General features: G+C 41.1%; 1 protein-coding gene across 1 annotated transcript; it reads right to left on the reverse strand.

Annotated features, from left to right (window-relative positions):
- Window positions 1-15,622: 15,622 nt before the first annotated feature.
- On the reverse strand, window positions 15,623-53,855 carry LOC308264017 (protogenin-like; the record flags this gene model as incomplete). Its single annotated transcript, XM_080697170.1, is given in 16 exon segments — window positions 15,623-15,913; window positions 15,915-16,021; window positions 16,024-16,455; window positions 16,458-16,560; window positions 16,562-16,797; window positions 16,800-16,920; window positions 16,922-18,380; window positions 18,382-18,764; window positions 18,768-19,099; window positions 25,862-25,929; window positions 28,726-28,796; window positions 33,833-33,942; window positions 35,992-35,999; window positions 41,192-41,394; window positions 45,690-45,871; window positions 53,840-53,855. Coding segments are annotated over 16 exon segments (4,122 nt in total).
- Between the last annotated feature and the right edge of the window lie 18,234 nt (window positions 53,856-72,089).

Genomic DNA, 72,089 nt, shown 5'->3' on the forward strand with positions numbered 1-72,089 from the left:
GTGGTAGAGGCACACATGCACACATCACTCATTTAGCCCTTCCCCAATTCCCACCCCATCCCCTCCCCCCTCCCTCCTTCTCATGTTTGGCTTAGTGATTGACTCTGATATGTTTGCAAATGTACATCAAGTACATTGGGGAATTTCCCTCTTAGATTAGGATGCCCAGAAAAAGAACTTCTAAAGCTAACAGATAAATCCCACCAAATAGGACCATAAGAATATACATTTTTATTAAGTCTTCTCTCTCTCTCTCTCTCTCTCCTCCTCCTCCTCCTCCTCCTCCTCCTCCTCCTCCTCCTCCTCTTCCTCCTCTTCCTCCTCCTCCTCCTCCTCCTCCTCCTCCTTTCCACCCTCTTTCCCTCCCTCCCCACTTTTGGTATTGGGGTTTGAATTCAGAGGCATTCTATCTTGGAGTTACACTCTAATCCCTTTTTATTTTTATTTTTTTAATTTTTGAAACAGGGCTCCCCTCCATTGCTGACGGTGGCCTCAAACCTGTGATCCTCCTATCTCAACCTCCCAAGTACTGGAATTATGAGCATGCAGCACCGCACTAGGCTTATTAAACTCATTCCTAAGGAGACAGGTTTTGTTCCTACTCTCCTTGTATTTTCATACTCTTCTTTCATATTTTCTTAGAAGATATTTTTCCTATGATAACCAATCTTTTAGAGTTTATTTCTTTTCTGGTGCCCATTGTTGCAAGAGAGTTATCAACAAGGTAATAATAACCCAAGAAACCACCCCTCAAAGGCCCAGGTGTAGGTCCTGACCCTCATCCACTCCCTGTGACCTGCCGTCCTTACCACTGGACTCTCTTTTCTCACGCAGCGCAGGTAGCCGCCCTCTGAACGTCATCTTCCACTTCTTCTTGCTTTCTTCTGTATATTTATTTTACCTACTTGTAGTAGCAAAGACTGTGTGTGTGTGTGTGTGTGTGTGTGTGTGTGTGTGTGTGTTCAGAAACAAACACTTGCTTAATTTAAGAACATTCCCATCTTAGGTTTTACTTTTTTCTTTGTTTCCTCCCACCTCTAACAGTGACATCTTTAAGTAATCACTGGCCCTCCGATTTTCCTCACTGGGGACTTACTGACAGACTTGGTCTTCTCAGCCTTCAAAATCCAGAACCCTAGCAGGGCATGGTGGTGCAAGATTGTAATCCCAGCATTCGGGAGGCGGGACCAAAGGATTGCAGTTCTTTGACAGCCTCAGCTACTTAGTAAGGCTCTCTGCAACTTAGTGAGACCCTGTTTCAAAATAAATAATAAAAAAATAGGCCAAGGGGTGTAATTCAGAGGTTGAATGCCCCTGGGTTCCATCCCCAGACCTGAAAAAAAAAATCCAGAACCTTCACCTATTGCCTTAATTCAATTGATGCTATATTTAGAGGTATCTAATCTCCTCCGGCTCTAATCACTTGGACACTTGGACGTTGTTCTTTGAATTTGCAATTTTTAAAAGTCACTGAACATTTACTATGTAGAAATCAAGGTTTGACTGGGCAGTGATAACTAGTAGAGATAATATTTGAATTGGAAGAGGAACTTCATGAGAAAAGCCACTGCTCCAGTAAGATGACAAGAATCTGGACTTTGACATCAATGGGAATTAGATTTTTATCTTGTCTACGCTACTGCTATGAAAGCCATGTCTGTTACTCTTATCTGAATTTAATTATAGCTAAACTGTTGGTTTCTATAGGCCATAAAATAATAATAGCTAATATTCACTGAGTATTTACTTATGTTCCGAGATTGGTGCTAAGTATTGAACATCTGTTCCCCACATCCAACCTCCACAGCAACAGGAGGGACAATCTCTTCAAATGGGATTTTTCCAGTAATTACCAATTACTAGAATGATTTAATATATACTAAGAATTTTGAAAATTAAAACACTTACCTATATGACACTATGAAAATTTTAATGGTTAAAAATGCAATTGCATGATAATGTAGGTTTATCACCAGTTTTTGCAGGCCTTGACCTAGTTTTTTTTAAAAAAAAGTCCCTCTAAAAGTCAGACCTTCCTTACCCTGGCTGTCAGCTAAGCACTTGTGTACTCGTGTGCTCCATCAAGAACTGGAAATCGGCATTCTCCTAGGTGTCCAGGCCAGAAGCGTGAGGAACAAACTAACTAGCCCCTTCCCCCAGGCCAGCTCACCAGGTCCTGAGAGTCCACCTTGCTGGTACTGATTGCACCTCTTTCCTCTAGACTCCTCTAGACTTTCCTTTTCCAGGCTTCTGCTGTGGCTGAGGCCTCATCATCTTTTATCTGGAACTCCTCCAGTAAGGGTCTCCGAGGCGGTCTTCCTGCCTCGGTTCCAACTTGTCCAGTGCATCAGTTCCTCTGGAGTTGCACAGAGGTAGTCTTCTTTCTTGCTTTTCTTTGTCTTTCTTTTTTGGGTGCTGTGGATTGAACCCAAGGGCATTCTACCTCTGAGCTATGCCCCATTTTTAAAAAAAATTTTTTTTTAAATAGTCTTGCTAAGTTTCTGAGGCTGGTCTTGAATCTATGATCCTCCTGTCTCAGCCTCCCAAGTACTAGAATTATAGGCCATGTGCCCCCACATCGGGCACAATTCTGAGCCAGGTGTAGTAGACCGGGCTTGTAATTCTAGTACCTGGGAGGCTGAGGCGGGAGGATCATAGGTTCACAGCCAGCCTCAGCAACTGAGTGAGGTCCCTGCAACTTACTGAGAGCCTGTTTCAAAAATAAATAAATAAATAAATAAATAAATAAATAAATAAATAAATAAAGGACTGGGGGTATAGCTTAGAGGTAGAAATCTCCTGGGTTCAATTCCCAATACCACCAAAAATAGTAACTGCAGTTTGAACATGTTGCTGTCTTGCTGAATGTCTTTTATGACTTTACAGTTTCCTTGATAAAAGTCCATCTCTGGTTTAACATTTGGGGCTTTTTTGACCTTGCCCTTATCTGAACGTAGAATCTTATCCCCACTATACTTTTATACACACCCTTACTCCAACCATGCTGAAAATCTTAATACTCCATACATCTTGTACAATTAACTACCTCCAAGATGTTCAAATATGTTTACTCTGGCCAGGTGTGGTGACCCACGCCTGTAATCCCAGTACTTGGGAGGCTGAGATAGGAGGATCACAGGTTCAAGGCCACCACTGGCAACTTAGCAACACTCTCAGTAACTAGCAAAAAATTTTAAAAAATCAAAAAAGAGCTAGGGGTTTTAGCTAAAAGGTAGAATGCCCCTAGTTCAAGTTCTAGTACCAAACAAATGAAAAAAAAAAAAAATCCAAACAGAAACCATGTTCTCTGAAATTCCCAAGTGCCCTTCCAGTCCTGTCTCTCCCACACTGCTGAGGACGGTCCTCAGAGGAGCCCCTTTAACTGCTTGGCTAACTCAGCTGCCCGGCCTCACCGCCCCTGACTCGCCGCCCAGGCCTGTCATCAGGTGACTACCCGGCCACAGAAAGCTTGGAGATAGCAGCTCTTGTCTCTGTCTCTCTGTCTGTATCTATCTCTCTCTCTCTCTCTCTCTCTCTCTCTCTCTCTCTCTCTCTCTGTCCTAAAGATTGAACTCAGGAGCATTGTAGCTCTGAGCTACACCCCCAGCCCTGTGTTATTTTATTTTGATACATGGTCTCACTAAATTGCTGAGGCTGGCTGTGACCCTGGGATCCTCCTGTCTCAGCCTCCCAAGTACTGGGTTCGCAGGTATGCACCACAACCCCTGCCTGTTCTTTCTTACTGTTGCAGACTAACACTGAAACAGTGAACAGCATACCCTCCCTATCAATAGTTCTTCTAGTAGAAAAGAATCAACTGTTTAATCTTTTGATTACATTAAACAAGTAAGAGCTTAAGTGGAACAGAAAGGCCTGGAAGCAGGCACTGCCTGCCAAGTCCCAGTTGCTGGCAGACACAACTAATGGACTCCAGCATTCTTCCCTGAGGTCCCAGAACTCTTCTCCCATCCCTCCACCAGACAGCCATTACTGATCAATCAGCATTTCCCATTTCTGGTCTAGATTAACAGACGTGACATGGCCAAATACAACTCTTGTAGAGGAAGCAGCGTAACAGTGGGTACACTAGGCTTGGAGAGTAGCAGGGGCCCCTACACCATCTGTTAACAGACTCCCTCCCTGCTTCTTCTGGGAAATCTTCTCCTCCTTCCAAAGGCACAGCTTGAAATGGCACCGCCATGATTTCACAGCCAAGCAGTGACCCCCCCAGACCAAAGCTGACAGAATTATAGTTTTTCTGCTATCGTAAAGCTCAACAGTAAGCCGATCACATGCTTGTAATCCTAGTACTTGGGAGGCTGAGACAGGAGGATCACAGGTTAGAGGCCACCCTTAGCAATTTAGTGAGACCCTCAGCAACTTAGCAAGACCCAGTTTCAAAATAAAAACTAAAAGGATTCAAGTTGGCGCTGAAAATTGCAAACAAAGAATTCTAATTCCCAACTCTGACATCTTAGATGTCAAGACCCATCAGGACTTAGCTAAGAATCTGTGGCGTTAGCTGTCCTGAAAAACACTCTAAATAGTGGCAAACAACATAATCTACCCTTTGTCCTCATAAGCCAATAAAACGATGACTGACATGATGATATTTTTATATCAGAGTATTAAAAAACTCTCTTATCTCTTCAGGGAAGCACTAGAGACAAGTAGGAAGGTCTCTCACCTGCAGTCACTTCCCGTCCACGTCAAGTTACACTAGCTCAGCCCCTCAGTCCAGAGCTGCCTGTGATTTTACAGCAAGCTCTAGCAAGGCTTCAATGCATACAACTTTGAGAACATTAATTTCAAATATATAACATTATATATTTGAAATATATATTTGTTAGGGCCAGGCATGGTGGTGCACACTTGTAATCCCAGCACTTGGGAGGCGGAGACAGGAGGATCACACAGGTTCGAAGCCAGCCTCAGCTACTTAGTGAGGCTCTCAGCAACTTAGTGAGACCCTGTTTCCAAATAAAGAATAAAATAGGTCTGGGAGTGTAGCCCGAAGATAGAAAGCCCCTGGGTTCCACCCCCAGTACAACAAAAAGAAAAAGAAAAAAGAAAAAGAAAAAGAAAACCATGGTTGAGACCATTGTAAGGACTTACTAACCACCTATACAATTTTACAAGTTGCCTCTTTACGCCTTTTGCTTGCTTTCTACTGAAACATCCATGTTTTTCTTATTAAAGTATCCTAAAGATAATAATTTATCTGGGTGTGACATTACGTGCTTGTAAACCCAGTGACTTGAAGCTGAATTAGGAAGGTCAAGTTCAAGGTCAACTCAGCAACTTAATGAGACTCTGTCTCAAAATAAAAATTAAGAAGCGCTGGGGAAATAGTTACCCCTGTTTATCCCAGAATGAATGAATATATATATATATATATATATATATATATATATATATATATGTGTGTGTGTGTGTGTGTGTGTGTGTGTGTGTGTGTGTGTGTGGTACTGGGGGTGGAACCCAGGGGCTTTTCTACCTCCAGGTTATATCCCAGACCTATTTCTCCCCTATCATATAACTGTGATCCTCTTGTCTCAGCCTTCCAAGTGCTGCGATTACAGGCATGTGTCACTGTGCTTGACTTGACAACTTTCTTTTTTAAAAATATCCTTTTATTGGTGCATTATAGTTTCACATCATAATGTAATATGATATCATGTTGATAGTGACGTACATGCACACAGCGCTTGGTGCCCCCCTTTCCCTCTCCCTTTCTTCTCCATTCAGGGTACTAAGATTGGCATTGATATTTCTCACTAAGTTGCTGAGAGCCTCACTAAGTAGCTGAGGCTGGCTTCGAACCTGTTCGCTCCTCCTGTCTCAGCCTCCCAAGCGCTGGCATTACAAGCGTGCGCCACCACGCCGGGCTCAACCATGGTTTTCACCAAAGAGATGCAAACTAAAAAAAAACGATAGATCATTTCCTCCTGTCATATCACCAAAGACTTGAAAGCAAAGTAACTTTTAATATTATCAAGGACATTTGGGATCGAGAATACAAAATTTCTGAAGGCAATCTTGAATTTTGTAGCAACATTTTATTGTGGATTCTCTTCTGCCTAGCAATCCCACTGTGAACAACTTACCCCCAGAAAAATGAGAAAATAAGTGAGCAAAGGTGTCTGTAAAGGGTCTGAGTGCAGTATTCATCACAGCAGTATTTAGCATATACAAGAGTAGGAGCAACATAAGTTATGGGTGTCACTGAGGTATGGGTGAAACATAAATTTAACCAAAGCAAATATGACCAATGGAACATTACACAATTTATTTTTTAAAAAACTGGTTGATACATGCCCAGAACAGTGGCAACACTAGAACCATGCCCGGTGCGGAGTATTTGATCAACAAATATTTAAGTGAATGAGTCACTTTTTAAAAAGATGCCAGATATAGGAAATTAAGATATCAGAATGCAATTCTATTTCTATTTTATTTTATTTGCGGGTCTGGAGATGAAACCCAGGGGCATTCAACCTCTGAGCTACACCCCCTGCCCTATTTTTTATTCTTTATTTTGAAACAGGGTCTCACTGAGTTGCAGAGGGCCTCACTAAGTAGCTGAGGCTGTCAGTGAACCACGATTCTCCAGTCTCAGCCTCCTGAATGCTGGGATTACAAGCGTGCGCCACCACGCCCAACCATCATGCTTTATTTTTAAAAAAGAGCCAGGCGTGGTGGCGCACACTTATAATCCCTGTGCTTGGGAGGCAGAGACAGGAGGATCGCTCAGGTTCAAAGCCAGCCACGCTGGCTTAAGAGACCCTGTTTCCAAATAAAATATAAAATAGGTCTGGGAGTGTACCCAGGAGGTAGAAGGGTTCCATCCTCAGTACCACCAAAAAAAAGTAAAAAATAAAGCATGATGTCAATATCATGCACAAACATGCTTAGGAGGACATTCATAAAGTTTGAAACTGGTTATATGTAGAGATTTCAATGGTAGAAACTTGCTTTCTATATAATATATTTCTGTACCTTTGGTTTGCCTTTTTTTTTTTACAGTGTCTATTGCTCTTATTTTATTTTTATTTATTTATTTTTTGTGGTACTGGGGATGGAACCCAGGGGCATTCTAACCCTGGCCCTATTTTTTATCCTTTACTTTGAATCAGGGTCTCACTGAGTTGCAAAGGGCCTCACTGAGAAGCAAGGCTGGCTGAGAACCACAATCTTCCTGTCTCAGCTTCCCAAGTGCTGGGATTACAAGCATGCGCCACCATGCCTGGCTATTACTCTTATTTTTAAGTTTATTAGATGTACAATTAATATATGAATACAGTATCACATATATACTTATATATCTGGGCAAATATATATATTTATACTCATTTATATTTGAGTACTGGAGCTTGAACCCAGGGGTGTTCTACCACTGAGTTATACTCCCTGCCTTCCCCACTCTTTTTTTGGTACCTTGGATTGAACCCAGGGGCGTTCTACCTCCGAGCTATAACCCCAGCTCTTTTTTTTTTTTTTTAACTAAGGGAAAAACTTTTATTTAAACTGTGCAATCAAATCAGTATTTAGACAGCAGTTTCATAAACATTTTGGCATTTAAACTTTTACTCATTTTTGGCATGACCTGTAGGGTAGAATATAAACTACCTTAATAAGGGAGGGAAAAATACTAAGAAATGTTTACTACAATGCCAGAAAAAGAAAACAAACCTACATTATTAAACAAAATATGTTTTAAGAAGATATTTTAAAAGTACATTCAAAATCAAGGCAGAGATTCACTTTCTTCTTGCAATAGACTTGAGAGCTGATCCCCTGAGTCAAGTATAAAATTAATACAGTTCAGCTCCATGTCTACAGCAAGTCTGCAAACGCTGCCCTCAGAGAAAATAGTGTATGGAGTGGTGGGACCCAGAGCACCCACAACAGACAATAACTTAACTGGCTCCCACACTTAGCAAATTCACATCTTAGAAGAAAACAGGAAGAAAAAAAAAAAACACCCTACACAGACAGAAAATTCTAACAACAGCAACAGACACATTCTCTTAACACAGGCCCTCTACTTGCACGGAGAGGAGAAGGCAACGTGTGTGTGCTCTCAGGCAGCGTCATCCCCTACAGCAGGCTCCAGTCGCCTGCCATCGTAATCATTTTCACTTGAAAGCAAAATAGATCTCCAGAATGTGACAAAGGGAAGCAGTATCACTTAAGGTACAATTTGTTAATAATTTTGTTTTTAAAAGCTTCATAGAAAAATAAATTTTGTAACATATGTTTTAGAATTAAAAGCTTATCAGACTGTTACCTATCTACCATGAATTACTTACAAGATATGTTTGCGTATATCTTGTAAGTAATGTGTAAATTAATCGTTTACGTATTACTTATAAGATATGTACACATTAGTGTAACTGATTAGCTCATATTAGTGTATCTGTAAAGCTTTTCAGAATCTCATAGATTATACAGAGTGACATTGGACTACGTCAGAAAAGCTGGGGAAAATTGTTCCTTCCTCTAAAAGAGATGACAATCACGTAATTTTTCCAATGGGACCTTAAACTTAGAATTAAATAAACCAGAATTAGGTACCAGAATTAGGTAGCCTTGTGTGTTGCCCTATATAAAATCCATTAATTCTAAATAGTTTTCAAAAATCCCCAAATGCTCCATCATCATGAAAAACTAGAACTGTGAGAAAAAGAATCCTAAACTAGTACTTTTCTCCTAACTTTTAAAAAACACAGACATTAAAATTGAGCCGGACTTGGTAGCGCATGCCTGTAATCCCTGCGCTTGGGAGGTGAGACAGGAGGATCGCACAGGTTCGAAGCCAGCCTCAGCTACTGAGTGAGGCTCTCAGCAACTTAGTGAGACCCTGTTTCCAAATAAAATAAAAAATAGGTCTGGAAGTATAGGAGTATAGCCTGGAGGTAGAGGGCCCCTGGGTTCCACCCCCAGTACCACCAAAAAGAAAAAAAAAGAATGCATGCATGCATGCTTGTAATCCCAGCATTTGGGAGGCTGAGATCCAAGGATCACAGTTCAAGGACAGCCTCAGCTACTTAGTGAGGCCCTTTGCAACTCAGTGAGCTGGGGTGGAGCTTGTAGGTAGAATGTCCCTGGGTTCCATCCCCAGTACCGCCCCCCCCCAAAAAAAAGTCTAAACTGGGATACAGTGATTTCAAAATTAGTATTCTAAAAAGTATGGTCAGTTTCCCTGTCTCCTATTATGGTTTTACCCACGTTCCAGATGAAGGTTATTAAATCGTAGGCTATTTCTCTTATTAGTCACTTTCTTCTAGTGATTTTTTTTTTGTACATGTACGAGAGAAGCCAGAGCCTAGCCTTGCATCTGTCCTATTATACCACTCTCCCTCAGTCCTGCTCTCCTAAGGTAGTGTAAATGATTACCTCATATTCATATAAAAGGGATGACTGAATCTAGCAAGGAAATATTGTTACACACCTGACTTTTTTCAGTTAATACATTTCTATTTGAAAATGGGGACTACAGAAATTTTCAAAAGATAAAATTCAAATCTAGTTTTGCTTTTTTGGGGGGGTAGTGGGGAATAGAATCTGGGGGCATTTTACCTCTGAGCTACACCCCAGACCTCTTTTAGTAGTTTCTTATGAAACAGGGCCGGCTGGGCATGGCGGCTTACCCTTGTGATCCCACTACTGAGACCAGAGGATCGCAGGTTAGAGGCCAGCCTCCGCAACTCAGTGAGACCCTGTTTCAAATTAAGCAATAAAATAGGGCTGGGGTGTAGCTTGGAGGTTGAATGTCCTGGGCTCAAGCCCCACCGACCCGAGAGCTCTACAGAACAGATTTGTATGGTTTAAAGTCACTCGCAATAATATGGTAGAGGAGTAACAGGGAATTAATACAGTACCTGTGTGGTAGAATGAATGACTGTCATCTTCAGCACCTTCCAAAGGCTTAAAAAGGGAATCTGAGAAGCTTAAAGCCTGTAAACACACACGTTGTGTTAGCCTGTGGTGTCATGTTCGGAGCACGGCATTTACGGCGATGTTCTCCAGAACCTGCCCCTCTGTGTTTAGAAACGTTATTTGACTCTTACACCCAAGCATATTATCAGAAACCTAGATGGCGAATTTCAGGAACAAAGGCTGCAAAATGTATGCTCGGCCTTACAGAGATCATGACTTGCTATACTTGGAATTTTTTTTTTTTTACATTCATTATTCAGAACATATATTTAATGGAATATAGATGACATGTAAGCGAGTCACCTGGCCACTGCTAAAGTGGGACCGTGTGTGGATTGATTACATTAAGACAATGACACTTTCGTTTCGTTTTTTGTGACATGCTCTGAACTGTTTTCCAAGGCGTCTTCACGGGGACTTGGAGGACGACCCGGATTGTCAGCTTTGAGCAGGTTCCTGGCAGAGGTCTGGAGCAGAGTGAAGACAAGCTTTGCAAGTCACTGCACGGCCCTCCCGTCTGACTGCTGCAAGGGCGAATACAAGCCCAGCAGCTCCCCAAGGATCTAGTTTCCTTGGCAGGGCAAAGCTCATCTTTCAAAGCTGCTTGAGGATACATCTAGGTCTTGGTTTTCTTTGCCCACGGCTCCACTGGTTTGCAAAACCAGGCTCCTTTAATTCAATGAAAACATTCCAATCTCGTAACCAAGTCTCAGTACAACCACTTTTAACAAAGCACACCTAGCAAGGTGCAGCCTCTCGAGCAGCAGCGTGGTTCGTCTGCCCATGACCTCCTCAGGGATGAGAATATCCTCATCGCCAGGGGCTTCCTCCGGCCAGCCAGGGAGCCGGGGCTGGCCTACGCCAGGGCTGTTCGGGGCTGACCATGATGCTCTGCAACAGAAAGCCGGCTGACGTTCTGTCGACATCTCCCAGCCAAAGTGCTTGGGAAACATCACGCCACTTGGCAAAGGCGTCCTGTGGCTGAATCGGCGGGTTTCATGCGAAGTCCCTGAGTATGCTGCCTGTACAGATGGGTCCTGGAGACACTTCATCAACACCAAAACGCCCAACAGCAGCGTACGTACAGCTAGACCTGCCTCTATGCAGAGGTAACCTTAAATATCTTTGGTTCTTACTTTTTAATTTGCTGATATAAAGTACTTGAATAAAAACACTGATAAATACCAAAATAAACGTATTGCTTTTGATTATGTAAACTTAGTCTTTTGATATCTTTTGCCACTAAAGCTAAATTCTCTATCCACCTCTAAATAAATGTATTTCAATTCTGCTCATCTTTACTTATAGGCTAAGCTAAATATTTTAATGGTCTTTGGTATGAAAATACTGATGAGCAGGTTCTTGTAATATTTGGCATAAAAATCACATGCATGTATCAATACAGACAGCAAATAAATCTTTGGAAAGAAAATAGTTACCATTTGCTGCCAAGACATCCTGCTGCCTCGGCATCTATGTGTTGAGAACCCCACTCCACATAGTTATTCGGCAAAAAAGCCCTGAGAAGGAGGTGTTGTCTCTGGCTAAAGTACCCCCCACTTTTAGATACCCTTCACTATTATTCCTTTTAACTTTCTACACGAATTGCTCCAGTGATGTGAAATTAGAAATATAAAAAGAAACTGAGTCCGTGGAAATAAACTCTCTAATAATTTGTCTAAACGTCCTTGGCTCTGCTCAACAATAATGAGAAACTGGCCAGAATTCAGGTACTGTGATAAGCACCCCAGCTGCAGCAATCACAAATGGCCTCTGACCTTCATCACTATCTATCACTCCGGCAAAAGTAGCTCAGTTCAAAATAATTATTCACCCTTGAAATCCTGCCTAGAGACAGAGAGAAACCTTGTGTGTAACCTTAAAGAAACAACTTAGCTACCCAAATACAATAGACCCAAAGAAAAAGACTGTTAACTTTTACCTCAGTGTGAGCATTCCAGGAGATAGAAAAACTGGCCGAATAATTAGAAATAAATATTACAAAATAAAGGACAGACATTTTAAATATATATGTATGAAGGAAAAGAAATACTGTAAGAGTAAGAAAAGCATTTTTGCATGAAGAAGAGCTTATCATAAGAAAGTCCCAACTGGGAAAGAAAGGAATTAGAAAGTTAAAAGCAGGCTGCAGAGAGTTTGTGACAGGGAAGTGGATTCTTTTAATAGGCTTGTTGTTTAAAGAAGAGTACTCAGCAGTTAAGAAAATACATCTAACAATTAAAACTAAGAACCTTGTGGTATTGTTTGTGGTATTTTGTCTGCCAAACTGTGTTGTGAGTATGCTTAAGCTTTCAGACTTAGAAGATAAGGTACCAACACCTGAAGAAACTCCATCATATCCACCTGAATCACCACATCTCCCCACACTTGCTATATGAACTGAGCCCAAAAGATGGAAAGTTCCAGGAAAAGTTCCCGAGAAGCTCCCAAGCCTTGACTATCCTGGGAGGCTGCCACCTGGAGCTGCTTATCTGCAAGACCTTGGAGAGAAACAGAATTCTTCAAAGGCCAACAGCCAGCTAAAAGACACCCGCCCCCCTTTCTCTTAACTTTACTGGTGAAGTGTATAAATTTCTTGGGGTTTTCATAATAAAGTGTCATTGGCTCAAGAAGCCTTTGTCCACCTCAGGTTCTTTTCCAAAGCGTTGTAACTAAAAACTTAAGAAATTCATAGAGGGAAAAGAACCGCTGCAGATTAAGAATCTGCAGAACGTCGCCTGCCTTTTGTCCCATCTTTCTGAGGATTTGACCGGGAACGGACAATAACGACCCGACTGAGATTAGTCCGTGACAATTTGCGTATTAGCCTCTCTGGAGTTCAAACACCATGAAGCAAGGGCACAATGAGACATTTTAGTTATAATTTCACACTTCAGACTTCAAAGAAGCTCACTTTGGCCAAGCAGGAAGTCTTTGCCGTACACTAAAAATCTTATTCAATGAGACCAATATATTTAGTTTTGGTGAAAAGATTCATTTCTCTCTAACAAGTAATTTCACCAATTCAAAAAGAACTTTGCTCTAATACGGTGTCAGCTAAAGTTTTTACTTGCTGAGGAGAAAATATTATACTTGAAATTCTTTGGGACTATCTGCTGATAAAAGTATTAAAACTTATTTTAAATATTCTGAGAACAATAAAGTAGTCAACATTACTAGTCTATTTACCTACAACAATCAAAATAGAGCCTATTGTTCTGAGTAACTACTTGTAATATGCTTCATATCTATAGATGTTTCTGGTTAATTCAATTTGGGGGGAATTATAATCAAAATTTCACCTTTTACTGGAAAGTCGTCTTTGGTATCAGGATAATTATGAAAAGTCATATAAGAACAGAACGGAAAGGCAAAACCTGCTCTGGAACATAGTTAACAAATAGAACCCAAACAGCGACCATGACTAAGGGCCCATCATCAATAACCACGTGGACAGAGTATTTTCCTCAAGGGCAGTGTTTCCTCTGGTTCCTTCAGCTCATCGTTTTGGGAGTGAAGACGATTCACACTCCCACAGTCCTCGACATGTCTCTCGTACATGGGCTGATGGATGCTGTGCCCTTTAGGTCCTCTCTGCCTCTTAAGTCTGAGAAATAAAACAATCTCATGGTGCTCCTTAGTTCTAGACACTGATAGAAGTCGGCCCCACAGACTTCTACTTACGAACCAACATAAAAGCCATACCCTGTCAACATGCCCGCGCTTCCACCAGGCAGCTCAAATCATCACAATGGTCCCTGAGTACAGGAAAAACAAAACGAATGAACAAACAGAAAACAGACACATACCAGAATAACTTTAAAAGGAGGTAGTATAAACAGGAGCCACGGAGGCAGAAGCAGCCCCCCTCCTCATCTAAAGCTCTGCTTTTTTTTTTTTTTTTTTTCGTTGTTGTTATTTTACCATGAAGCCCATGCTGAGAGAACTAAGGGGAGAATTCAAATTTCGTTCATATGGTTACCGGCACTTCACGTCGGTCGGCTTCTGAACAGGTCCAGTTTGGCACAAAATTATGCATGTAAAAAAACAATCACAGGATAGAAGATGATGCTGGGACTTGCGTCCACTTGTGATTTTAGTCCATGATCTAACATGACCTGCCCTATCTATAAACAAGAGGTTTCAGAGAGGAACCCAAAGCCGGGCGTGGTGGTGCATGCTTGCAATCCCAGCATTCCGGAGGCTGAGGCCAGAGGATCGCAGATCGCAGCCTCAGCTACTTAGTGAGGCCCTCTGCAACTCAGGGAGACCCTGTCTCAAATAAAGAACAAAAAATAGGGTTGGGGGTGTAGCTCAGAGGTAGAATACCCCTGGGTTCCTTTCCAGTACCACACACACATACACACACACACCAAAAAAAAAAAAAACCACAAAATGAGATTGAAAGTAATTTCTAAAAAATTTGAAAAAATACTAGCAAAAGGTTATGGAGGCCCTCTCTGTATCACGTTTAATTTTTATCCCTTTCCCTGGGGACTGTCTCCTAAGAAAAGGCCTATTCGATGCGGCTGCGTAAACAATCAAAGCAGAAAGAGGCTTAATTCACTTCAGGAGTTAGCATTCCTGATTCGCAGCACTGACACTAAGAAGATTAAAAAGAGCCCACCAAATTCTCTCAAGGACTCAAGAAACCACAAGTAGTAGAGTGGCAGAGTCCTGAATATTTATCTCTAAATAAAGGTGGCATATTAAGAAAAGAAAAAAAGCTCTGGGAAGGTACTGTATATCAAATAGTTATTGAGGAAACCCAAGAAGCTCCTCGGGCAACTTTTTGAGTCCTACCCTAAACACCGTCATGGGTAAGGCAACAACTTTCTGGAAGGCACTGTTACCACGACAACCTCAAGTTCATTCTGCTGTCTACTTGCGCTTATCTTCATTGCTAATATTTTACAAAATGTCTTCTTAAGCCAAACTGGGGAAGGAAGGTAGGACAGACAGACAGACGGACGGGAGGAGGGAGAAACCCCTATGTCTTCTGCATGGTTTTTGCAACTAATAATGGAAGCACTGAGGATGTTTTGCAAACTGGACAGCACAGCCTCTGGCCCAGAGTCAAGTGAAGAGGAGCCGAGAGGGCACGGCTGGGCTGGGGGCCAGAGTGGGTCAAGTTCTCGGACTCGGACCCCCAAACACAGCCGCTCAGCGCCCTGAACCACCCGTCTCTGCTCCTGGAGGGGTGTGGTTTCCCAAAGAGCTGCACTTGCTCTGCTCAGCAGCCCACGTTTTCTCTCAGCGGCGTTCACAGTCCTCGCAGGCACAGGGTTTTCATTGCCCAAGGCCTGCAGGGGTCACACTCTTTGGAAAAAAAAAAAATCAAAGCTTCAGGCAAACATTCTTCATCCACCTGTCCACCCTTCACTCCCGGCGAGGGCCATGGCGGCCGGCGAGCCGGGCAAGGGCCTGGAGGGTGGCGTCTCCAGAGCCCGCCTGGCCCGCTGAGGTAGCTTTCACAGAGGGGCTCCGAGCCCTCCGCTCCAGTGACAGTCACACTTCACTGTCCTTTCACATTGCTGAGAAAACACATTCAAAATACGTGAGTTTAAAAAACGAAAAGAAAAAACAACACATTCAAATAAGGCTGAAATACCCAAGACGACTGCGCTGCCCGGGAAGGCTCCGGAGCGGCGCTCGGTCCTCCCGGCCTGGTCCTCCCAGCCTAGGCCACGAGCTGGGGCGGCGCCGGGGAGGCCGAGGGCAGCTGCGGCTCATCGCTGCACTCGTGGGAGAAGCGTCCGGAGCCCCTGGTCTCCTGGCTGCCCTCACTGTTGGCGGAGAGCTCGGCGTCGGCGGCTCCGCAGGAGGGTCCTGGGAAGCCGGCTGTGCGGCCCTGGCCAGAGGGGCTGGGAGAGGCGGCGTCGCCCAGCGCGGCGCCCACGGGCTGGTAAAAGGAGACCGCTGGGCCGAATCTTCTTTGAGGCTGCTCAGCTTTGGTCTTCTTAGAGTCGTGGGGAAAAAAGCCATTTTTTCTTAGAGCTGTTTTTAACTATAGGGCCATAACTGTTAATGATCAGGTCTGTTCCTCCCTTTGCATGGATGAAGCTGGTCGGCACGCCCCTGGCACCAAGGACCCGCCGTCGGCAGCACCTCCCTCTGGGTTCTTCCCGCCTTGGTCTGCACTGGCGAAGGCCGCGCTGAGAGGGGCTAACTGTCCATTCCCATTCTGTGATGTCTTGGAAGCAGTTGATCTCCTGGCTTTGCTCCGGTAGATCAAGATGAGAACACAGACGAAGATGCAGGTCAAGGCTATGCCGACGCCTACAGCAATGCCCGTCACTGACTTCTGGTCCAGGTGGTGGTAGCCCGAATAAACTTTGGCATCAGCAGAATCTAAACGACCGGCCCGTTGGCTTAATTCAGAAGTTTCTTTTGGAAGAACCGCCAGCTCCACAGAGTTTGAGAAAGGTCCTTCTCCCACTTCATTGGACGCTGATATCTTGACAATATACACCTTCCCTGCCACCAGGTTCTCCAGCAGTGCCATAGTGATGTCCCTTCTCGATGTAGAACCTGGCACTGTCCCGCAATCCAGGCCTTCCTGGAAGCATACAGGATGGTGTAGCGGGTCACGACCGTCTCTGGGCCGCCGGGGGGGTTACCAGGAAACCAGGGCCATGTCGTCCTCTATTAAAGTCACTTTTACTCCAACTGGTGGGCCGGCTGGTGCTTCTGGCAGCGTGGAGCGGTAGACGACAGGGCTCCAGGGGCTGGAGAGCTCATCCACGTGCAGTGGGACAGCAAATTCATACTTGGTGTTTGGTTCTAGACCTTGAACCAGCATGTGGGTTTCTGACGTTTGCAGGTACAGGACCAGGGACGCGTTCTGCAGGCCAACGGGTTACAGCGGATGGTGTAGTTGATGGCCTGCACGGTGAAGGCCGGGCGCCGCCAGTGCAGGAAGATGGACGAGGAGCTGTTGGCCTTGGCGTACAGGTGGTGTGGAGGTGGCGGGGGGGGGGGGCACCATGGGGTCGTGAACGGACACGCATCCGGGAGTGCTGGCGGCCTGGTCCGCCTGGTAGCCGTCTTCAATGCTGTTGTACGCCAGCAGTCTCACGTGGTATTTTCTTCTGGGGTCCAAGCCGCTCAGAGTGTAGAGAAGGTCACTGGTGTCCAAGAAAATGGGCCCGTTCTCCTGCTGCCCCTCCTCTTTGTAGAAGAGTTTGTAGCCCTGGATGGCGGCCGTGTCCTCAGCATCCCGCTGCCACTTCACAGAAATGGTGGTGCAGTTCAGAGGCCCCAGGTGCAACTCTGGAGACTTGGGGGCTTTTACACTTGTAGCCTTGGGTGTCCTGTGTGACGTCCATACTGATGCCTCTCCCAGGCCCACACGGGTGGCTGTGGTAATCCGGACCAGATAGACACTATTGGGTTTCAGGCCTTCCAAAAGGTGCTCGTGCACAGTCCCTGGAAGCTCCAGGACCTGGATGGAATTCTCGGTACTCAGGCGGAAGGACAGGCGGTACAGCACGACGTGGCCCCGTCGGTACCTGGCTGGGATGGGCAGCCAGGAGACGAGGATATCCGTGGGACTTCGACTGGTCAAACTAATTTCAGGAGGCCTCAGGGGAATGTTCTCGAGGGTGCTCTGTGTCACGTGGTCAGACATCTGGCTGGCTCCCAAGGGCATATACGCCACGACGTAAAACATGTAGTTGCTGGCAGGTTCTAAGTCGTCAATAATATAGTGAGTCGTGTCATTTCCAAGGACGACTTGATACTCTTCGTTATTTAAACCTTCTGCTTTCATGTAGTGCACAGAATAGGCAATCACCTTCTCCGAGTTGTACAGTGGCTTCTCCCACGCCAGGCGGATGGCGGAGCTGGACATGGTTTCAGCGTGCACATTGTAGGGGGCACTGGGCCTGTCTTCTGACATGACTACAGTCAGTCTGGCTCGAGACAAAATGGATCCTTGGCTATTCTCAGCCATGCACTGATAGATAGCATCATCTTCAGGGATAATCTGATTAATGACCAGTTTGCTATTGTACATTTTAATTCTGCCGTTTGAATGTATCTTCCTTCCATTTTTCAGCCAGGACATCTTGGGTGATGGGATCCCTTCTGCCTGACACACGAATCGCGCAGTGCCAGCCCGAGGCCTTGTTAAGCTCTCCGGCCACTCCACAAATGAAGGAGGAGCTAGTACTGTGAGCGTTGCCACGGCAGCCGTGAAGTTGCGCGTGCCGGGGGTGGTGGCTCGACACACGTACGCCCCAGCATGCTGCAGCTTCACGTCGGAGATCATGAGATTGCCATTCCCAAGCACTCGGGTGCTGAAGACGTCGATGGACTTGTGGTCAAGACGGCTCCAGGAAATAATTGGCTTGGGGCTCCCTGTGGCCATGCACTCGAGCACAACAGTCTGGTGGAGAGGCATGGTGACGTTCTGTGGCCCCGCTATGATGGTTGGCATGGAAGGACTTAGCCTCCTTAGCTGGAGTCACTGTCAGAGAGGCCTCGGCGCTCTTCCGTCCGTGGGCTACAGTGGCGGCGATGCAGCGATAATTGCCAGCATCGCCCTGGCCGAAGTCATAGATCTGCAGCCCTCCTGATGGCAAGGCGGTTATCCTGTCCATGGTCATCGGTAGAGTCGTCCTGTTGAATTCCCACGTTATGACCGCCGGCGGCTTTGATGAGATCTTGCCTGCAAATACAGCAACGCCGCCTTCATGGACCTCGGGGGAAACTGGCTGAACCTCAAACACAGAAAGAGTGGATAAGGTGAGGTGGGCTTTCTGACTCAGAATGGCTCCGTGCTTGTTCACCGCTGAGTACTGATAAGATCCCTGGTCGGACTACTCCCCGCGCCGGCCGTGCACCTCGCTGATGTACCAGGAGCCGGTAGAAACCACCTGGATCCGCTGATTTTCAGACACTTTCGCTCCGTTTTTCAACCACGTGACCTTAATTGGAACATCTCCGTGAGCCTGGCAGTTGAAAACAACTGGGTCCTTTCTTGAGACGGTTACATCCTGTGGCTCTTTTATAAAAAACAGTTCGCTAAAGCACCACACTCCTGGGAGGCGGCCGAGCAGCAGCAGCAGCGGCAGCAGGCGCGGCCACCCCGAGCCCAGGGCCCTGCGCTGCCGGCAGAGAGGCGCCGCGCCCGGGGACTGCTTTCTACATCTGGCTGGCAGGCCGGGAGCGGAGGGACACGCGGCGAGGGCGGGCCGGGCAATCCCAGCTCTTTTTGTTGTTGTTGTTGTTGTTGTTGATGTTGATGTTGATGTTGTTGTTGTTGTTTTGAAACACGATCTCACTAAGTTGCGAGGATCTGGCTAAGTTTTTTAATCTGGCCTCAAAGCGTGATCCTCTTGTCTCAGCCTTCCAAGTACTGGGATTACAGGCATGTGCCACTGTGCTTGGCTTGACAACTTATTGGTGCATTATAGTCTCACATCATAATGTAAATCATGTTGACAGTGACGTCCATGCACACAGCGCTTGGTGCCCCCCTTTCCCTCTCTCCCTTTCTTCTCCATTCAGGGTACTAAGATTAGCATTGATATTTTCACATACTCACACAAAGCTGATGGCAGTAATTCCTTCCAATTTTCAGTATTGATGCTTCCCTTTCCAGAATGTGTTATACCTTTTTATTTCTTTAGATCTCTTTATACATCTTTTGATAAACTTTTAAATGGATGCTTTTTGCACATTAAATTAGTTTTTGAATGCAGTTTATGGTTTTGTTCGTATTTGATCACACATTTTCTATGATGTTTTCATTTCTATGATATTGAAATGTCAATTAAATTTATGTTATATTTAAATTTCAAAAGCAGAAGGGCTTGAATTTGTCTATGCCTGTCGGCAAAATGTCAAACCCTTTGGTGGCACATGTATTGAAGACAAAGCTATTCTCTGTGATGGATGCTCATCAGTTATTGCTAAACAGGGAGAGCTATTGATTCTAAGTTGCCCACGTCTGACTACTTTCTGGATTACACTCAACCTCAATGGTTCTATGAACCAGCTGATTCTCTGACATTTTTAGTAGGCAATGATACTGCCAACAAATAATGATACCATCAGAATGCTTTTGGCTCTAATTAACAGCCATAGAGCCAAACTGTGAAGAGATTTATAATACACATAACACATCCCTCTGAACAGATGCTCCGGATGAGGCCAGTTCAGAGCTTCAGGGATCTCATCGCTGACACGGTTCTTTACATCATTCTAAATGCAGTGAAAAGCTTTTTATTAGGCTGGTTCTCCTCATGATCACTAGATGACTGCAGCAGCTCCAGATATTACATCCAACCTGACAAAAGACAGATGAATATGGGTTCTTACTAACAAGGAAGAGAAGTAAATGTTGGCTATTTAACTGTTTAATATTAATAACTCTTGTTTCTTTTTAGATTTGTTTTAATGCATTAGTAACTATTTCTCACAACACTGTGCAGTAGCAACAATAGTGGGAATCTTTGTCTTATTCTTAAATGCAATGGAAATATGTCCAATGTTTCAACTCTTAAATGTATTTTTTTTTTTTGAAGGGAGGGTGTTACTGGGGATTGAACCCAGGGGCATTCTACCTCCAAGCTATACACACACCCCTTTTTATTTTTTATTTTGAAACAGGGGCTTGCTGTGTTAAGTTTCTGGGACTAACCTTGAACCTGCGGTTCTCCTGTATATTCCCAAATATTGGGATTATTAGCATGTGTCACCACACCTGGCTAACGTTTGAACATCCTTAACTGTTATCAGGAGTCAGTACACTAAAGGCCCACAGCCTGTTTTTGTATAAGCTGAAGGCTACAAATGTTTTTTTTTTGTGTGTGTGTGTTTGCTTGCTTTACCTTTTTAAGAGGTCACAAAGAAGCAGAAATGAAAGAGAGGGAAGTTGAGGAGGAAGAGGAGAAAGGGCAGGAAAAGGAGGAGGAGAAGGAGAAAACGAAGAACAATGAGCAACAGAGACCAAAATGAGTTTGCAAAGCCTAAGCTATTAACTCTTTGTCCTTTTTAGGAACTATTTGACAACCTCTGAAACAAATTTTCCTCTAACAAACTAGTATCCTTCATAAATTAAAAAACGGTAAACAATGCTGAGTGTGATGGCACAGGGACTGTAATTCCAGTAGTTGGTAGACAGAAGGATTGCAGGTTCAGGGCCAGTCCCAACAATTTAGCAAGGCCCTCAGCAGCTTAGGGAGACCCTGTTTTAAAATGAAAAAATAGGGCTGGGTCTAGTGGCACTAGTGGCACAGGCCTGTAATCCCAGTACTTGGGAGGCTGAGACTGGAGGATCACAGGTTCAAGGATAGCCTCAGCAAGCACTGAAACTCCCGTCAATTTAGTGAGACCTTGTTTCCAAATAAGAAATAAAATCAGGCTGGGGGTGTAATGCTAATGTAGAATGCCTCTGGGTGCCATCCCCAGTACCACACACACACACACACACACACACACACACACACACACATAAGGCCCTAACAAGAGACAAGCCAAATTTGTTTAGTAATTTGAACCTTTTGTTACTGCTCCTCCTGAGTTTTTTAGGGGATTAAAGTAACCTCAATGGAGAGTAAATTTAGCAAGCATAGACCAACATCCTGCTTATATCCAGGATGCAGAGCCCCACTCCAAACATGTTGGAGTTTTGTCAAAGTTGCAATTTTGTCAGACTTTTATTAGCTGTTCCTCCCCCTACCTGCAGCCACCTGTGCAGGGCTTTAACCCCTTGTAAGTTGAGCTCGAGGTCACAGCTCTAGACTGGGTGTGCGACTGTGTCCCTAGCCTGGCTAGTCTGCCCCCCAAGGTTAAGTAAACTGATCTTCCAAGTTCGGCTGATGGTCTCTTACTCTGTTCCTGGGCACAACACATACACACACACACACACACACACACACACACACAAAGAAGGAAAAGAAAAATAGGACTGGGGATATAACTCAGAGGTAGAGTGCCCTGGGTTCCATCCCCAGTACTATAGAAAAAGTTAAACAATTACAAGTTTTTAATGTTTTTAATTAGATGGTATTGAAATTAAAAAATGAATTGAAATGATAGTTTTTATTTATTTAATCTGTGAGTGTAGTGAATTACAGTAATGAATTTTCTAATGTTGAGCCACTCTTGATTTTCCATAATAAGTTTTGCTTGACTACAGTTTGAAAACTTTCTTTTAAATCTCTGTTGGATCTGGATGACCTTTGTGTTACTTACTCAATGTCCAGCACCCATCACTCCAACCAGCTGAGGGGCCAATGGTGTCCTGCATGACAGTCACACCCTTCTCTTTGAAACACTTTCTCAACTTGACTTTCAGCAGAGAATTGCTTTACCGTCTTCTTTCTGCTTTGTTTGTGTGTTTGTTTGTGGATTGAACTCAGGGGCATTGTACCTCTAAGCTACATTGCCAGCCTTTTTTATTTTTTGAGACACAGTCTCACTAGGTTACTGAAGGTCATTGGTAACTCACTATAGTATCAAGCTACTTAGCAAGGCCCTCAGCAATTTTGTGAGTCCTGTTTCAAATTTTTAAAAAATTTCAAAGGCTGGGGTATAGCTCAAAGGTAGAATGCCCTGGTTCAATCCCCAGCTCTAAAAGCTAAAATCAAACAGAACTCTCTGAAGCCACTCTCATTTCTGGCAGCAGTGCTCAGGACTAAGTTCAGGGCTGTAGTTCTTGGCGTGGCTTTCTGTCTTTTAGGACCTTCTCGTCATTTCTAGTCCATAGGCCCCAGCACACCCTTCCTCATTTCCCAGCCTATTAGAGATATCGTTTGCCATTTTGTGGATGGAAAGCAGGAAATGGACACACTGAGCCGCACTGAGCCAAGTTTCAGGTATTTCTTTTCCATGTTTCTATTTTGAAAAATAAATGGTAAATTGCTTGATCAGATCAAATGAGAAAAGGGGGGAAAGTTGGACCCTTACTCTAAGGCCTCTGTGCTTTCTGCTTTCCAGCCCTCTCAGTGCCTCCCACCGCTGCCCTCGCCGCAGGCCCTCAGCAGTTCAGGCCCAACCAGCAACTCTTGCTACTAGTGTGAGTGTCAATGGAAACTTCAATACATAGGCCATAGGCCAAGGAACTGAAGACATTACTCAGTGTGTGTGTGTGTGTGTGTGTGTGTGTGTGTGTGTGTGTGTAACTGGGGATCTATCTTCAAGCTATACCCCTAGCCCTTTTCAGTGTATATTTTGAAACAAGGTCTTACTAGGTTGCTGAGTCTTGCTACCTTGTTGAGAGCAGCCTCAAACCCACAGTCCTCCTGTTGCATGTCACCATGCCCAGCTTGTATCGCAATATAGTAAGGAGACAGTTTTGACTTTGAACTGAGGATTGTGCTACAAAGATTCTTGGTGTAATAAAGGAAAGAGCACAATCGCTGAGGAAAACCAGAAACGATTTGCTATTCTTATCCTGCTCTTACTAGTTTTCTTTGGGCTAGTTCCCTTCAAGTCTCAATTTCTTTTCTTTCTTTCTTTTTTTCTTTATTGTGGTACTGGAGATTGAACCATGGGCATTCTACATCTAAGCTACATCCCTATTCTTATTTTATTTATTTATTTATTTATTTATTTACTTACTTACTTATTTTGAAACAGGGTCTAGCTAAGTTAGCCATGTTGGCCTTGAACCTGTGATTCTCCTGTCTTAGCTTCCCAAGTACTAAGATTACAGGTATGTACCACCGCACCTAGCTAGTATCAAATTCTTATCCTGTAAAACTTGAATAAGAATCATTTTTGTGAAAATAAATATAACCACTTTACACTTTGATTCAAGCTACTATCATTTCTCACTGAACTAAGGCAAAAGCCCCTAAATGTCCTTCTTGCTTTAATTGTTGCTGAATGCTTTATTTATTTATTCATCTATTTATTTATTTTTGGTGGTACTGGGGTTCCTGGAAACCCTTCTGCCTCTGGACTACACTCCCAGACCTATTTTTATATTTTTATTTGGAAGCAGGGTCTCCTAAGCCAGTGCGGCTGGCTTTGAACCTGAGCAAACCTCCTGTCTCTGCCTCCCAAGCGCGGGGATTACAAGCGTGCACCACCATGCCCGGCGCTGAATGCTTAATTTTTTTAAAAATTTGGTATATTGAAATCTTAGCACCCAAGGCATTATTACTAGTGATGGTATTAAGAAGTTGTGCTACTGGGCATGATGGGGTTATGAGAAGAGAACTCTTATAAATGGAACTAGTGTCCTTATTAAAACAAACAAACAAAAAAGCAAGGTGTGATGGCACACACCTGTAATTCCAGCACTTGGAAGACTGAGACAGGAGAATCATAGGTTTGAAGATAGCCTCTACAACTCAGTGAGACTCTATTTCAAGATAAAAAAAAAATAAAAAGGGTTGGGAATGTAGCTCAGAGGTAGAATGCCCCTGGGTTCAATTTTTCAGTACCAAAAAAAAGTGAGAACCCATGCTTCTTCAACCATGTGAAAACACAGAAAAAAGAAAACACAGTTTTTGAACCAGAAAGCAGTTCTTATCAGCCAAAATGTCTGCTGACTTTAACTTCTCAAATTCCCAAAACAGGAAAAATAAATTTGTTTGTTTAAAGGCCACCTGGTCTATGGTATTTTGTTATAGCAGCACAAACAAACTAAGACAGTAACCTACTATGTATTTTACTTATGTGTAGCTTTTTCTGTTTCTACAACTGGCATAGAAGTTCTATGAAAAAAAAAAAAGGAATTTTATTCTTTTTTTATTCTGATTACTTTTATCCTGGCACCAGGAATGGTTTCTGGTTCATAGAAGATGCTCAATACATATTTGTTGACTGAATGAAGAACAATTAGAGATAGTATTTATAAAGCAAAATAGTATACTATAAGAGTCAAGAGCACAGCTTTGGAAACCAAACTGTGTGAATTCCAATATTATTCTAATATTCTAGTTACTTACCAAGCATGTGACCTTGTGCAAGTTACCTTCTAACTTTGGGATTCAGTTTTATCATCTTTAATATGCAACTAATAATAATACCTATTGATAGAGTTGCTGAACAGTAAATGAGCTAATACATGATTAGTGTTTTGAACAACAGCCAGCACACAGTAAGCTGTTGATAAGGTATAGTATAAGGTATAGCTATTGTGATTGCTTTTCTAGCACAAAGTAGGTGTTTTGGTGAATGGTAGTTGTAACCACTACTTAACTCAATCTGCATGAGTCCGGGGGTCTCAGGGAATGAGCAGGTTTAAGAAATGGAGAATGGAGCCAGGCGTGGTGGTGCACGCTTGTAATTCTAGCATTTGGGAGGCTGAGACAGGAGAATTGTAGTTGGAGGACAGCCTCGGCTACTTAGTGGGACCCTTTGCAACTCAGTGAGACCCTGTTTCAAAATAAAAAATAAAAAATAGAGCAGGGGCATGTAACTCAGAGGTAGAATGCCCCTGAGTTCCATCTTCAATACTGCAAAAAAACATTTTTTTTTTTAAATGGAGAATGAGTTATCTCTGACATTCGAACTAAAAAAGCAGGCTTGTGCTCTTCAGGGGAATGTGTAGCAAAGCTGACTGCCTCGAATTCCACTCAGTGATTGCAGCTCAGTAACATTAGTACTACATACAGCTCATTAAGTGTGATGTGATTGAAGGAGAAATGGTCTCATGTAGAACTGGGGTAGAGGCTATAGTCCAAGTTTGCTCCAAGTTAGAAGATTCTCTCCAAGGAGCACAGAGGCCTTCTGTAGAGAGTCCCCTGAGCCATCATGGCACCACCCAATGAGAAGACAGGGTTAGGATATTATTAACTTTTCCATAAGCAAAGGCACACAGGATCAATGTTGTCCTTTGTCAGCAAATTCCACTGACATATCACTCAGCTATGAAAGAGTAACTCCTCCAAGCAAAGGAGCCATTAAGCACATGATTCCCACACTGAGAGGAAGACAATGCCTCCCCCCCACTCACTCTCCTTCCCACGGTCAGGACTTGAGTCAATCAGTGCTGTTCTTAAATCACATAAGCCATTGGGTGAGCTAAAAGAACCATGGGCCTTATTATTATTAATCTATGAACAGATTTATAAGATGCTAGGTGCAATGAAAAAATCCTTAAATAAGTTTGTTTCTTGAATAACCAAAGTTACAGATGGATCTCAGGCAACCATATTGGCTGTCATGGTGTTATGGATTCATAGCCCCTATTGCTTACATATCTGGACAAAATCCTCCTCATAAGAGTATTCTGCCCAACCACTCAGACTGGCCTGCCCTGCCCAAGGAGGGCGTCTCTGGGACCAGTCCTGCCCCGGGGCAGGGTGCACACTTTGGCTCAACATACAACATGAGATTTGTGGCTACATACGCTTGGTACCCTGTACTAGTTGTGGTGTCTGGCTTCATTCCCCTGAGTCTGGTAACCCACTGCAAGCCAACTGCCCTAGAGGCAGAGTTATTCCTGGATAACTATTTCTGACTGCCTTGAGTGAGGTGACGAGCCAGCCTCTCACCTTGGGGTTTCCAACTTTGGAGGTCCCCGGTGACCTGAAACTATGTTCCAGCCATTCAGAGACCCTGCCTTTCTCTCTGCCAAGCTTCTCTCGTGCTCACAGTTAGCCTGTGCATGGACACGCGGGCCTCTGACCACCTAGCTGGAGTTCTTTCTGCAGCCCACAGCACTTCTCTGCAGCCCAATGCCCGTGCATGGGACTAGGTCTGGCCCAGCATTTTCCACTCAACCTTATCATGTAGCTGGCGATTTCCTGTATAGTCCCTCATTTTGTTTTCCTATTTTTATACTTTTATTGAGGCATTGTAATTATACATTATACATTATAATAAGATTCAAAGGGATATAAACATACATGCACACAGAACTTGGTGTGATTTCTTTCTCATCCTCTCATGCATATTAATGATGTCTTTACATATATGATGCAAACGGATGATGTAAAGGGATGATGCTTTCACATGTGGACATAACAGTACATGAAATGTTTCCCTCCTCAAGCCTCCATTTTCCCCCTCCTCACCTCCTTACCCCAACCCCCCTCCACCAGTCTGCTGGTCTTTCCTTATTTAACACAGTTCCTCATGCTTTCTTTTTTCTCTCCAGCTTCCACATAGGAAAGAAAACATATGAGCTTTGACTTTGTAAGACTGGCTGATCTCACTTAGCATATTCTCTACTTCTATCCACTTTCCTGCAAATGACATAATTTTAATCTTCCTTAGGGCTGAATAAAGTGACTTTGTATGTATATGTTGCATTTTCTTTATCCATTCATCTGTCAATATACCCCTCACTTTATACACACAACTTTGTAATACAGGTATTTATCACAAAGGTATTCTTACTACCATCCCCATATCAAACTTTAGGAAACTGAGGTGCAGAGAGGTTGTCTTGCCCATTTGAATGCAAAACCTACGTGGGCTCAGGTATTTAAACAAAGTCTTGTATCTGTACAATAGAAAATGACTCGTCCATAAAAAGAGGTGACGTGCTTATATGTGCTACAATGTGGATGAGACTTGAAAATACAGTAAGTGGAAGAGGCCAGGCACAAAACACCACAGATCATATGATTCCATTTACATGGAAGACTCAGGATAGGTTTATCTACAGAGAAGGAATGTATATTGTCATCTGCCCAGGAAACTGCTTACAATAAAGCTGGTGACAAAAATGTTTTAGATTAGAACTAGATGGAGACATGATTACACAACATGGTGAATTCACAAAAGGCACCAAATTGCTCACTTTAAATGGTTAATTTAATCATGTGCATTTTACTTCAATTTTTTTTTTTTTTTTTTGGTGGTACTGGGGTTCCTGGAAGCCCTTCTACCTCCAGGCTACACTTCCAGACCTATTTTATATTTTTATTTGGAAGCAGGGTCTCCTAAGCCAGCGCGCATGGCAGGCTTCGAACCTGCGTGATCCTCCTGTCTCTGCCTCCCAAGCGCAGGGATTATAAGCGTGCGCCACCACGCCCGGCCCTTACTTCAAAATTTTAAAAGCCAGTTCTTAATTTATAGAACTTGAACTTATTTCACTGAATTACTTATTTTATAACTATGAAGATACAAAAATTATGATATTCTATTACATTTTAAAATCAGATATAGAAAAGCAATTCACTTCATTACCTTAATATGTGATTCACCAAGAATTTAAATTTAAATAATGTTATTAGAACTGTAAAACAGCTATAGGAAAAAGTTCAAAATATATTAATATAAGCTTACAACTTCTTACACCCACCCCCTGCCTCACTCCCGAAGATAAGCATTTTTAACAGTTTTGAGTATAAACTTTCAGAAATATTTTAAAGCATGCCCATAACCACATAGCTCTGCCTTTTGCTTTTTTCCCCAATGAACAACATCTCTTAGAGAAGTTACCTAAGAGAAAATATATCTAGTCTATGAATCCTAATAGCAGCATACAATTCTATTTTATAGACAGAGCACACATATGTTTACCTTTCTGCCTTACCCTTATATTTTACCTCATCTTCCATTCTCATGTGTCATGTTTAAAAGCTGTCTGTAAGTCTAAGCCACAGATTATCAAACTTACTGGCTTACCACCCCTTTCAAAAAAAAATTTACTCAGCTCCCCTCTCCCGGCCTTCATTTACACTGCCCTTTCTTTTTATTTATTTAGTGGTACTCTGGATTCAACCCAGAGGAATTCTGGAATTTTACCTCAGAGCTATACCCCCAAGCCCTTTTTATTTTTGAAACAGAGTAAACCTGTGATGCCAGGATACTGGAGTGAGCCGCCATACCCAGCCTACTTAGTTTTTTCAGTGCTCCAAATTGCACCTGGGACTGTTCCCACTTTCCTGAATCCTTCCAGCACCTCCAGCTGGAACTATAATGCCAACTTTGAGAATCTATGGAGGCAATAACAGTGGTTTTCAAGCCTTAGAATGAAAAAGAATTGTCTATGGAGCTTGGTAAAAATTGTTATTCAGGAAGCTCATTTCCTAGAAAGTCTGATTTGATATGTCTGGAATGGGTTCAGTAATTTCCACTTTTATATAAGTGTATATATATATATATGTGTGTGTGTGTGTGTATATATATATGTATATATATATATATATACATATACATATACATATATACATATGTATATGTATGTATGTATGTATGTATGTATGTATTTTTATTGTTGTTGTGCTGGAGATTGAAATCAGGGCATTCTACCTCGAAGCTACAACCCTCACCCAATTTTCATCTTTTATTTTGAAACAGGGTCTCACTAAGTTGTTACGGCTGGTATTGAACCTGCAATTCTCCTGTCTCAGCCTTCCAAGTACTGGGATTATAAGCATGCACCACCACACCCAGACAATTTTCACTTTTAAAGAAACCCACCAGGAGCCAGGCATGGTGACTCATGCTTGTAATCCCAGCATTTGAGAGGCTGAAACCAGAGGATCACAGTTGGTGGACAGCCTCAGCTACTTAGTGAGGCTCTTTGCAACTCAGTGAGACCTTGTTTCAAAATAAAAAATAGGGCTGGGGGGTGTAGCTCGAAGGTAGAATGTCCATGGGTTCCATCCCCAGTACCACAAGAAAGAAAGAAAGAAAGAAAGAAAGAAAGAAAGAAAGAAAGAAAGAAAGAAAGAACACCAGTTATTCTGAAGCAAACCATTCCCAATCCCATTTTAAAGGAACTTCTGGGAAGATGGCAACTGAAGGAAGCAGCACATATAAGTCCTGATGCCCAATTTCCACTGCCTTAATAACAACATTCTTACAAAAACAAGAAAACACCATAACTTAAAAGAACATGATAAGTAAAAGGTGACAGAAAAAAAAAAAAAGCTAGAAGACCGATCAGAGAGCAAAAAAGAAACCCATCTGCCTTGCGGCCAAGGACACTGTGGCAGTGTCACCTTGCCTCACTGCACCTGACTCCAGAAACTCACAGTAAAAAAACCAAGGACTTGAAACAAAGTAAGCAGCTGCAGTTCATTGGAATTGTAAACCATCAGTTCCTCCTGAGCAAACACCGGGTACAACTTGCAGCAGTGGTGGCAGAGCTCATCATGCCCTTCAGAGATCCAGAGCAGCACTAATAACACTGTAAGTGAAGCTGCCCTCCCTGTGGGAGAAGCCCAGTGTGGCATGCCCAGGGACTTGTACAACCAGGATAAACTACATGGGTCTGAGACTTTGCAGTTCAACCCAGCAAAGGTAGGGATAGAGTCTGATGTTGGACATAGCAGAGGCTCAGACAGGCTCAGGTTCTCTATTCGTAAAAAGCAAGGAGGGAGTTCTATGCTTAACACTAGATTCAAATAGTAGGGTCTCCGGGTTCACCACAGACCACCCAATAGTAGTGAACAAGGAGAAGTCAGATAAGACCAGCCCTTGCTATGGAGAACAGAGACTTGTACATTGAGTTTAGTCTCAGAGGCATTTGCCACCTATGCAGGCAGAGAGAGACTCAGGCTCCACATCCATGGAAATTATGGAGGGAGACCTCTGCTTAACACTAGATCTAGCCCCATTGATATTGGCCACCAGAAGAGACTGAGAAAGACTCAGAGAACAGACTTGTAGCAGAAAAGTTGCCAGTGGCACTTGATGTCTGCACAGAGAGAGTCTGCAAAGGCCCAGTCTGCTGAATATTCATATATTTGTAGTGTTTTATTATTTTGTTGTTGTTGTTTTGTTTTGTTTTGTTTTGTTTGTGGTCTGGGGATGGAACCCAGGGGTATTCGACATCCAAGCTACACACTCTGCCCTATTTTTTATACTTTATTTTGAAACAAGGTATCACTAAGTAGCAGAGGGCCCCACTGAGTAGCTGAGGTTGTCCATTAACTGTGATCCTTTTGTCTCAATCTCCCAAATGCTGGGATTACAAGCATATGCCACCATGCCTGGCTTGTTGTTGTTGTTTTGTTTTGTTTTTGTTTCTTGTTTTTTTTTCATATGAATGTGTATGTTTATGTGTTTGCTCTCTTTCCAACTCCTCTCCCAAGCTTCTTCCCTTGTGCATATCTATACTCTTCTCTCATCCCTTTCTTTTTTTCTCTCTTTTTTTCTCTTCTTTGTCTTGATTAAATCTACTTCATACCACTGTACTAAAATACCCTACATTGGTTACTAGAATACTACTACACATTCACTATGTCTAATCTCTACTATATACTACTTTACCAAACACATACTCTCATTCTATTCGGTCCCATCTGTGTTTACCCTATTCTTGCATTTATGACTTCACTTCACTTCCCTCCTCATTCAACCTTCATGTTGAATATAACACAACTTGCCCTTAGATATACCATCTGACACCTAGAGACAGAAAGAAATCTATCATAAACAACAGATACAAATTTCTGAAATCATGAGAAGGAGAAATAACAAGGAAGCAACGAGCTTTCACGACCCCACATTAACAGAACCTGACAATACAGAATTGTAGAAATGCCAGAAAGATGAATCAGACATTTAACAATAGGAATGATACATTACTTCTGAAAAACTTAGAGAGAATCTGAAAGAAACAAAGGATGCAATCACTGAAGTGAAGCATCAATACAAACTATAAACAATATATTAGACCACATGGAGAATAGAATCTCTCTCTAAGAAGATGATCACTCCAAGAATAAATGCATAGTATATAATTTAGAAAAAATAATTTGACAACATGAATTGGACATAGAAGCAATATGGGCCAATTTTAAAAGAGCTAACCTAAAAATAATAAGCATAGAAGAGGGAATAGAAGGTGAATCCAAAAGGATCAACAATCTTTTAAAAGAAATAATACCAGAAAAATTTTAAAACATAGAACAAAAGGTCAATACACAGGTACAAGAAACTTATATAACCCCCCTTTAGACAAGGTTCACCAGACCACATAATAGTCAAACTGACCAACCTAGAAGCCAAGGAGAGAATCTTAAAGGCAACAAAAACAAAAGACCAAGTGACATTCAGAGACAAACCAATTCAAATCACTCTAGACTTCCCAAACCAAGTCATGAAAGCCAGAAGAGCCTGTAGTAACATATTACAAACTCTAAAAGAAAACAACTTGCAGTCCAAAATTTTCTACCCAGCAAAACTATATCTCATATTCGACAGGGAAATAAAAATCTTCCATGACAGCTGGGTGTGGTGGCGCATGCTTGTAATCCCAGCATTGGGGAGGCTGAGACTGGAAGATCGCGGTTCACGGACAGCCTCAACTACTTAGTGAGGCCCTTCACAACTTAGTGAAACCTTGTTTCAAACATAAAGAATAAAAAAATAGGGCAGAGGGTATAGCTCGGAGGTCAAATGCCCCTGGGTTCCATCCCCAAACCCGCAAAAAAAAAAAAAAAAAAAAAAAAATTTACGACAAAAAAAAAGAAAGAATGTATCTCTTCCAAAGCAGCACTAGAGAAAATACTCAAAGAGATTAACTGCAAAGAAGAAATAAATAATACATTCCAGAACCAGAAAAACAAGAATTTCCACCAAGCAAACAACTAAGCAAAGAAGAACAAACACTACCTCAAACAGAAGTTAAAACTCAAAATGTTAGGAATTTAAAATCATCTCTTATGAGAACATAAACTATCTCAACTCCCCAATAAAAAGACATAAGTTTGCAGAATGGATTAAAAACCAGAATCCATTTATCTTCTGCCTGCAAGAAACACACCTTACAATAAAGATAGTAACAAACTAAAAATTAAGGGTTAGAGCAAGGTAATCTGTGCCAATGGAACTTGAAGACAAGCAGGGGTAGCAACTATGATATCAGACAAGTTAGACTTCAAGCCCAAGCTTATTCGAAGAGACAAAGCAGGTTCATTATTTACTGGTAAAAGTAACAATCCAGTAAGAGGAAATAACAATAGTCAACATTTATGCCCCAAATATAGGTGCAGCTACTTTTATAAAACAAACTCTTTGTGATATTAAGTCACACATAAGTCCCAATACAATAACACTGGGAGACTTCAACCCCCCTCTCACACTATTAGACCAATCTTCTAGACAAAAGATCAGTAAAGATGCCTCAGACTTAAAGAACACCATTAATCAAATGGACCTGTTAGACAAATATAAAATATTTCACTCAACTATAGCACAGTTCACATTTTTCTCAGCTGCTCATGGAACCTTCTCCAAAATAGATCACATCCTGGTCCACAAAGTGAGCACTAGTAAATTCAAAAGATGTGACATACTTCCCTGTGTCTTTTCAGACCATAATGGAATGAAACTAGAAATTTACTATAAGAAGACCCAGAGAAAAACCTCATATGCATGTGGAGACTGAACACCACACTGCTGAATGAAGAATGGGTCATAGAAGAAGTAAGGGGTGAAATCAAGAAATTTCTAGAAATAAACAAAAATAGAGATACAACATATCAAAACCTCTGAGACACTTTGAAGGCAGTTTTAAGATGAAAATTCATAGCACTGAGTGCCCACATGAGAAGAACAGAACATTACCAAATAAATAACCTAATGACACACCTCAAAGCCTTTGAAAGACAGGAAAAGTCTAACCCCAAAGTCAGAGCCCTTGAAAGACAGGAAAAGTCTAACCCCAAAGTCAGTAGAAGACAGGAAATTATGAAAATCAGAGCAGAAATCAACAAAGTAGAGAATAAAAAGCAATACAGAAAATCAACAAAACTAAAAGCTGGTTTCTTGAAAAAATTAACAAGACAGATAAACTCAATTCCACTTTGAGAAATATTGAAACAAAACAAAGAACCTCATTGTTTCCAGGAAACTATTGTTAAACTTTTTTTAATGTTTCAAGTTTGCCCATGTGCTGGGAGTAAATGTTAATATACATTGTCAATGCTCTGACCATGGAGGAGACAGGCTAGCTGGCCGGCACTACATGGGAAGAACACACCACAGAGGTAAGCACAGGGTGCAGGGATGAACTGACCTTGGCAGCAGTCAGGGAAGGCTTCATGAAGGAGGTCAAAGCTGAGCAGAATCGCTGTGAATTAACTAGCATTTCCAAAAAGATGGTGGTCAGGGTGGTGTACAGTGAAGCTTCCAGATAAAATGAGTGCCAGATGAAGAGTCATGGAAGTGAGAGACCACAGAGAATGGCTAGAAAATTATTGGGAAGAAAACAGAAACAGTCACATCTCTGGTGTGCTGTGGTAAGGAGTCACTCTTTATCTGCAGGTAATGGGAACTATGAGCTGTTTTGAACAGGAAAGTAGCAGGATCCAAATTGTGCCTAAAGACCATTGTGGCCCAGCGTGGTGGCTCACACTTGTAATCCCAGTACTTGGGAGGCTGAGACAGGAGGCTCTCGGCTCATGGAACCTTCTCCAAAATAGATCACATCCTGGTCCACAAAGTGAGCACTAGTAAATTCAAAAAATGTGACATACTTCCCTGTGTCTTTTCAGACCATAATGGAATGAAACTAGAAATTTACTATAAGAAGACCCAGAGAAAAACCTCATATGCATGTCAGCTGCTTAGTGAGGCACTTCGCAATTCAATGAGCCCTTGTTTCAAAATAAAGACTAAAAAATAGGGCTGGAAGTGTAGCTCAAAGGTAGAATACCACTGGCTTCCATCCCCAACACTGCAAAATAAATAAATAAATAAATAAATAAATAAATAAATAAATAAATAAATAAATACCATTGTGGCCACTGTTTGAAAGATGGGTTTAAAGGGTCCTCAAACACACATGAGTCTTTAGTACCAAAAGAATAGAAAAGGAAAGAAAAGAAAAGAACGTTTTCCTAGGTGCAGCACACACCTATAATTCTGGACAGGATTATCCTAGACACCTATAATCCTGAGACATGAGGATTGCAAGTTTGAGACCAACCTCAGCAATTTAGCAAGATCCGATTTCAAAATAAAATTGGGTTGGGGTATAGCATAAAGGTACAATACCTGTGGGTTCAATTCTAAGTACCATGAAAAAAAGGGGATTCCTGAAGCTAGAAGCCAGAAATGTCATTAGGAACCATCATTGAATTATGACAGAATGTTGTTAGTTTAAAAAGAAATGTGTAGGGATGAGGATGTAGCTCAGGCTACATCCTCATCATAAAGCACATGTTTTTCATGTATGAGGCTCTGGATTTGATCCCCAGCACCACAAAAACAAAACAAACCAGAGAAACATGCAAAGATGCTAGAAGAGAGAATGAAAGGATTTCCATATAATTCAAACTAGAAGTCAGGCATGGTGGTCCATGCATGTAATCTCAGCATTCGGGAGGCTGAGACCAGAGGATCGCAGTTCGCGGACCCACTCAGCTACTTAGTGAGGCCCTCTGCAACTTAGTGAGACACTGTTTCAAAAATAAAGAATAAAAAATAGGGCTGGAGGGTGTAGCTTGGAGGTAGAATGCCCCTGGGTTCCATCCCCAGACCCACAAAATAATAATAATAATAATAATAATAATAATAATAATAATAATAATTTAAGCTAGAAACTGCTTTTAAATATTAATATAAAACTCAAAGGTAAAAAATGATAAATTATATAATATAAAAATAAAAAGTTCTGTGTGAAGTGCATGGTTGTTATCCTAGTACTTGGGAGGCTGAGACAGGAGGATCACAGATTCATGGCCAGTCTCAGCTAATTAGTGAGCCCTCTGCAACTTAGTGAGACCTTGTTTCAAAGTAAAGAATAAGAAGCCTAGTATGATGGTGCACACTTTTAATCTCAGTACTTGGGAGGCTGAGACAGGAGGATTGGGGGTTTGCAGACAGTCTAGCTACTTAGTGAGGCCCTCTACCACTTAGTGAGACCCCGTTTCAAAATAAAGAATAAAAAATAAGGCTGGAAGTATAACTTGGAAGTAGAATATTCCTGTATTCAATCCCCAGTACCACAAAAAATTAAATAATTAATTAATTAGAAATAGGGCTGGGGGTGTAGCTCAGAGGTAGAATGCCCCTGGGTTTAATTCCAAGTAACACACACAAAAAAAATTATGTGTTATAAAAATAAAAGAAAGTCAAAATACAAACATAAAACTGGAGAAAATATTTGACATTTACCATGAAGGTTAATTTCCTTAATATATAAAGAGTTTCTGTAAATCAAGAAAAACATACCAATGATCCTTTAGAAAAGTGGACAAAAAACATAGGCAATTCATAAAAAGGGTCCTAAACAGGCTTTTTTTTTTTTTTTTTTTTTTGCAGGTCTGGGGATGGAACCCAGGGGCATTTGACCTCCGAGCTACACCCCCTGCCCTATATTTTTTATTCTTTTATTTTGAAACAAGGTCTCACTAAGTGGTGGAGGGCCTCACTAAGTAGCTGAGGCTGCCCATGAACCACGATCCTCCGGTCTCAGCCTCCCAAATGCTGGGATTACAAGCATGTGCCACCACACCCAGCTCAGAGGCTTTTAAGTAGTTAGAAATACTCAACTCATCCATAATTAGGGTTAATACAAAATGAAACTATAATGAAATACATTTTACCTCTAAAATTATATTGCCATTATAACACTTTAAAACTTTTAAAGTAAAATAAGTTCTCAAAAAATACAAGAAATTATAAAGATATAAACCAATAAAAAGGTTGTAATGCAGATAACTATAAAATCCAAAATAAATGGACCAAATGCAGGATGGGTACAGGCAGCTATATAATTGCTATATGATTTATGGCAAAATATCTACAATATTATTTGCCAACAACTGTTTAGAGCTGAAAAACAATGATCTCACTATGATTTATTTCATATAAGAATGTATTTAATTAACTTCACAAAATCTAATTTCATAATCTGATAAGATTGAAGATACAAAAACAAGAGTTTCCACTGGGGCTGTAGGCTGAAATTTAACCAATTTAGGGAAGATGAGACTTCCTCTTACAGTGAATACAGAATTGCCTAAAATTCCAATCCCTCCTATTCAAAGAGCAGTTAAATAACAGCTTGTATCTTGGCATTCTCACTGCTGTGACTCAATATGCCTGACCACACAATTTAGAGGAAGGAGCATTTATTTCTTCACAATTTATGGAGATTTCAGGGTTCAGTCAATGTCAGGCCGGGTACACTGAGTTCAGGGCATGGTGGCCAGAAGCAGAGAGAAGGAGAGAGCAAGACTTTGCTCTCACATCATGGAGGCCAGAAGCAGGACAGAGAACAAGGGGCCGCAGTATCATCTATAAATAAACCCCAAGGCCACCCCAGGGCCCCGTCCTTAGCAACCAAGCCCCACCTTCAACACAGCTGCCTGATTTCTATGAGGCTTAGCGGACATCTAAAATCCAAACCACAGCCGGGCGTGGGGGCGCACGCTTGTAATCCCCGCACTTGGGAGGCTGAGACAGGAGCATCGCACAGGTTCGAAGCCAGCCTCGGCTACTTGGTGAGGCTCTCAGCAACTTAGTGAGACCCTGTTTCCAAATAAAATATAAAATAGGGCTGGGAGTATAGCCCGGAGATAGAAAGCCTCTGGGTTCCACCCCCAGTACCACCAAAAAATAAAATAAAATAAAATCCAAACCATTACAACCTGTCTGATCTTCCCATTTCCTATTCTACCTGAAAAATGGAGTAAACAATAAGTCCTCCCCAATGTTCTTGAGGATGAAGGAGATAAGAGGTAAAGCACTTTAGCCGTGGTTTTTGGCACCGAGCCCGCACTAATTCATGTTCATTCTCTTCTGCTTTCTCCTCCTCTCTTCTGACCCCTCCCCATCTCTTCAGACACTTCACCCCCAGGAGACTAAGTTGGTGGAAGGTGCCTCAGTCTCCAGCAGAAGTAGTGGGAGGATCCTAAATGGAGTGAAGCTGTGGAATGTAAGCATCCTGAGGGGCTGGGGATGCAGTTCAGTGACAGCGGGCTTGCCTAACAAGTGTGAAACCCTGAGCGTGATGGCCAGCACTGCAGAAACAAACAAACGAACAGCTTGAGCCAGCACAAGCTCGAGATAAAGGTGAGACCGGAAGAGACAGAGTTTCAAGTAGCTCAAAGGGAAGAGAGGTCAGGGCTTGGTTACAGAGAAGCAGGCCATAGTGTGGGCTAGCCACAGGAACCTGAAGAAAATATGCACATCTATATCAGAAATGTGTCCTCCTCCTCCTTTTTCTTCTGTACTGGGGATGGATTCCAAAGACATTTTACCTCCAAGCTACACTCTACAGCCCTTTTTGTTTTTCATTTTGAAACAAGAACTCACTAAGTTGATGACAACCTTGCTATATTGCTGAGACTGGCCTCAAGCCTGCCATCCTCCGGTCTCTGTCTACCAAGTACTGGGATTACAGGTGTGCACCGCCATGCTGGGCAGAAGTGTCTGCTTCCTTATGATGAGAGGCAGACTGAGGACTCTCCACTGAGCCAGAGCAGGAGCACTGGTCAGTGTACAGTCAGGGAAGCCAGAGTCCCAAGTGGATCCAAGCAGGTCAGAGGACAGTGAGCTGGAGCCAGAGACCAAATTAGAGCAGAGCTCTGGCTCTGGGCTGTGGACCTGGTGAGAATATCGACCAGCTGCATTTCTCAGCCAGTAGAGCTGCTCCGAGCGGCCAGGGAAACTCCAGGGAAGGAGAAAGTGCCAGGGAGAAGCAGCACCTCTCCCTGGGGCCATAGCTGTGAGAGCCATAGACAGATACCCCAGAAAGCACTTTACAAATGGAATCACAACTTCCTAGGGACAGGGGAGGAGAAGGTTAGTGATTCTTTGCTTCTAGGAGCAGAGAACAAGCCTGTGAAATGACCCTCATGAGCTATGAAATAGCCCAAGCCATTGGTAAGCCATTTCTCAGAAAATTAGGTGAGTCTAGAGATATTTGAGGATAAGGAAGAATGGGTATATTGGTTTTAAAGAAACTGTGGCCAGATCAAAACCAAAGGCAGAAATAGATTTTCCAATTCTATCCTCAACTCATTCTCTCTCTCTCTCTCTCTCTCTCTCTCTCTCTCTCTCTCTCTCTCTCTCTCTCTCCGTAGTATTCTCATCCATTGTCATGCTTTTATTGTATTTATTTTTTGGTACTGAGGATTGAACACAGGGCATTCTGTCTCTTACCTACACCCTCAGCCCTTTTTATTTATTTTGAAAAAGAGACTCTTTAAGTTGTTGAGGGTCTCACTAAGTTGCTGAGGCTGGCCTGGAATTTGTGATCCTCTTGTCTCAGCCTCCCAAATACTGAGATCATAGGCCTGTGCCACCACATCCAGCTCTTGCCATACCTTTAAATACCACTGCCTTACTTTAGCTCTCTAATGCTGCTGCTTCCTCTACCATCACCCACCCCAGCACGGGTACCCTTCTCAATTTCCTCAGTTCTGAAGTTAAGTATATTTTCACAAATGCTCAACCTCACTTATAATTGCAAATATGCAAATTAAGATAAAATGTCATTTTAATCTATTAAGTTGTCAAAGATCACTAAAATTGACACATAGTGTGATAAAAGGTACAGAAAAACAACACTGTCATATACCTTTCAGAGAACTAAAGTTTGAACACGCTCCTTGTAGAGAAATTAGGACATAGTTTGCACAACTTTATTTCAAAAATTTGTCTGATAATTGTTTAAATGAATGCCCAGAAACAGATGTAGAAATTTAAATTGCAACATTTCTTGTTATCTCTCATACACATATACATACACCCATATAGGAACCAACCTAAATGTTCATTCATAGGGAAATAGTCATAGCATGCTGGAATAATGTGAAATCATCAAAGAGAGAGAGAGAGAGAGAGAGAGAGAGAGAGAGAGAGAGAGAGAGAGAGAGAGAGAGAGAGAGGGATTTTCACATGCTATTGAGGAAAGATCTCTAGAAGACATTGTTCAGAGAAAAAAAAGTAGTAAGAGGCTTGGTGATGTATGCCTATAATCCCAGGACTTGGGACGCTGTGACAGGAGGATCAAAGGTCCGTGGTCAGCCTCAGAAATTTAACAAGACCCTCAGCAATTTAGTGAGATCCTGTTTCAAAACAAAAGTAAAAAGGATGAGGGTGTCGCTGAGAGGCAGAAACCCCCCTGGGCTTACTCCCTAGTACAGTAAGTAAGAAAAGAAAGAAGGAACTAAGTAAGAAGGAATAAGTAAAAAAAAGAAAGAAGGAAGGGAGGAAGGAGAGAAGGAAGGATGGACCACTCAAGACAACACTGAAAACTTTGGGAGTTGCTTTCTTTCCTGATAAGAAGGGGTCATTCTGAAGCTACAATGAAAAAAAACAAAAAAAAAACAAAAAAAAACATAGACTTTGAAGTTCTGCCAGGATTCAAATTCTGACTCCTCCTCCTTCTCCTTCTCTCCCTTTCTTTCTTTCTTTCTCTCTCTCTTTCTTTCTTTCTTTCTTTCTTTCTTTCTTTCTTTCTTTCTTTCTGTTCCTTCTCTCTTTCTTTCTGGTTCTGGGAATTGAATCCAGGGGAAGTCTACCTCTTTGTTACACTCCCAGCCCTATTTTTTATTCTTTATTGTGAAACAAGTTCTCACTAAGTTGCTGAGAGCCTCACTAAGTAGCTGAATCTGACCTCAAACCTGCGATCCTTCTGTCTCAGCTTCCCAAGTATTGGGATTACAAACATGCACCACCACACCTGGCATGCTTTATTTTTCTTTTAATGTTATCTTAAGCACATTTATTAACCTGTGAACTTCAGTTACAAGTCTGTATAATGGGGGGAAATCTTTTTTATAGAGTGGTTAAGAATTAGGCGAAGATGTACACCATGCCGCCTAGTACAAAGTCAGTGCCTAATTAATCATTGGTCTGGCTGGCACAGTGGCACACACCTCTAATCCCACTACTTGGAAGGCTGAGACAGATGAATCACAGGCTTGAGGCCAGCCTCAGGACCTTGCAGGATCCTCAGCAACTTAGTGAGACCTAGTTTCAATTTTTTTTTAAAGAGGGAGGGGAGAGCTGCATGTATAGCTCAGTGATAGAATACCCCCGGACTCAATCCCCAGTACCAAAAAATAAAATAAAGTAAAATAACATAAAAATAATCTTTATCATTTCTGTTAAATGCTTGTGTTTTCTTCTACCTATTTATAAATACCAAGCATCCCCTACTGGGGACTGAACTCAAACAAGTTCTACATCTGAGCTACACTTCCAGCCCTATTATATTTTGAGACAGGGTCGCATTAATTTAACTTGCAGTCCTCCTGCCTTAGCCTCCCAAGTACTGGATTAGAGGTGTGCATTACCACAGACAGCTAGGCTTATTTTAATATCAGTATAAATATAAGTGTGATGACTGTTAGATAAAAGATGTCTCCATGGTGGTTACCACAATATTTGCCTTCCTTCTACTCTAGAGAAACCTTACCCAACAGCAACACTGTGGCCTTCCTTGAGCCTCAGGCCTGGCCTGTGCCCTGCAGGGCATTCAGTAGCACCTGGGGCCTGGATGGAGCATTCCCCCAGCATTCTCCCCAGTTGCAATAACCAGACATGTCGCCGGACATTGACAAATGTTCCTGGATGGCAAAATCTCTCCAGTGAAGAATCACAGCTCTCACGAGGTGGGGACTAAGGAGAGAGTAGGAAAGAGATCTGTTAATAAGGACCATGTGACAGGAGGGAAGTCATGGGGATGGTTTTGAACAGTACAGTATAGAGCTGTTTTTCATTTAAGCCAAATGCTTACTGGGTGAACAAATGCAAAGGGTAAGTTAGATGGATGTCTAGGTCATCAGAGAGATTAAAAGTTTAGATAACTCTTTTTAGAAAGTTTATCTAAAGATCACCTATGGCAACAGTTGCCTAAATACTGGAAGACACCCTGTGTTCCAGGAAGGAGATTTTGGTAGTTTGAATATTAGTAGTATTTATAAATAGGTAGAAGAAAACACAAGCATTTAACAGAAATGATAAAGATTATCTGAGTGAAACCCAGGCAGTAACTACATACAGACGATTCTGTAAATGAACGGTATGAGGGACACTTTCTAAGCTTTTGAGAGCTTGAGTGAGCAACACATTTCATACGGTCTCACTCTCCTCCTGACGTGGAATAAGTAAGGATGGGAGAGAGCCTCCCTCACTCCTGGGATTCCACCTTAGCCTTACTATAGGAAGTCTCCAACTCATCACTGAGATCTACACTCCTCTAGGGTGAGGTGAAAGCTAGCAGCTGTTTAAACATCTTCAGCATGCTGTTCTGGAGGTTAGAAAGCAAAGAAATCTCTAATTGAGGCCACAGGGACTTCTCAGGACGTTGCTAAACAGGGCACTCTAAGAGTGAGTTCTGCAAGCATCAGCCTTGGCCACTGTTTCCCAAGAGAAACACAGGCAGTTAGCCCTTGAAATGCTATGTCTTCTTTTTAAAGTAACCTCAGGAGTTTTTATGTAAAATCCAATAGAAAGCTGGGCATGGTGGCTCATGCCTATAATTTCATTAATTGGGAAGCTGAGACAGAAGGATGGCAGGTTCTAAGCCAGTCTCAGCAACTAAATAAGACCCTCAACAAATTAGCACGGCTTTGTTTCAAAATTTAAAAATAAAATAAGGCTAGAGGTAGCATAGAGCTTCTGCCCCTGCATTCAATCCCTAGTGCCAAACTTTTAAAATGTGATAACAGCTTTGAAACTTTGATTCTAAGTCTCATCTTCCTTCCATATATATTTGTCTAGTACCTGCATATCTGGTACTGCCTAGGCGGTCAGACAGCCTGACTCTCTCCTATTTTATTTGAGGGTATAGAAACAGGATTCAACAAAAATAAGGAGGTTGGATTTGTGTGCCTTTCAAATCTCTCCCATCCTGGGATTCTGGGGGTTGCCTTCAGAACAGGAGAAAGCCCCTTGGGAACCAAACACCCAGAGGCTGTATAGGAAAACAGCTAAGAGGAGAGACCCAACGATCTGGGTTTAAATATTGGTGCTAACACTTGCTAGCTCTGACACTGTGAAAGTATGTTACTTCTCAGGGCCCAGCTCATCTGTAAAATAGAGAAATCGGTAATACCTGCATCTGCATCATGAGAGTGGCAAGGGTGTTGCACATGTGATCACTAAGCACGAAGAAAGTGCACAATCAGCAGCAATTAAAATGGTTGTATTGATGATGTAATCATAATGCACATCAGTTTGGAACTAGGTGCCACCTGGGGTTTGATCAGAGCCCAAAATGTCTCTAGCAACTTCTACCCAGATCGTTCTTGCAGGCAGTGGGAACTCTGGAGTTCACAGCTGCCTTCTGGACAGTATTTAGGAGTAGCCCAAGCCACGGGCCGTCAACTGCAGACTGCTTTCTCCAAGTCCACATGATCTGCTGGAAGAGAGGTGCACATCAACTGCACGTTGCTCTCTCTCAGAGGAAAGGTCCCAGAGGGAGGGGCCCTGAGTGGGAGAAGCCGACGAGAGTGGCTGGTCTAGGAGTTTGTATACTTCCGAGTCCTTTTCCAGTTGGGTCTCTGGGGCAGTTTCTTGGGGTTTGCATAGAGTGGTTGCACAGTGTCCCTCTTTGAGGCTCCTTTTCTCAGTTGGGGCTCCAGACTCTGTTTTCTGGACCCTCTGGAGAATCTCCTGGGATTGCTTATCATAAGAAACAACTGGAGTTTTGTGAAGCTCTGGTCGCTCTCAAGAAGCCCTTAACCTTTGGCAGATCTGGTCTTTTTAAGAGTTTTGGAAGTTATTTAGCATCTATTGCCTCTCAGGAAATGAAGTTTTTCGACCATGGCCCTCCGGTCCCTATCTGCCTACCTCTTTCTGCCTCCCCACCATCACACCTGGCTTCACCTGAATTTATTTATTTATTTATTTATTTATTTATTTATTTATTTATTTGCGGGTCTGGGAATGGAAGCCAGGGGCATTTGACCTCCGAGCTACACCCCCTGCCAAATTTTTTATTCTTTGTTTTGAAACAGGGTCTCACTAAGTAGCTGAGGCTGTCCGCGAACCGGGATCCTCACGTCTCAGCCTCCCAAATGCTGGGATTACAGGCGTGCGCCACCACGCTCGGCTCACCTGAATTTTTTTTTCTTTTTTTTTTTTTTTTGGTGGTACTGGGGTTCCTGGAAGCCCTTCTACCTCTGGGCTACACTCCCAGACCTATTTTTACATTTTTATTTGGAAACAGGGTCTCCTAAGCCAGCGCACGTGGCTGGCTTCGAACCTGCGCGATCCTCCTGTCTCTGCCTCCCAAGCGCGGGGATTACAAGCGTGCGCCACCACGCCCGGCTCACCTGAATTTTTAATAGAAAACTTGCTCATCTCCCCCAGCCTCCTCCTTCCTCAGGCTTCCCCATCCCAATCAGTGGTGACTCCACAGAAATGCTTATACACATCCTTGTTCCCTCCTTATTTCTCACAACACTTACCCATCAGCAGCAAAGCTGGTCACACCACGTTTAACAGATCCAGCTCACCACTCTTTCTCCGCCTGGCCTCAAGTCCCCTTTACTACTTCCTTGCTTTGTAACCATGGTCTCCTATCTGGTTTTCCACCTTCTCTTCATACCACTTGAAATTTTATTTGCAACAAAACATTCAGAGAGATCTCTTTAAAACATAAATCAAATCAAAAGATAAGTTCAATCTTTGAAATCTTTCCCAAAGAATTAAAGTTAGAATTCCACAGTGATACATGCATATCCATGTTTATAGCAGCACAATTCACAGCAGCCAATTACAGGACGAACCCAGGTGACCGTCAACAGATGAATGAGTAAAGGCGTGATACATACACACAATGAAGTTTCACTCAGCCTTAAAAAAGAATAAAATTATGTCATCTTCAGGAAGATAGATAAACTGAAGAATATCATGCTAAACAAAATCAGACAATTCCAGAAAATTAAGAGTCATATGCTTTTTTCTCATATGAGGAAACTAGAAGAAAGAGAGACCAATATAATAGTGTAAGGGATCAGGGGTGGGAGGAAGGAAGGTGAAAAGGAGGTTTGGTGAGGGCATAGAGTGAATAATGCTATGTCCATACATGAACCTATCCCTACCAATCTCACTAACACCTGGGAGCAGGGAGCAGGGTGGGATCCAGAGGGAAACACAACAAGTGCTGTGTGCATGTCGGTTTCTATCGCTTTGAATCTTACTGTGATATGTAATTGCAATGCACCAAATCTAGTACAAAAAATAAATAAATAAGTTCACATTCTTACTGTGCTATTACGTGAGCCCAATGATTCGGCCTGCCGGACCTCACTGTTCTCTTCCCTTTGCTGATCTTCTCACCCACACATGCCAGCCACAATGGCCTCCGGCGTAATTTAAGTGCCAATCACAGTCTCAGCAAAGCCCAAGCACTTACATTCTCCCCTTCCCCTTGGAGCTCCAGGGCATCCTATCTCAAGTTTCATCTCCTCTACCCCTAGCATATTAACTCCTGTTCCTTAATTCATTTTTTTCTCTAGTATACTATACATCTTATATTTAAATCTCATTTATTATCTGTCTCCCCAGAGCTGCATATAACTTTCATGGGCCCCAGGCAGTTTTGCCTCTGTGGACCCCTTCCTCCATGAAAGGATACTAGAAAAGATACTAGACTGTATTGGTATAAAGATGAAGATAACCTAGGCTACATTTATCATGTTGTCTTTTTTATTTCTTTTTATTTTAAGGGATGTTAAGATTAAGATATTTTGTGAGCCCCTGTAAGTACTGTGGGCCCAGTTCTTATGCAAAATCTGCCTAACAGGTGAGTTTGCCCTGGACTCTCCCCCTACAACATAAACCTTCAGGGCAGAGAGTTTTGTCAGCACTGTCCACCACTGCATCTCCAGCTTCTACAATAGTACCTGGGGAGTTGTCGGCACCCAAGAAATAGTTGAGGAATGAATTAATAAGTGACACCTGACCTTGGGATGCTGGGGCTGGTGGGGACCCGCCCTGCACATCCTTAACTTCTGGCAGTCAAGTTGTGAATCTATATCCCAAAGCACAGAAGGCTTGACACCAAGAAGACTTGTACCTTTACTTGTTACATTGGCACAACAAAACTGAACCAGTGTGAGATGTAGCTGTTGGTTCTTGTTCTTCGCTATTTTGGAAAAGAATAGCCAGAACTTTTCTGCTGTAAGCTTAAGCAATTTTATTATTACAAAGGCATAAAAATAGGACCGAAATTACAAAGCACTTCATTAAAGGAATAAATGCAGTGGAGTAACTTGAAAATAAGTTACTGATGTTTTTGGATACAGAACAGTTTTTATAAAGATACATTATCCTTCATCTTGCCCAACTAATAATCTTCTGACCTAGGTGTGAGCCCACCCATTAACTCTGTGCAGGTCCCTTTTTTATGATTATGGGGATTATGATTATGGGGATTTCTTGCTTGGCCAAAAGCTGCCTTCCTGCCTTGATGCAGGTGTAGTTAGGTCTTTATTAGGACCATAATGATTAACAAAGTCAGGGGTCATGTGGTATCTCCCCCCCACCCCAACCCCCGACAGAGGCCTGTACCCTTCTCCCACATTCTTGGGGAATTTTAACCTATCTACTAGAAGCTATTTATCATGTAAACCTGTCTTTAAAATATGAAGGCCCTAAGTCCCCGACTCTTCTGTGTACTTGCTAATTACTTTTGGTGAGGAAACTCTGAATTATAACAAGCTGCCCAATACATTAATACCAAAGTCAAAGTCATTTTCCAACACATTAATACCAAAGTCATTTTCTAATACTGGCATATTACTGACTTATGACTGAGCACAAACAGCTATCTGGGAGTACAACTGCTCAGGGAAAATGCAATTTGCAACGCACTCTCTAAGTTCAATATATATATATATATATATATATATATATATATATATATATATATTTTTTTTTTTTTTTTTTTTTTTTTTTTTTTGGTGGTGGTACTGAGGATAGAACCCAGGGGCCTTCTACCTCCAGGCAACACTCCCAACCCTATTTCATATTTTATTTGGAAACAGGGTCTCTTAAGCCAGATGAGGCTGGCTTCGAACCTGCGCGATCCTCCTGTCTCAGCCTCCCAAGCGCGGGGATTACAAGCGTGCGCCACCATGCCCAGCTAATCCTACTTCTTGAGAAACTGAGACAGGAGGATTGCAGGTTCCAGGACAGCCTCAGCAACTTAGCAAGACCCTGTTTAAAAATTAAGAAGTAAAAACGTCTGGAGGTATAGTTCAGAGGTAGAATACCTCTGGGTTCAATTTCTATATATATAGAAATGTGTTGGAAAATGACTTTGGTATTAATGTATTGGGCAGCTTGTTATAATGCAGAGTGTCCTCACCAAAAGTAATTAGCAAGTACACAGAAGAGTCGGGACTTAGGGCCTTCATATTTTAAAGACAGTTTACATAATAAATATATATATATATATATATATATATATATATATATATATATATATATATATGTGTGTGTGTGTGTGTGTGTGTGTGTGTGTGTTCTAGCACACACCTGTAATCCCAGTACTTGGAAGGCTAAGACAGGAGAATGATGATAATTTAACAAGACTTTTTTCAAAATTAAAAAATTAAAAATAGGGCTGGGGGTATAGCTTAGAGGTGGAGTGTCCTGGGTTCAGTCCCCTGTAGCATAAATAAACTAATTAAATAGTCCAGAAGATTTGGAGAAGCAGACCGAGGGCATACAGATGTGGCAGGAACTTGGTTCTCTTCCAATAGCCATTCTTTTTTAAGTAATAAGATTTTTAGCTGGGCACATAATACCCAAAATAAAAATTCTGTTTTTCAGCCTCCCTTGCAGCTGGGAGAAACCATGTGACTGATTTAAGGCCACTAAGAAATAAGCTGAAGTGTCATGTGCCAGCTGCCAATAACATTCCTTAAGACCCAGCAAGGCCGGGCTGAGTGACCCATGCTTGAAATCCTGGTACATGGGAGGCTAAAACAGGAGTATTACAGGTTGGAAGCCAGCCTCAGTGACTTAGTGAGGTCCTCCTCAACTTAGTAAGACCCTGTTTCAAAATAAAAGGGACTTGGGACATAGATCAGAGGTAGAATGGCCCTGGGTTCAATTCCCAGTACCACAAAAATAAATAAATAAACAAACAAACAAATGCCAAAACCCAGCATACGTCTTTAGCCCCCCTCCCCCTCCCCACAGCCTACTGCCTGCAACACTACATAGTTAAGGGAATCCATGCCTAGCTCATGAGGACCATACCCAAGAAAGGGAAGACCGAATGGGAGGCTAGAAAGAGCCTAAGTCCCTAAAGACTTTGTGGAGTGGGGCCACTCCTATCATCCTGGATTATCAACCTTAGCTTTTATGATACACAAAAATGCAATCCCAAAGTCTAATAGGCTTCTGCTTCATGTCCCAACCAAAGCATAGTTCTTGGCCTTCCTCCCCTAAAATCTGCTCCTCACATGCTCCCCATCCCAGTTAATGACTCCCGTCAGCCTGTGCCTTCAAACATCGCGTCCGTCTGCTGTCTTGCTTTCTCTCAGAGCCTGACTTAGACCATCAGCAACTCCTGCCTGGCGGGCTGGGGAGCGCGCCTTGGGTAAAGCCCTCTGGGGCCGCTCCTACTCCCTCAGCCTCCGTGCAGAACCGGCCAGTGCATCCCCTCCCGGTCACCACCACCGCCCCTCACTATCTGCCAGCTTCTGCCTTTCCTGCTACAATACAGTCTCCACTGAAGTAAGAACATTATCATTTCAGATCAGATTCAGTACTGACATTAGCAATACAGAAATGCAGCTGGGGTCCACGCAAGCCACCTCCTCAAAGCCACCCGAGGGCTTTCCTTCCTGCTTTGAATAAGCTTCAGTACATGAGCTCCTACACGGTCCTGCCTGGCTTGCCTCCCCAGACTTCCTCCCCACCCATGCACCTGGCTCACCTGAAAGGCTCCATTTAGAAAAAAAAAATCATAAGCCCCTAGCAGCCAGCTAATAGTTAAAAAGAAAAGTATATTTTACTGCAGCTTATAGCTTAGGAATGTAAAATATGTGATAAGCCCACCCCATCTTATCTATACTGTCTGGGCCAGAGCGCCTTGACCCGGGAGCTTACTGACTACACCTGGTATTTTATCTAACACTTGACTACAGAATGTACTTTTCAAATGATTCTGTAATTTTCTGTAAACGCATGCAATTTAGCCCAAACCCCCCCTAACTAGTGGTCTTTTCCCTATAAATACCCTCAGTTTCAGTGGCTCGGGGCCGAACTCCTATATGAGTCGGCCCCAGTGCACTGGCTCCTTAATAAACCTTTTTTGCTCATTGCATCAAGGACGTAGTCTCTCGTGGTACTTGACGTCGCTTATCCCGAGGTTGATTGAGGGTCTCCCCTTGGGAGATCCCACTCCCTGTTCTTGGACTTTATGACCAGACTCTCACATTGGAGCCAGGTGCCTTGAGTTGTTTTCTACACCTCCGTTGTTTTCCTAGTTGTGTCCTTACTTGTCAGAAGAAGCCTCACCATGAACCCTCGGGCCCTGTCTCCATTCTCTTTGCCAACCAGCTTGTAGAAGTAAATGTGGAATAATAGTGTGAGAACTAGTACTAAGCAGGTGCAGTGGTGCACGCCTTTAATTCCAATGCTTGGGAGGTTGAGACAGGAGGATTGCAGGTTCAAGGCTAGCCTCAGTAACTAGTAAGACCCGCAGCAACTTACAGAGATTCTGCTTCAATATAAAAAATTAAAAAGGGCTGGGGAGTATAGCTCAGAAGAAGAATGTCCCTGATGTGCTGGTATTGGAAAATTGCTCCAGTGTTAATTTTCAAAATGTAAAAAGCAGTCAGAGTCTGGATGCTTCATAAGCACTCAGGCAGGGAGGGGTGGCTGCTGTTATAGTGCAGAGCCTCTCTCTCTCTCTGTCTCTGTCTCTGTCTCTGTCTCTCTCTCTCTCTCTCTCTCTCTCTTCCCCTTCTCTCTTTGCCCCTTGTTTGAATGATTAAACTATAGTAAGAATGTAAAGGAAATTAAGGTATTTAGCCTTAAAAGCCCTAAAGACAATTAAAGCTTTTAACCCCAAAAATATGAAATATGTAGAGGCCATCAGTGCCTCTGTTTACCTCCTTTTCTTTGTGACCCTGCCTGGGTATAGGAAAGGCAAACTCTGTGTGCAGCTTCAAAGCACCCATAGTTGATGAGCAACCAATACTGCCTAACAGGATAGAGGCGGAAGCCAGGTAGATTATCGACCCCTGTACCTAGTAAGTGCACTGTTCGGAAGCAAAGAAGCACCACCTGGCTAAGAAATAAGTTACTAGCCCACCGCCTTGGTAACACTAAGAGCATACCAATACAAAATCTACTTAAAGGCGCATGTGGAGAGGGGCAGAGCTCTCCTTTGGGCTCTCGAGGGCACCCCAGGCATGCTACTGTTCTTCCCTTCCCTTTCTATTTTCTACTAATTTTGTAATAAAGTCTTGTTGAAGCTGCACCAAGGTGTCTATTAGTTTTAATTATCCTATTCAACAAATCCCAGTTGCATAGAGGAAGAAGAGCCCACGGCACCATTACAGCCATAACACTGAGTTCAATCCCCACCACCAAAAATAAAAATAAAAAGGCTGAGGATGTAGCGCAAAAGTAGAGTGCCCTGGTTTCAGTCACCAGTACCCCTTCCCCCAAAAGAAGAGCTAATATTTATTATTTATGTGTATCAGAGACCTTTATATAAATTATTCTTTATGTTTTACTAAGTAGAGAATGTTATTGTTTTCAAGTATCAAAGGACAAAATTGCAACAATTTAAAGGTCTTAATTGGCTTTATGTATCACTCTAGAATCGGCAACACTTTATTATATAAAATAGAATGGAGGAGTTCAAGTTCAGAGAGGAGAAAACAGAAGTCTAATTCTTCAGAAGAATGAATCTTCTATTTCCTGGAAAATGCAATGGAAGTGGCGAGGCTTAATAGAAGGCTTTGGAAAAACGAAAGGGAAGGAGATTGTTTCTCTCTGTTTGAGTTCTCACCAGCTTCCCCTGCTTAATCCACCTTATTTACAAAGCCCTAAAAGGACTACCCACTCCAGTTTGGCAATAAGATCAAAGTGCCTTTTAAATACATTAAGACACCCTGGACACTAAACTATTTGACTAAGCTTTAAATCCAAACCAAACATTGATATAGGAAAATTATGTTCTGCAAAAGCAAACAGCTGTTTCAACATAGATACCACAGAGTTACAAAAAAGAGTGGTGAGAACTTTATCTATTAAGAAATTCGTTCCAAGTAATTCTCCCCATCATGGTGTTTTTGAGAACTTTTTTTTTTTTTTTTTTTTTTTTGGTGGTACTGGGGTTCATGGAAGCCCTTCTACTTCTGGACTACACTTCCAGATCTATTTTATACTTTTTAATTTTTGTAAACAGGGTCTCTTAAGCCAGCAGGGGTCCTCCTGTCTCTGCCTCTCAAGCGTGGGGATTACAAGCGTGTGCCACCACACCCAGCTACTATATGTTAATTTAGTGAGACCCTGTTTCAAAATAAAATAGGATTGGGGGTGTAGCTCTGAGGTAAAGTGCCCCTGAGTTTAATCCCCAGTAACACACACATGCACACACGCACAAACACATAAGCTTCATTTAAATTAAGCATTAGCCAGGCATGGTGGTACATGGTACATGCCTATAATCTCAGTACTTAGGAGGCTGAGACAGGAGGATCGCAGGTTCCAGGCTAGCCTCAGCAAGTTAGTGAGACCCTGTTTCTAAATAAGAAATAAAATAGATCTGGGGGTGGTATAACTTGGAGTAGAATGCCCTTGGGTTCAATCCTCAGTACCACCCCCTAAACATTTTTTAATTAAATTAAAATATGCCATGTTAAAAAATAATTTCTTATAAAGCAATGATTTGCTTTTGAGATATAAATGATCACAGACAATCTTTGCAAGGCATACAGTAAATATTCATTAAGCATTTATTAAATAGCATAATTTAAGGTATCTATTGTTATCTAATGGCATCACATCATAACTTCTAAGGAAAAAAATGACCCCTTGAGAGCTGATTCCGCAAATCCTTATTTTTTTCTTTTTCTTTTTTCTTTTTTTTTTTTTTTTTTTTTTTTGGCAGTACTGGAATGGAACACCTAGGGACATACCTACCTCTGAGCTACACCCCCAGCCCTATTTTTTATTCTTTATTTGGAAATAGGGTCTCACTGAGTTGCAAAGGGGCCTCACTAAGTAGTAGCTGAGGCTGTCTTTGCACTGAGATCCTCCTGTCTCAGCCTCCCAAATGCTGGGATTACAAGCGTGTGCCACCATGCCCGGCTTCTTATTCAGAAAATTCTGAAGTTAAAAATCATTGCAAGCCGGGCGTGGTGGCACACGCTTGTAATCCCCGCTCCTGGGAGGCAGAGACAGGAGGATCGCGCAGGTTCGAAGCCAGCCGCACGCACTGGCTTAGGAGACCCTGTTTCCAAATAAAAATGTAAAAATAGGTCTGGGAGTATAGCCCGGAGGTAGAAGGGCTTCCAGGAACCCCAGTACCACCAAAAAAAAAAAAAAAAAAAAAAATCATTGCAAAATGCTGTGTGGTAGAGAGATGTGGAGAAATTATGAAAACTAGAGAGCTAGAGTATTGCCAGTTATTTTCTCCCTAGAAAATAACTTCCACCTGAAAAACAATGTTTCCAAATGAAACACAATGTACAGGGATATTTTTTAAATATCAGAAAGTTTTTGATACTTTTTTATGGCATATCAAATTATAGTTAACACTTCACTATGATAGATTTGCTCCTATGAACTAATAAACACTTGCGTAGTAACTGCTGGACCAGTGCAGATTTAAAGCTTCTGCGTTTTTTTATCTGAATCATCTCACGCATTATCTATAGCAGGGGTCGAGCTAACAGGCAGGAATTAATTGCAGAATTCCAAATAATGTCAGCTTTACTAAATTATAGAGTAGAATTGTTGAAGCAGAGATTGATACCTTTATGGAATGGGAGGACAAGGTGTCAACTGAAAAAAGAGTGAAAGAAAGTTCTCTCAAAGAAAAAGAAAACACTGGAGGTCTCTGCAGAACAGGAACTTTGATATCTTCTTCTAATCTGAGGCCAGGAAACCATATCCTCTGCTGCCATTGCAGAGCTCCATGGCTTCTTGGTTAAAGGTCACACATGACACTCAATTTTACCTTTGTATTATATGCTTTATTATCGTCCATCTCCCCAAAATGACTCCCAGAATGTTACAGAACTGCCCCTCCCCAGGGAAGTTGCTATCTTATACTTGAAAAGCAATAATTTCGCTGGTTGTGGTCATGCACACCTGTAATCCTAGTACTTGGGAGGCTGAGACAGGAAGAACACAGGTTCAAGGACACACAGCCTCAGAAACATAGCTAGACTCTCAGTAACAGTAACACACACACACACACACACACACACACAAGGGGGAGCCCTGTTTTAAAACAAAAAGGGCTGGGATTATAGTGTGGAGGGTACCGTGTCCCTGGGTTCAATCCTCAGTACTACCGCACACAAATAAAAATTGGGAAAATATATAAAATGACTGTTTTTAGACATTAGCAGCACAAGACCATACTCCCACACTGTGGAAGAACCTGGCACAGAACCCAAATTCCTAGTGCCCATCTTCCACTAATTATTGCCCAATCGTCCACTCGGCCTTCTGTTCTGCCTCCCAACACCTAACGCTCCTTTAATGGTACTGGGGATGGAACCCAGGGGCGTTCTGCCTCTGAGCTCTACTCCCAGCCCTATTTTTTATTTTGAAACAAGTTCTAAGTTGCAGAGGGCTTCACAAAGTAGCTGAGGCTGGCTGTGAACCTGTGATCCTCCTGTCTCTGATGCTCCTTCTTACTGGTAGTTTCGCAGACAAGACTTCCTTCACCTGCTCGCAGTCAGCTTCATGAGCACTGAATTTGTTCAGTCCAAGGGGACGCTTTGCTTACCAGGCCCTATGCTTAGTTCAAGGCTCCAAACTCACCATATTAAAATTCTTAACAGTGTGTGTGTGTGTGTGTGTGTGTGTGTGTGTGTGTGTGTGTGTGTGTGTTTCCTGAGGATCTCACCCGGGGCCTTCGCCATGCTAGTTAAGAGCTCTACTGCTGAGCTTCGTCTCGAGCCCAAATATTCAATATTTTTTAACAAGGAGCTCCCTGATTTGTTTGCTCTGAGTCCCACAAATTAAATAGCTAGGTTTTTTCCTAATTTGGCACATGCTGTTCTATTTGATTGGAATTCCCCAACACTCACACACTCTCACTCCACACCTCATACAAAGGGTCGACCTGTGGCAGGAAATGTGATGAGATGGAAGGCACAGTTGATGTGGGACAGTAGAGTTGGGGTGAAGCAAAAAAGGAAGTCTGGGTCCCACGGAGTTGAGTTTCGGCCCTCTCTGATTTTATTCTAACCTCTCTTAATCTGCTTCATTTCCTGTGATGAGGATTATAATTTTTTTTCTGTTTACAGCTTATAAAAGCAGGGTCATGGAAAGAACTGACTGATAGGAAAGTTTGCAAACAGTGAAATATAGTTAATAGTTTAAATCATATCATCATTATCTTAATTGCTTTATTTCTCTCAGCCAATAACAACTAATCTTCGTTTCCAGGAGGAAAGTTTTGGGCATGTTAGGGCAACTCATTCTCCTTTAAACTCCAGAATAAGATAGAGGTGCTTTAATAATAGGCTTCTGAAATCCTACTCAAGAATTACATAGTTTTGGAAAAAATGTTTATGATACCTACACTCAGAAGATGAATGAGAACATCTTGGCTATTACCTACAGATAAAATTACAGGTCATCAAGGCAGAATTATGGAAAAGCTTCACAGTTGAATCATGTATTCACTCAGTTTGAAGAGTACACCAGTTTCTCTGAAATGAACACACCAGTATATTGTTGGTAAAAATGGATCAACAAAATGTAGATCTCTAAGAGAGAATACCATTTACCATCAACAGGCAGAAACGACTGAGACGTGCCTCAGCAGGTGCACCTGAGAAACAGTGCAAGAAATAAAGCCAGGTACAAAAGATTACAATTTTATGGCACAATTTATGTGAAACTTTTAGAAAAAGAAAATATATAGGAAGCTTCTCGGTGCACTCTTGCCCGAACACGGCGAGAGTGGGATTGATTGGGCACAAGAACACTCTCTGGGGCACTGGAAGGACTTAAAGGTAATTGTGATGGTGGCCACACAGTTCCATGAGCTTACTAAAAACCATCAAACTGTACCAACGGTGAGGGGTTTCACGGTGTGTAAGTTGTACTTCAATCAGGCAGGTCAAAAAGAAAAGAAAGTCAAGAGAAAAAGGTCCCTGCTGTACAATGTTTACACCCCGTCTTAGCTTCATACTCTTTGCACCCAGCTCTTGTTTACACCAGCTTTGTAATCCTCACCAATCACATAATGAATAAAGGCTTTGAACTCCCTCTCCCTCCACCAAAACAATTTCTAAGTCATTGATAGTTGTTGAGATGACCTACCTTCTCAGTAAGAACTTCTTAGCTTTTCTTGTATGTTTTCCAATCACAAGGAAAAGATTGTTCCAAAGGAAACACCTCAACTTGCAACCCCAAAATCACCTTTGCATATGTACCTCCCTCCTTTATGAGAAAACTTATTATCCTGTATTGTTTATTCTATAATCTTATATTGCATTACCATCCTTCCCCTTTCTGTAGGCCCTCCTTGACCTAAATGTACTTAGCTATCTCAACTTAAAAAAAATCTTGACCATGCAACCTACATCTACTTACTATTCACTGACAAAGTTCTTCGAGTGTGGGGGATATGATTACTTACTGATTATAACTTAAAATGTCCTCTCTTCAGAATCAATAGGAATCTTGTGAATGCTAGACTCAGTGGTCATTAGCCTTTCTCATTAGCCTTTCTACATCTCACCTCTCTGTAATGAAATACTTTCCAAAATACTTTATTTCTGCTTGAGGTAAAATAGAAAAAAATTAAAAACAGGCATAACGTATAACTTTAGTATGAAAGCCTGGTGCTAAAGTTCCTCGTAGTGTTGCTTTGGAAACCAGTTCTCTCCTCCAGGCCTGTCTCCCATATTCCTGGAAAATATGTAAATCTTAAAGTTAACAACAACAACAAAAAGAAAACTTAACACAGAACTTGAGAACATTTAACTGAGGGGACTTTCCAACTTATGCATTAATCAGATGACATAGATCTCAATCAACCTTGGGAACCAGACAATGACCAGGTCACCATAAACCAGCTTGCTATCACTGAGGACACCCTCACATACCTTCCCACCTCACTCTTCACCACGTTTCCTTTAAAGGAAGAACCACGAACCCCCAAAACACACCTCTCACTCTTGAGATGCCCCACATTCTGCCTTGAATGTGTATTTCTTACTTCCCTAAATAAATCTCTGTGTCTCTGACTGGCTTCTGCTAAAATTCTTTCCCATCATATAAGACAAGGATCCCACAGATCCTGAATTGTGTCTCCTCCCCCTCCTGCATTGGGAACTCCTTCTCCAAATCATCTCTTCTCCAGTAACAGGGTAGTTTTTGCATTCCCCTGCCTTTTCTGCCTCTTCAGGGGCTGTTTTTCATAGCTTGCCTCCTCTAGCTTCCTGGAGCTTTTTTTTTTTTTAATCTCATTTCTAGTATGGACTTTGTGTCCCTGTGTATTCTATCCCCTACTGCCACCAACAGACTTCATCCATTCATACAGCTTTTACTTCTCACAGTATCAATTCTAACTTCTATTTCCATCTCCAGTCCCACATTTTTAACTTCCTTTTGAATAACCCTATCTGCATGTCCACCTTCCAATATAAACTTAATATATCCAACCCAAACTCAATTAGTTGCTCCCATTTCACTCTTCCCATGGAAGCTTTTCTTTTAATTTTAGCAGATAATTAAAAATAGATAAAATAAAAAAATAAATTAATATAAAAATATAAAAATATATAAATAAAAATATATAAATATATATAAATATATAAATAAAAATATAAAATATAAAAAATCACAGATAATTAAAATTTAGAGCTGGGAGTGTATGTAGCTCAGTGATAGAGTGCTTGACTAGTATGGATGAGTTTTTGCATTTGATCTATAGCAACACACACACACACACACACACACACACACACAATGTTTAAGCCTGGCATGGTGGCTCACCTATAATCCCAATAAATGGGAAGCTGAGATGAAAAGATCACATGCTCAAGGCCAGCTTCATCAACTCAGCAAGACCCTGTTTCAAAGTAAAATAAACCTGGGAGTATAGCTAAATGGTAGAACTCCCCTAGGTTCAATCCTCAGTACCAAAAAAAGAAAATGTAAAATGCAATGAGTTGCTATTCATAGGACTGCGAGAGGACACAGGAATCTATCAAGGAACCAGCAAAGGAGCTAGAGGTGAGCATGTCCTTGAATGACTTTGATATATAAAAGAAAAGCTGAACATCTTATAATACTGCAGGAAATGCAGGACTCTTTCCAATAAACATCAATTTAATTCAATTAGTTTTTAATAAGTCCTTTGACTTCCTAATCCATCAACAAGCTGTGCTCCTAGGCTCCCAGTATTCCACTTTACTTCCTAAATTTCCACAATTTCCTAGGAAATTGTGCACTTGACCGTCTGCAGGCACACTGAACCTCTTGACTGGGTGATTCCTGTAACAGTAAACAAATCGTGAAGAATTACCACCCTCCACATATCTCAGTACTTGAGCATGGTTTCAGTTCTGCAACAAACTATGAAAGGTGGTCAACAGCTAGCAGGGAGAGATTGCTAGCATAACCCCTGTGGAATATTCCATCGTTGCCTTGAAAGAACAAACAAAAAACAAGGCAGCATCCTTGCCAGATTTTGCCACCAATTATTTTAGTCTCAGCAGTAATTTGCATATATATTGACTGAGATTCATCAGTACTTTAGTGGGCCTGGATTCTTAGAGTCAGGATGCCACAAGTTACAATAGAATGACAGGGGAAGCTGAAGTGATCTGTTGCCTGAATAATAGAATAGAACCTGTTGCCTGATTCTAAATATAAGTATCCTCTGATGTTAAAAATAAACAATAAAATTTGGTAAAATCTGGTAACAGAAAGCTCACCAACAGTCATTTGCTTTCCTGTTTATCAACTACATATACTTTAATCTTCATATCTTAACTTTATTATAAAAATTTTCAAAAAAATACCCATCACCAAAGATATAACAACTATAAAATTTTCAAAATTTATTTCATCTATTTTTGTCTGACATTTAAATCTTAATTGCATCCATGTGCTTTCCTAAAAGATAAGGATATTTTTCTACATAAATAATATATTATTACTGTACCTAACCAAATTAAAAAATAATATCACCAACAATAACATGTTTTTAGTATTCCATCCATATATAAAGTCAGATAATTTCCCCCAAATGCTTTTTACAGTTGCTAGGTTCATATTAGGATTTAAAGTCCACCTGTTACATTTATGTTTTACCTCTAAAGTCTATTTATATTCAGACTCATATTTTTTGTGGTAATGGGATGGAACTCAGGGTCATTTATCTCCAAGCTACAACGATAGCCCTATGTTTTATTTCTAATTTTGAAACAGGATCTCACTGAGTTGCAAAGGGCCTCACTCAGTAGCTGAGGCTGTCCACGACCATGATCCTCCTGTCTCGGTCTCCAAATGCTGGGATTACAAGTGTGCGCCACCACACCTGGCTCCTTTCATACTCGTACTTTTCAGTGTCAATATTTTTTTAATTTTTTATAAAAAGTAGATTGGTTTGGGAAGAACAGTTTTTGATGTATTACTTAAATATACCTAGATGTTGAAATTAGAATTTAAGTTGACAAAGTCTGCTTTAAAGCAAGGGTTATTGAAGAAAGAGCTGTAATTTTTTATTACTATGTCTATAGTTTCTTACAAGATCGTTGAATGTCAAATCTTTCACTTATATACATGATTATAACAATGAATTATTGTCTGAAAATGACAATAGGACCTACTAATCTATAAATAAACTTATATCACACCATAGTATATATAAAATAAAAGGTTAGAAGCCAGGTGTGGTGGCGCATGCTTGTAATCTCAGCATTTGGGAGGCTGAGACCGGAGAATTGTGCTTCACAACCAGCCTCAGCTACTTAGTGAGGCCCTCCACAACTCAGTGAGACCCTGTTTCAAAATAAAGAATAAAAAATAGGTCTGGGGGTGTAGCTTGGCGGTAGAATGCCTCTGGGTTATACCCCTAGTACCACACAAAAAAAGTAAATAAATAAAAGATCAGAAGCAATTCTATTATATGAAGAATTTTTCTTAACCATGCATCACCAGAGACTGTTAAAAAAAAAAAGTGGTAATATAGCCGGGAGTGGTGGCGCACACTTGTAATCCCTGCGCTTGAAAGGCAGAGACAGGAGGATCGCGCAGGTTCGAAGCCAGCCTTGCTGGCTTAAGAGACCCTGTTTCCAAATTTTAAAAAAATATAAAATAGGTCTGGAAGTGTAGCCTGGAAGTAGAAGGGTTTCCAGGAACCCTAGTACCACAAAAAAAGAAATGTAGTAATATAAAAATCAAAATATTCATCTACTACATTTGATTTAGGAAAGTTGATGCATTGGAGGAACTTCCTTATTCAAAGTGAATACCTTTTTTGAATTTTTCATAAAGTATCTTACAGGTGCCGGGCATGGTGGCACACCCGTGTAATCCCAGCATTCAGAGACTGAGACAGGAGAGGAGGATCATGGTCGAGGACAGCCTCAGCTACTTAGTGAAGCCCTTTGCAACTCAGTAAGACCCTTTTCCGAAATAAAGAATAAAAAATAAGGCTGTGGGTGTAGCTGGGAGATAGAATGCCCCTGGGTTCAAACCCTAATACAGCAAAAATTTTAAAAAAAATTAAAAATAAAGTATCTTACAGAAATGAGTGTTTAAAAGGCAGTTAAAATTACAAAATGTTAGTTGGGCATGGTGGCACACGTCTTTAATCCCAATACAAGGGAAACTGAGACAAGAGGATCACAGGTTCGAGACCAGCATCAGCAACTTAGTGAGGCCCTCTGCAACTTAGTGAGACCTGTTTAAAAAAAAAAAAAACACAGTCTAGGGGTGCAGCTCAAAGGTAGGATGCCCATGGGCTCAATTTCCAATACCACAAACACACATACACAACATTACAAAAGCTATCAATGCACATAAGGTAATTATTATTACCACCAGAAATAATTTTTTTTTACCTGAAAATTTACTTTCTTCTCGGAGAAAAAGAGGGGTAGCTAGGGAATAAGAGATAAGCATATATAACTTCTAAATGCAAATATCGCTCAACAGTTGTGACGACGGAATGTGTGTTCTGATAGTAGGAGTAGCAATTCAAAATTTGCAGTGAGACATGCAGTTTGCAGATACATCATAATTTTTATTTTACCAATCTAAGAAATTTAGTAATCCAAATCTTAATATCAGCAGAATTTCAGAGAATATTTTGGTTTATCAGTTCTATAAATTAATTTTCATGCTTGATCTTATGTAAGAGCCTTTTATGAAGTAAATTGTAATGTCCTCAAAACAATGTCTGCTTCAGTCACAGTTTGTGAATGCCACACATTGATCAAAACAATCACAAATTTTTAAAGAATATCAGGGAAAAGTTTAACTTGCAATCCAGCTAGTTTCTCTTCCATTTTGCCTTCTAGCAATTAACTCTCAAAAAATAATCACGAAAAAATGTAATCATGAAAAAATGTGATCATGAAGTCGGGTGTGGCAACACATGATTGCAGGCTCGAGGCCAGCCTCAGCAAATTAGTAAGACCCACTTCAAATAAAAAATAAAAGGGCTGGGGGAGTAACTCAGAGGTAGAATGCCTCTGGGTTCAATAGCCAGTACCAAAAAATATTAGGGGACTTACATTTTCTTATTTCAAAACTTACTGGAAGGCCTGGTAAGCAAAACAATGTGTTGCTGGCATACAGATAACATTTAGATCAATGAAATAGAATTGAGGGTCTAGAAACAAACCAGTACACCTATGGTCAATTGATTTTTGACAAGGGAACAAAACCATTCACTGGGGAAAGATAGTTTCTTCAATTGGATAATTACATTAAAAAGAATGAAGTTGAACTACTACCTCACACTATATAAAAATTTAAGCCCAAATGGATCAAAAGCCTAAATAGAAGAGCAGAAATTATAAAACACAAAAAACATAGGGTAAGTCTTCATGACTTTGGGTTTGACACTAATTCTTAAGACTGTCTCCAAAAGAATAAGCAACTAAAGAAAAATAGATAAATTGGATTTTATCAAAGTTAAAAACTTCAGTATATCAAAAGAAATTGTCAAATAGATGAAAACATACCATACAGAATGAGAGAAAAATTTTCACATCATACATCTGATAAAGACTCAGACTATATAAAGTGCACAATTTAACAACAAAAATACAAGCTCAGTTTTTTAAAAACCAATAAAATTGACATTTCTCCAAGCAATGTTCAAAATCCACATAATGATAGTATCATTCATTATTAAGGCAATGCAAATCAAAACCACATTTGACACATTTTAGATGACTGTAATTTTTCTGAAAAAGGGAAACAAGTGCAATAGCAAAGATATGAATAAATTAGAACCTTTGTAAATTATTAGTACAAACATAAAATGCCGCGAAAAAAAAAAAAGTGTTGCAGTTCTTCAGAAAGTTAAACACAATCCAAGCATGGTAGTGCACACTTGTAATCCCAGTACTTGAGAGACTGAGACAGGAGGATCACAGGTTCACGGCCAGCCTCAGCTATTTAGGCCCTCCACAATTCAGTGAGACCCTGTTTCAAAATAAAGAATAAAAATAGGGCCAAGGGTATAGCTCAGAGTTAGAATGCCCCTGGGTTCAATCACCAGTACCATAAAAAAAAAGTTAAACACATAAAATTTACATATGACCCAACAGTCATAATAAATTAAATATTGGAAAACAGGTACTCAAACAAAATTTGAATATGAATATTCGTAGTAGTTTATTCATAATAAGTAAGAATAACCAAATGCCCATCAACTTATTCATAGGTAACAAAATGTAATATAATACATTCATACAGTAGGACATTATTCAGCCATAAGAATGTTTGAGAATGGATGCACGCTACAACAAAAAACCTCAAAAACACCATGCTAGCGGAAGTTATATACAAAATGTCATACATTGTAGGATTACACCTATATGAAATATGAGTTTCACCTCAATTATAAAACCAAGGAAGAAGATCTCAAAATAATACTAAGAAAATTTAAACTTTTTGAGGTGGGAAGTGACAATACTTGACACTTAGGAAAGTATTTTTGCCAGAGTTCACTGGAGAAAGAAGCTACTTAAACCAGTGGCCAGCCTTTTATGATACGGTTTATGGTAATGAAAAGTGATTCTCTGTGTGTGGAGTTGAAGTGGAATTAGGATAATGGAATTAAGAGTAAGAGTGAAACTTCCCATATGTGCCTTTTCATGTAAACATGATTTTTCATGCTGAGTTTTTTGAGTTTTAAAATGTACATATTCCAAATATTGTATGGATATACTTATATTCCAAATGGAGATCCAGGGTAAGGCATAAAGCATTGGCAGTGACAGAGAGGCAAAGAAATGTGAGAGTCACATGACAGTGAATGGGTGCCTTGCTGTTTCAAAAAATAAAATAAAATTTGATTGCAAGCCAGGTGTGGTGCACGCTTGTAATCCCCACGCTTGGGAGGCAGAGACAGGAGGGTTGCACAGGTTTGAAGCCAGCCACGCTGGCTTAAGAGACCCTGTTTCCAAATAAAAATATAAAATAATAGGTCCGGGAGTGTAGCCCGAAGGTAGAAGGGTTTTCCGGAACCCCAGTACCACCAAAAAAAAAAAAAAAAAAATTAGATTGTAAGCTGGGCGTGGTGGTGCATAAAATCCCAGCATTTGGAAGGCTGAGACAGGAGGATCAGGGTTCTCAGACAGCCTCAGCTACTCAGTGAAGCCGTTTGAAACTCTGTGAGACCCTGTATCAAAATAAAGAATAATAATAAATAGGGCTGTGGGTGTGGCTCGGAGGTAGGATGCCCCTGGGTTCCATCTCCAGTACTGCAAAAAAAAATTTTTTTAATTAGATTGTATAAACTTAGAGTTCTGAAAATACTCAATATTTTATGAAAATAGTTAAAAGAATTTTCCAACTTTCTCAATTGTTCCTCAGTACTCTGAAAGTTTTCCACAGACTAGTGTTAGCCTCTGATTCTCTCAACTCCTTGTTTCTTAAGTTCATCTTTCCATCTTTAACTTAGGGTAATTCTAATTTCTTGCTATTACAATGTCTCAGTCAATAAACTTGTGCTTCAATTACTTCACAAATGCAGTCACAGCTACGTAACAGGTTTCCCAGGTGAACTTAATATAATTTTGATATATATTGTCCAATCGATTTTTATCTGACAATTATAACTTTTTCTTTGACCACAAGCCATGTGAAATATAGCTGTTATATACAGAAAACACTGATGTTTTCTAATGATAGGAAAGAAGTACCATCAAAGTATCATTTTGAATTATGTTTAGATGGAACATTCTTTTCATAATTGAAAGAGTCATTTGTTATTGTTGTTTTCTACACTATATGCAGTTATTTCCTTTGTGTGCCTTTATAATTGGGTTGTTCATTTTTCTCTTTCTAATTTCTAGGGGATTTTTATATACCCTTTGTCTCTGATAGAAGTTAGAAGTACTTTTTCCAAGGATTCTACTTTTCTATTGGATCTTTCTTGATCCTATACATATTATATATAAATTAGAAAATATAAAATTGTATTGCATATTAAATTAAGGATATACATATATTTGTACTCATATTATATATATATAATTATATATATATATATATATATATATATATATATATATTGTACACAAATATTCTATTTTCTCATTTTACAAATCCTGGATTTGAAGTCACAGTTAGGCTTTTTCTACATCAGGAGAGAAAGCCATCTGCTTGTTTTCTTTTAATACTTAAATGATTTTATATGTATATTATGTACATACTTCCATATTCTTCCATATTTCTGTTCTTGATCCATTTGGAACTTATCCTTACGTAAGATGCAAATCCAGCTTTATCTTAGTCTAGATAATTTTCAGTTACAGTAGTACCATGCTTTAAACCATCAAACTTTTTCTTAACTATTAATAATCTGAATAAATCTTCACATGTATTTGAGTCCATTTATTTTTTTCTATTTATTTATTTATTTATTTGGTGGTACTGGGGTTCCTGGAAGCCTTTCTACCTCCGGGCTACACTCCCAGACCTATTTTATACTTTTTTATTTTTGGAAACAGGGTCTCTTAAGCCAGCGGGGCTGGCTTCGAACCTGCGCGATCCTCCTGTCTCTGCCTCCCAAGCGCGGGGATTACAAGCGTGCGCCACCACGCCCGGCCTATTTGAGTCAATTTCTGAAATTCGTATTTTGTTATATTGACCTGTCTACGGGCAGACCCATTACTGCCTTGTTTTAAATATCAAAACCGCATTGTATATATCAATACCTAAAAGTTCAGCCTCCATCATTGCTCTTTCTTTCCACAGGCTGTTGTTTTATTACTTTCCCTTGTCAACTTTAAAATCAACTTCTTTAATTCCATAAAAATAATACATTGATATTTAAATTAGAATTCAGTTAAGTTCATACATTAACTTAGAATGACATCTTTATGATGTTGAATCTTACTATCCACATACATTGTATAACTTCTCAAAGGTTCAAGTCTTCTTTTGCTTCCTTCAGTATATTTAAAATTTTTCTTATTTCTAATTAATGTTTCCTAAGTATTTTATCTTTCCTTTTTGTGGCTACTGTAAACAAGAGCTTCTTTATCTCCATGTGGTCTAACAGGTTACTAATGAATATGTGACAACTACTGATTACCAGTTTATGTTATTATAGGTAGTAATTCTTCAGTCCTCCTCATTTAGGTGGGAAATTTTTATTGATTAAAGCTCCTATTTGTTTAGAGTAGTAATTAAACTCCTCACGATTTATCTTTCTATCATAATGTACGACTTTTTCATCCACCTCCCAGTCCAGCCCCTTTGGTTCGTTCACTTTTTCTGACTACCACACACTTTCATTCTAATGTAGTTTTAGTCTTTTCCATTTATCTAGAAATCATAGTTCCTTCCTTTCCCTGCTTTGCTATTATATGCAAAAGTCTGGTGTTTATCTTATAGGCTAATTTACTAATGGCATATCTATGACCCATCTAGCTTTTAAGTTCCTCACAGCCACCAAATGAATCTTTTTAGTTTTTATATTCCATTTGCATTTTGGATGAGTACCTAGAGCAAAGTAAATATTGGAATATTGGTTGGTACATAGATTTATAGGTAGATAGGAACCTCCCAAGTACTGGGATTACAAACGTGCACCACCATACCTGGCCTTTTTGTTTTGTTTGGTTTGGTTTTTTCTTCTTTTCTTTTGTAATACTGAGGATTGAACCCAGGAGCATTCTACTTTCAAGCTTTGCCCCAGCCCTTCTTATTTTTTGTTTTTGAAATGGAGTTTCACTAGATTGGTAAGAGAGATAGGTAGGTAGTTAAGAGATATAGAAGAAGAAGATGAAGATAGAAGATGATAGATGATAGATAGATAGATAGATAGATAGATAGATAGATAGATAGATAGACAGACAGGCATGCATGCAGACAGACACATATCATTAGTTTCTGGACATTAATGTTTTATAGACCAGTAACATTTCAATAAAATACTAGAAACAACCACAAAATTCTTAGGTTTTGTTTTTCCAGATCAGTATTTTAAAAAATCAGAAACTCTGGTCTTCTTATCTATCTTCATTTCACCTAAAAAAGATGTGTTAACCCAAAATTAGTAAGAAGAACATGAATCTTAAAGTATAGTTTTTTGTTTGTTTCGTAGTACTAGGAATTGAACCCAGGGGCATCTTATCTCTGAGCTACACTCCCAACCTTATTGTTTAATATTTTATTTTGAAACAGGGCCTCACTAAGTTGCAGAGTGCCACAAACCTCAGAGCCTTCTGTCTCAGCTTCCCAACTACTGGGATTACAAGTGTGCACCACTATGCCTGGCCTTTAGTTTTGTTTTTTCTTCTTTTCTTTTGTACTACTGAGAATTGAATTGACCCCAGGGGGAGTATTCTACCACCAAGCTTTGCTCCAGCCCCCCTCCTTTTTTTTTTTTTGGTGGTACTGGGGTTCCTGGAAACCCTTCTTCGGGCTACACTCCCAGACCTATTTTTTATGTTTTTATTTGGAAACAGGGTCTCTTAAGCCAGCAAAGCTGGCTTCGAACCAGTGCAATCCTCCTGTCTTCGCCTCCCAAGCCTGGGGATTACAAGTGTGCACACCACGCCCAGCTGCCCCAGCCCTTTTTATTTTTTGTTTTTGAAACGGAGTCTCACTAGGTTGTCTCAGCTTCCAAAGGCTGAGACATGTGCTATGCCTGGCTAAGCATAGTCCTGAGATAAGTTGGGTAGGAAGATGGCAGCAGCATAGTTTTGACCTTCTCGCTCCTTCTGAAAATCGTACAGATCTATAAGGATGGCAACAATATCAACTACAACAAAAAGTACAAACTACATCCTCAGCAAAACGACAGTGCAAAAATTGCAAGTTGCATTGAGTTGTGGTCAAAATATCTAGATCTGAAGAGTGAACCAAAGAAGACACATTGGTGCAGCCAGAGTGTTGGGAAGAATGGGAGAAGAGAGATCAGGTGGTGACCAATCAGAAACTGACTGAAGACACTCACTCCTAAAATGCTCCTGCCCTAGTAGGAAAGGTCAGGTGTAGCACTGAGCTGGTGCAGGGAGCAGTAACCGAGCACACAGAAAAAAAGTCTCAAAGAGGAAGGGTTCAAGGAGGACCTAAGGGGACCAAACTGAGCAGACAACAACAATGAAAACATTTTAAAATGGAAGAAGACAATTCCTCTGCTTCTCTTTAGTAACAACTCAAAGCCGTCACTAGTCTTACCCTTGTGAGAACCAAAGGCCCTGTTTTTTTTTTTTAAGAAAGCATTCATTTATGCATCACCCAAAGAGGTAAAATCTGAGATGAGCATCTGAAGAACCACCTTGCACACTCCCTCATGCAGCCAGAATCTTTAGCTTATGGTTAGTCTGGAAAATAAAAATTTTTAAAAACCCAATATATTCAAATACACATAAGCAGAGCATACAAACAAAGAAAATAAGAAAACAAAACATCAGAAAAAATGTTATCATAAGCAAGTGAAAATTAGAACTCAGAATTCCTAGATAAATGGAAAGGGAACAAACAAAATCAACTCTTGACTTCAATGATGAAGTTGAACAAGAATCAATCCAAGGAGAGAAGACTAACACTCCTTGTCAAAAGACAAATTTAGTTATAGATCTAATTGGCTCTTATTTGCAATTTATGAATGGGGTAGCCTCTATTCTACAAACTAGAATGTGAGCTCCTACTAGACAAGGAAGAGTGTGGGGACTTATAAGGTAGAGCAAGGAAACAGAAAAACAATAGGTGAATGGTTAACATCAGTTTACTTCGGGTTGCTTTTTTGTAAAGGTTAAAGCAGAGGGACTTCCTTTTCATATAGATCAAAACCATATAGACTGGAGCCTCCTATATTCAGGATAAACTAGTCTCTGCTCTCTTAGAGTTTCAGTTGTATTATATGGCTTTTAGCACAAGTGACTCCATCTTGCTCTGGTCTGGTCTCCTTGGTCCAAATGTAGAAACTCAGTCCTAAACAATGGCCTCCTGCACTTTCTTCTTAACATACTGAACATGTGATTAATCATGCATGGCACCAGAAAATCACCTGACAGATTGTGAAGAGTTTATTTGCTATTCGAATGTATCTCAGCTTTACTTAAAATTATTATTAGGCCGGGCGTGGTGGCGCATGCCTGTAATCCCCACGCTTGAGAGGCGGAGACAGGAGGATCGGGCAGGTTCAAAGCCAGCCGCGCTGGTTTAAGAGACCCTGTTTCCAAATAAAAATATAAAAAATAGGTCTGGGAATGTAGCCCGGAGGTAGAAGGGCTTTCAGGAACCCCAGTACCACACACAAAAATAATTAATTAATTAATTAAAATTATTATTAGTAATAATAATGATGATAATAAATGACCATTTAAAGGCTTTGAGAGGAGTAAGCTGATTTCACTCATGTTTTGGGATGATAACTTTAGTCTTGTGAGTAATAGATAAACCATAGATGTAAGAAAAAGGCCACAAGAAGATATGGGAAAATAGGAGTTTTTTTGGTGGGATTGTAAATTAGTACAACTACTTATCGAAATCAGTATGGCTCTTTTGCAAAAGAATCACCATATGACCCAGCTATACCCCTCCTCAGTATCTTTCCAAAAGAATTAAAGTCAGAATACTATAGTGATAGCTGGGCGTGGTGGCGCACGCTTGTAATCCCCGCGCTTAGGAGGCTGAGACTGGATGATCGCACAGGTTCGAAGCCAGCCTCAGCTACTTAGTGAGGCTCTCAGCAACTTAATGAGACCCTGTTTCCAAATAAAATATAAAATAAGCTGGGCATGGTGGCGCACGCTTGTAATCCCCGCGCTTGGGAGGTAGAGACAGGAAGTATCGTGCCTGTTCGAAGCCAGCCACGTACGCTGGCTTAGGAGACCCTGTTTCCAAATAAAAATGCAAAAATAGGTCTGGGAGTGTAGCCCGGAGGTAGAAGGGCTTCCAGGAACCCCAGTACCACCAAAAAAAAAACCACAAATAAAATATAAAATTGGTCTGGGAGTATAGCCTGGAGGTAGAAAGCCTCTGGGTTCCACCCACAGTACCACCAATAAATAAATAAATAAATAAAATACTATAGTGATACATGCATATCACTGTTCATAACAGCACATTTCGCAATAGTCAAATTATAGAGCCAACCTAGTGTCCATCAACAAATGAATGGATAGCGAAAATGTGGTATATAAACACAATGGAATTTTACTCAACAATAAAAAAGTTATGCAATTTTCAGGAAAATTAGTAGAACTAGAAAATATTATTCTAAGTGAGATAGTTAATCACAGAAACTCAAGGGTTGTATGTTTTTTCTTGTATGTGGAAGATAAAAAATAGAGGAAAAATGGACTTTAGATAGATGAGGAGAGCAGTAGAATAATGAAAGGAAACTGGGGAAGAGAGGTGGGGAGAAAAAAAGAAGAGTGAATGAAGAAACAGGAAAACAAGCTATGTCCATAAAAGGATGTCATCACTATCAATCTTACTAATATTTACAAAGCAGAGGGGAGTTAAGTGTGATCCAGAGAAAAGCACACTAAGTGGTGTGTGCATGTATACTTGTATCACATCAAACCTCACTATGGTATGCGTTACAATGCACCAAAAAAAGTATAAAAATTACATGTCAGTTAGAAATCCATTGTAAAATCTCTGTTGACCAATTCATGCATGAGTATCTATAATAGGTAGGGCACCTGTCAGGTCATGAAAACAGCAGTGAACCACACAGGGTCCCTGGTTACACTGGCCACAAAGAAAAACAAGCCAGGCAAGAGCAGAGGGAATGATGTTGGGGTGAAGAGGTTGATCAGATCTCTCAGAGGAGGGGCCACCAGCACTGAGACTTGAACATGAAGAACCAGTGAGGTGGTCTCCGGGAGAAGATGGACTTCAGATGAAGTCAACAGCTAGGAGTAAGCACTAAACAAATCCAACTGGAGACTCTCCACTGGTGAAGATAGTATTTAAACATATTTTGGTGCAAACAGAAGAACCAGAATGACAAACCTAAGAGCTGGGTGTGGAGGGGTTCACTGTGGGAAGACACTGAGAAAGCAGAGGGTAGGAGGGAGAGTGGAAGGTTTGAGGCTGTCAACTACCTCTAGGTCAGATTTTATCAGAACAGTGTCTTTTCTTAAGATAACTGACTCACTTTGTCCTCAAGAACATAGAGCTAAGAATGTTGCTCTTGGCAGTGATTGGCCTATTTTTTCACCATGTGTCATGAATAAGCCTACTGCATTGGGAGGGAGTGGGGGAGCAGGAAGGGAATGATTTGGCAACCAAATGCCTTAGGGAAAAAGAGATTCATTAAGTTGTTCCAGGAATGTTGTGTTATAGCTTTTCTCAGCCCAAAAGGGAATCTTGAGTTGACCCTCTTAAACATTATTATTCCTAAAATGTCACAGCTACGAAAAATCATCTAGTAGCCTCTTTAAAAGACTAAACATGCACTTGCCCTATGACCTGGTGGCTGTGTTCTTGGGTACACATCCCAGAGAAATGAAAACACATGCCCACACAAAAACCTGTGCAAATTTGTTCTTAGTAGTTTTATTGGTAACCCTTAAAAACCAAACACAACCAAATAGGGGAATAATTTAGCAAATTATTACATTTTTACCAAGCTATTGATTGACCCATGCAATGACTTGAATGAATCAAAAGTGCATTGTGCTGAGTGAAAAAGCCAAGCTAAAGATCATATGCTGTGTGATCCTATTCATATAACGTTTTCTGGGTGATATAACTGTAGAGATAAAAAAAAAATGGGTTCATGGTTGCCAAGTACTGGCCTTCCTGGGGGAGAGAAGGGCAAGTTTAACTCTAAATGCATGGGTGGGATCTTTGTAGTGATGGAATTGCTCCGTATCTTGACTTCAGTGGCAGTTTTCCAGATTTATGCATGGGACAAAATGACATGGAATTATCTAATGCATCTGTCCTGTGTCAAATGCCTGTTTTTTATATTGTACTATGACTGTGTTAGACAAAACCATTGGGAAAATTTAGTTAAAGGCCTATAAGACCCATCTGTACTGTTTTCATAACTTTCTGTGCATCTATAATTATTTTAAAATTTAAAAAAAGTTTTGAGATTTTTCAAATCTCTACTGAGGGGCTCTTGAACTAAGAAATCGATTACATTCCACTTATATCAGACCAAAGGAACTCATATAAATTTAGAGTAACTTTAATAACATTTATATTTCACACAATATTGTAGAATTTCCAACATGGTCTATAATAGCACAGATTTTAATCAGAAACGATCCCTAAAATATCCTTTGGTGGCTTCTGATAGAAGCTGGAGTCTGACCCAGATAACTCAGGAGTCAACTTGGCTTCCATCTGCACTATTATCTGAATTTGGAGTCCCCCCAAAGTCTCCTGTGTTAAAGGTTTGTCCCCAATGAGGCTACATTCGATACAGGGTCTTGGGAAGTGATGAGACCATGAAGGCTCTGATTTCCTCAATGGATTTATCCACTGAGGGGTTTATAATCTGAATAGATGACTGGGAGGTGGTAGAAAGTGTAGGAGGTAGAACCTAGTAGAAAGGAGTAAGTTTTTGAGGGCATGCCTTTGAGGCTCTATCTTGTTTCCAGATCCCCCCACTCTCTCCTCTTCTCTCTCTCTCTCTCTCTCCCTCTCCCTCTCCCTCTCCCTCTAATTTCCTTCACCATGCCTTTCAGTCATGATGTTCTGGTTCAGACTCAAAGCAACATAGCTAGCCAACTATGAACTGAACCTCTAAAACTATGAGCCAAAAAACATTTTCATCCTCTAAGTTGTTTTTATTAGGTATTTTGGTCACAGCAACAAAAAGCTGACTAACATTATTACTTTGGTCATCTAAGTAATTTTTTAGCCTTTATATTCTTAGGCCAGAAAGATTGGTGACATGCCCACTCAGGTTCAGGCTAGTAAGCACAAGCCAGCAAGAGCAGTGCAGCTGTCTACAACATGGCTGCTTTTTTTTGCGATTTATTTGGGGTGGGTGGTACTGGAAGTTGAACCCAGGGGCATTCTACTTTTGAGCTACATCCCAAGCCCCTTTTATTCTTTGTTGTTGTTTTTTTTTTAATTTTGAAACAGTATCTCACTAAGTTGCTGAGGATCTTGATAAATTGTTGAGGCTGGCTTCAAATCTGCAATCCTCCTATCTCAGACTCCCAAGTACTGGGACTATAAGCATGCACCATGACATCTGGCAGAATTCAAATTTTGAACTATAGTTTCTACTGAACTCATATCACTCTAACACCATACTAAAGTAAAAGAGAAAAAAGTTGTAATGGAACCATTGTTGGGGGACCATCTCTCGGTTGCTTTTTTTCTACCTGCCCACTGTTATAGTTCAGTGCCACAGTGGGTTCTTTTCCTCAGTTAGTTTAGAGAAAAAAAGCCAGGAGACTTCCAGTTGAAACTCTTAACACAGTTGTATTACAAGCAGACAGAGAGAGAGAGAGGAA

This window comes from Muscardinus avellanarius, assembly GCF_963383645.1.
Source record: "Muscardinus avellanarius genome assembly, chromosome: 6".
NCBI classification, from domain to species: domain Eukaryota; kingdom Metazoa; phylum Chordata; class Mammalia; order Rodentia; family Gliridae; genus Muscardinus; species Muscardinus avellanarius.